We start from the raw sequence: 72,089 nt of genomic DNA, 5'->3' as shown, positions 1-72,089 counted from the left end.
CTAAGCTTAGAAGCATCTAATCTTTTATGCTAGGATCTAGTTGTTCAAGTTTATTTGTACTCTCTACCTTACTATCTTCCAAATCCCTACGGTTGTGAAGAATTGTGTTTGGTGTGTTTATGTGGCAATTTTGCATTCTTCTCTTTGCACGTTGGGCTACATACTATTTGTATCCTAGTTTGCATCCATAACTAGGTGGTGCCCCTTTATTTTGTTGGATTTGATTGTGGATTTGTTGTTGTTTTGCTTGTTTCTGATAGCCCCAGCCCCAATTGAGCAGCACGGGAGCCTTGAAGGGTGTTTAGAGGTCACCTCTCTTGTTGCCCGCCCCGGACCGCCTCAATACGAGCAACAAATAGTCAATGACACATTTGAGTTTGAGGATTCCCAATACGTACATATGAAGGACATAAGTTTTGACCGTTCTAAGAAAGATGTTTTTTTATAGGAGCAACCTCAAGCTCCTAGTGCATTTGCATAGGAATGTCATCAAATGTCCTGTTCACAGTCAAAAGTGTCGTGTGGTGGAATATTATGTTGGGTTCATATTGTTTTTGAATGTCACTCTAGATGATCACCAAGACACAACGAAGGACATTGAGAATAGTCAGGGTGGGGTCACTAGCGACAAGTTGGTGCAACAACCAAGTTTTGCTTTATGGGTATTAGAAGGTGTTCAACTACCAGAGAGAGCTTTGCCAACAAATGTGCTCCCTACCATCCCCATTGGTGATCATCACTATGTAATGCTTAATGACATCATGGAGTCAAAGAAGATGAAATTCAAAAGGTATAATTCTATGTAAGTGATTTTCATAAATGAAGAGTTTCATGTGTATTTATCAATACTTGGATTTATTTGTCATAGCTTGTGGTCTATGATAATGAGTTCATTCCTCGTCCCCGTGGATGAGGCAAGGGAGATTTTGGAAAGAATTCCTCCCTTAGACAATACTTGGAGAATTTGAGCGTCCCAAATTTTCTTGGCTTTCATTCCAGCTTCTCTGAGGACAAGACTGAATTTATTCTTTTTGTATTGAAGATACTCTCAAGATATCTAGGAAGTACAACTATTAGATGGAATACAGACAAGGTCATGCTGCTAGAGAAGCAAGCAGTGGTTTCAATGTTTGGTGTTGAGCCTCTAATCTATGCTCTACGCATCCATGTGTATGTACCAATACTTGGATTTATTTGTCATAGCTTGGGGAATCATAGATCCACACTAGTTGGCACAATACGAAAAACATGATTTGCTAAAAAGTAAGTAGTCAATCTCTCAACTTATAGAAAAAATCCCTCAACTTATAAAAAAGGCCCGGCAGTAGTCTGAGACAAATAAGGAGACTAGATTGTTCAGCCTCAATGTGTGCGCGACACATGTTGATGAAGAAACATGTTGCTCAAAAAGACCAAGGCCCGAGGAGAACGTTGCTTCGAACAAGGGCAAGAGGCTAGAGTATTTTGTAACTTTTTTCGACGACTAGAAATAGTCCAAATGTTTTTTTTAAAGGCATCAAGGTTGGATCAATTTTGTACCAAATCTTGCAAAGTATTTTAATTTGTTGCAACCATCACTTAAAAATTGAAAAGCTGAAATTACATAAAGTCTTCTAGCTAGTATAAGGTTGTTATGGCACAACTCGCAACGGTGTTTCCCAAACCCTTTTCTCACGTTGGTTCTGTAACCACCAATTTGCATTCCGTCTTGCCATAAAGGATAACTCCCATATCTTCGTCCTTTGTCTTTTTTAGCTAATCTCAATGCATGGCCAATCTATGAGTGCGTGTGTGCGCGGTGCAGCGCGTGAGTGGAAGGGGAGGAGCATGAGACGGTGTGGGTGGAGCAACCTCATGAACTTGTGAGTGAGGTGCTCCTTATTCATATATGTATAATAAATAAGGGCATGTACACATGGTGGGTGGGCGGTCGGGGGCACCAGACGTCCAGCCCGGGCAAAAGGCTTAGCGCCTTTACCCCAACAAACTCCCACTTAAATTAAACCTCCTAGCTAAACTACTAGTATGTACAAGAAACTAGGTGAGAGACTCTCTCAACTTATGCCCACTGGCTCACTTTGTCGATCTACATGCAATTGTATAAGCTCTGGTGGTAGGTGAGCGTGCATACCCATGCTAGAGCCTGCACGTAAATCCTACAGACTACTTTGTATGGTCTGCAAAACTCTACTATGCATCATGCTAGTGTCAGCCATTGCACGACTGACAACCCTTGCTGCAAATGCTCCCACTACAGTTGCTAGATCAGGCCTCGACACTAACAAGTCAAACAAGAGACATCTGAACGTGGACAAAATCTTTGCAAACCTTGCTGTACTCGCCTTCCCTGTGCTATCTACAATTAGTGCATGATCAAGACTACCCATCGCGTATGGATGTGTCACTACCGACACTGGGAAACCTACGTCCCTGTCACCCATAGGCAAAACTGTGCATCTTGGCATCAACTCACCAACCTCTAACATGAGCATATTAAAGAAGTCCATGTCTGTAATCTCTATCTGTGTCTAGGGAGAAGACAGTGTAGACAACCAAAACTCCCACTAGAGAAGGTTCTAAACCATCCACGATGCGGTGTGACATGGAAAACCGCATCCTCACCTAGCAACCAACGTGGAGAATGTCACTGCTCAAAGACATGTAATCATGAGAAATGCTAAAGACAAATGTGATATAACCATCACTAGCATATGAAGCCGCTACTCTAGCATGTGTCAAAACCTCATGTGCACCATGCATAGATCTTTGCTACTGTCTCTTACATCTGAAACAACGGTGCCTAATGTGCCCTATGTGACCACAATGGAAGACGAGACCGTCTTCTCTCACTGTCACACATGTCTACTGCCATAAGTGAATGCCAAAATGGCAACAAAAGTGGGAGATCACTCAACCACTATGCAATCATCAAAACCAATGCTCACATATGCATAAACAACTCCACAATCTGCTATCTGCAAGCATAAACTGGGACAAACTGCTAGACCGAGCGTAAAGCGCATAACCACATATGCAAGTAGAGATCAAACTAGCTTAAAATGCGTCCCAGGAGAGAAACTGCTTGCAAAAATCTTCAAAAACCTGTGAAACGTGTGACTGTCTGTCTGTAGCCACATAAGCATACACAATCCTCACTCTTGGGAGAGTGGGTACAAGAACACCAAGCTGTGTCCAAACTGACAAAACCTGTCAAAGTGAGAGTAAACACTCAATCACTGTCAAAGTGGAAGTATACAAGACGGCATAACATTGCAAACTTTTATGGTGAGAAGACGAGGAAAAACGAAGAGAATTTCCTTTGCAAAATGAGTCAAAACCCAAGCAAAGTGCAAGCCAAAAAATTGCAGATAGCTGCCAAAGTGGGAGATCACTCGATCACTAAGCCATCCGAGAGTAAACTGCGAATGCACATAAACCATGGCAAGAACCTATGAAAAAATCCGATAGAGTTTCCCCTGAAAACTGAGCAAAAACTCAAAAAATCTCAACAAATCGCATAAAGAACAGACACTCAGTGTCTCAGTAGCAAAATCCACAAATGGCATACATAGCACTACCAAAAACCTTGGCAAAATAGCTCACTCGTGAGACTGGTGGCTCTATGGACGTAAACCTTTCAAAAAACACCTGTAAACCTACAAACTTGCTACATGCGAGCTATATCAAGCTCAAACTGTATCCACATAATGCATACATAGCATGAAATTGCACAAGACCTGCCAAAAGCTCTCTAGAATGCTCCACACAGTCGTACATGAGCACTACATGTGCCGCATAAGCTGTACTGCAAAAATTATACAATTTGTGAGACAAAGTGCTAGGAAACTGGCACACACTACCTCATTGGTCGCTAAACTTGTCAATCAAAAACACCTGCCAAGAGCTGAGTGCGCTTGAGGGAAAAACCTGCTCTAGAATGGTCCGTCGTGAAAGAAGTACCGTCGTGAAAGAAGAACAAGGCCTTCCACACACAAAGGTGTGTGTAAGTTTAAAAAAAATTTTAACTTTCGTAGCTTTGTCGAAATCTGCCAAGACTGACGAGCGGTAACTCTGCCTGACTTGCTGTGTGACTCCCTATGCTCTACAAATCTGCTCTCGTGACCTGTTGCAGAGTGTGCTCGATTTGCTTCAGGTAAACACTGCCCTGCCAGACCCGCTTCTGCCAATGCTTTCAAGCTTCTATTGCTTGCATAAGCTTACTACCTGCAGCTCACGGGCTCGACTTTGCTCACAATTGCAAGCTTTGCTCTATGCCAATGCTACTGCTTCCCCAAATTGCACCTCTAGCAATGCTCAGCTGCCCCAATTCCTTCTCTTGCTGAGTTCGGCTGCTGCCCGAGACTAGCTCTAGAGTGTGCCTGTGTGTGTAACCACACACCACTCTCGACTCTCGATCTGCTCTACTCGCTAGCTCCCAAGCTTTGCAGACTTGCTGCTGCTTTTGCTTGATTGTATCATAGTGTGTGTGTGTGTGTGTGACCACACACACTCCCAAAAGGCTCTCCAATGCTTGATTTCTTGCTCAAAAATTGCCCCCGATTGGCTGCCAGTGAGTTCTCTGCTTGATTCCAAACTGCTCCCGGTTCTGCACTGGTTCGGATTCTTGGTCATGCTTCAAGTCAAGCTTCTCTGCTTAAATTTCCTCTGCTTTCTCTACTTGCCCGATTGCAACTCTGCACTCAGCTGCCGAGTTGATTTCCTGGCTTTCTAATTTGCTTTCTACTTGAGCTCGATATGCTTGCTATTTTGCACACGAGCCCTTGCTCATTTTCAATTCCCACAATGGGCTACCCCTGTTCTACCCACTGGCTGCTTTGGGTTTCCTTTTTTTGCAGATCCCCAATTTGCCTGCAAGCTTTTCCTGCTGGAGCCATGTTTCTTGCAGAGATCCCAAAATTCCCTTTGAGATTCTCCAAAGCCCAAGAGGGGCTACGTGCGCTGGGTAGCCGAGAACCTTTGAGATGCCCGATTCGTGTCGGATCCACTCCTAATCAACCCGATCCGGTGACGCAAAGCACCGAGCTCCAAGAGAATTGCAGCTGCCGTTAAGAGACCACTGCTGCCGAGCCGTAGCTCTGATACCACTTGTGAGTGCGCATGCGCTAGGATGCGTGCGTGCTCGGTGCGGTGCGGTGTGTGAGGGGAAGAGGAGGAGCATGAGACGGTGTGGGTGGATTAACCTTAGGAACATGTGAGTGAGGTGCTCCTTATTCATTTAAGGCATGTACACATGGTGGGCGGGCAGTCGGACACCGGACGTCCAGCCCGAGCAAAAGGAGTAGCGCCTTTACCCCAACACAATCTGACTATCTTTGACTCGTTCTTTGTGATGTGACCCATGCATACTTTTTTGATACGTCCATTGATGTAGCTCCTCTAAGCTATTGGCTTTGTTTACACCACCTCCTTGCTGAGTGTGGCTGAAATGTCCCGTATGCGCTTGATAGTGGGTTTTCTCCATGCCTTGTGTACACCAGATACCCAAGCTACCATATACCCTTGCAAACCAAGGCATGTGATTACAAATAATGTGCTTCACATATAACAAGCAGAAAGGGTACATATTTGTAATTCAAAAGATTAGCATATCATCAAACCAATTACATTGCCATGTATTGAGTGATATGGTGATTGTCTTGTGGAATGTCTTCAAGCTTCTTGGAAATTGGCATAGTCGGCTTCAGTACATGAGAAAGTGGAATATCCAAAATGGGATGAAAGTTGGGGTCATGAAGATGCCTATCAAGCACTCTTCTCCGATATGGTTTGTCTAGGATGTGAACCCCTCCCACGCGATATAAGCAAGGGCTTTTGCTTGTCGCTCCTTTGGAAACATTATACATGCATTTTAAGGTCTTTAGGTCTCCCACCATGTGCCACTCCGCTGTGTAGGAGCCCATGCCCTCTCCACATCCAGCTTCGTTCCATTTCTTTGCTCGCTTATAATTTTTGGGATGCTAGTTTGATGGAAAACCCAATTCAATATATCGAAGTTCTTACCTGGCACCTGCACTTGGTAAGATAGTTTTAAACTTTTTGGAATACACATTTTGAAGCATACAAGTAAATTGTAATGTTAATTGAGCTTCAATATAATGGTAGCTCACTTTAAAGGTTGAGACAAGGAAAATATTTCTCTCACATTGCACACTAAACTTTTTGGGATCATTTGGTCCAATGCTTGCATCCAGATTTCTGTTCATGAGTGTGATTGTGACTCACTCAACCTTCGCCTCTTTTACAATGTCACAGTCATCTAGCTTGATAAAAAACTTTAGGATACCGTTGCGAGTAACATCGAACAACTACACCATGTATGTTTGCAAAGCGATGAAATCATAAAAAATATCATTATACTTTCCGTATACCATTTTCTCCCCTTTCAGTGATTTGTATGTTGAATCAATGTGAAAAGGACCACCCAGAGTTTGAAGCACCTCCTTGTTAACTTCCGGTCTTGTTTTTTGAATAGAGAAAGGGTTTGAAAGTAGGGTGTGCTTGATATGATTTTTTTAAACGTGTGTTTACACAGACTTGAGTACAAGGAGTCAGGATGCCATACCCTTTCTTAATAATTTGAAAACTGCAATTGACACTATATACTTGTGAATTGTAGTGTATCCCTTATTGGATATTCCAGCTTCATTCAAAATTGACTGAATATCCCATGCATGTAGTTGGTTCTCCTTTACAAGACCGTCAAGCTGCTTGGCAATGATCTTACCATGGAGCTTTTCAATTACGAGGCCAATGACATTTTTGCAATTCAATATGAGGCTGTAAGGTGTTGAGAAGTTTGTCATGTTGCACTCCAGTTCCTTGTTAGAGTGAAGCAAAGATGTGGGCATGCACATCAAATGTAAGAAATATGTCTGAGAGCTTATGAATATAAACCTAGGAAGGATAGATACATAGATGCACTTACTTAATGGCTTGCACTCTCTTTTTGATTCCTCCTAAGACAACCTTCAACTCCTCGATGTCCATTAGTCTTCTTTCTCTTTGGCAAAGATCTAGCGCTATTTTTTTTCTCTGAGTTGTTGAGTAAGCTCCTTTATGGTATCCTTGTTATCTTCTACCTGTTGAGCACATTGCATGACTTATTGGTGTAAGTGCTCATTTTCCTTGCATGCAATGTCTCTCTCTCATTTGCAAAATATCATTTCTTGCAACCAACTGCTTGGTGTAGCCATACAAGCCATTGGGTCCATCTCCTATGAGAGTGCTAGGTGCGGAAGCGATGCACGGTGCATGGGTGGAGCAACCTCCAAGAACTGGCGAGGAGTTCCTTATTCTTCTATGTATATGAAAAATAAGAAATGTGTATGTACACACAATGGGCGGCTAGACACTGGACTTCCAGCCTCGGACAAAGGCACATCGCCTTTACCCCAACAAACTTCCACTTAAAGAGGATGCATCGATAAGTGAGTGCTACTAGCTAAACTACTAATATGTACAAGAAAACAGGTGAGAAACTCTCTCAATTGGTGTTCTGTTTGTTTTTCTTACAAAGCAGTTCATACTCTCATGAGAGCTCTGTGCATATGATATACATCTCTCTGATTCCTCGTAGAAGTTCTCGTGGAGAAGCTATAGAGTGGACTAAGACATGATTAATTGAAACTTTCTGTAGAAGGAGGTGATGCAATGGAAGGAAGAAAATTTCAATAGTTGCGTGTAATAGCGTGCAAGGGGGAATGGGGGGAGCATGAGATGAGAAGCAGAGTTTATTTTTTAAAAAATGTAGAAGATTGAGATATTTGCAATTGAATTCTTGGCAGCCACATACAATCAAGTGTTATCATGACTAGATTGCTTTTTGAGTTTTTTAACAAATGTACCTTGTGATGAAAAAGATATATTGAGTTTTTTTTAAAACATGTATGAAAAAAGAGAAAATGGATTTTCCATTACCTCTCTCGACGCTGACATGGAATTTCTTACAAGGCCCGAATTTGAGTACAAATTTTTCCTAATGTCCTTGAACAAATTTCATCTTTGTATCCTCCCCTTAAACAAGTATTTCTGTCGCAATCTTCATAGTCATTGTCGTGGTTGATCTTCATGTCATCTTCATGGTTGTTGATGTCTTCATTCTCCTTATCTTCATGTAGATAGACTCTCGATAGACTTCATGGTATTCATCCTTCTTATGCTTCTTTAAGTTATCAATGCACTCTTCTATGTGATTGAAGCTCCACTCATAGTGTTCGATCTCCACATGATCCATCATCTTCATGATATGCTCGGTGGAAAATCTTCGTAAATGCTTTTGAAGCTTTTGAAGCCTTGGATGGTGGGAAGGCACCAGGAAGCTAGAGGCTTGAGTATTTTGAGGTAGCAAGCCCGTGGCTCTTGGATGCTTTGCAACATGGGAACCTCTCCCTATGGAGTTGATTGTTGGGAAAAAAAAGGTCGGCCATTGACCGCTCAAATGAGCATCACCTATTGACCATTGGCCAAGTCTGGCCCATTCAAATTGGGACCCGCTATGCAACCTAGCTGACCACTTGCTTGGCGTTCACCCACAAGCCACACCCCACTCCTCCTTACACACACTAAAAATAGTGTATTAGGGGCTTGAACTTTGAATCTCCTTCCACACCTTAGAGTCAACCCTCTATCCACCAAGGACACGTGCCACTTGCACTTCTCTCTCTTTTCAATTCTTTTGTTAAGCTTGCACACACAAAGAATTTATAGGTGAAAAGGCTCAATTTTCTGAGGCTTCTTTATTTGAGCAAATGTCACCCAAATCTTCCCTTCTCTAGATCAATTCATACTCAAGGCTATCCTCTCACACCTCCAATAATGTGTAAATAACTTATACATAGAAAGATTAATTTAGGGATTGAGAATGGATTAATGAGAAGGAGTATTATAGGAGCTCACAAATTGAATGAAACTAATCTTTTGTCAAGAATAAATGAAAAATCATGCAATCTACTTAATGCAAATGCAAAAATAATCAAATTAATGCCCAAGAAATTAACTCTATCTCTCGCCTAATCACCATGGGTAGTGAAGCATGCTCATATCCCAAGTGGGATTAGAGGGAGATTTTATTAATGATCTATTATGCTAATGCAATCGATCAAGAATATTAGTGATGATCACGTAGAGAGACTAATAGGTCTAGGTATGAGCCATAGGCTCTAATACCACTTGATGGGATTAGGGAGGTTAAGGGAGAGAAGCATTCATGGAAATGACATGCTAATGATACTTAATCATACAACGATTGCACAATAGAATTGGAGTAGAGTGTAGACACAAAATGCTTATTTGATTGCTTAAAAATGACTACAAGGAGGGGGCTCTTTATATAGAATTAGGCTAGGCTTCTTCTCTAACATCATTGGTGATTTCATATAAGGCTTCCAAATCATCGAAGACAAGTTACAAAGTCTTATCCACTCTTTTAGGGGGTGTTTGGGTGGTCTACACTATCTCTAAGAAAATGAAGATGACCTAGAAATATCCCTCATGGGTCCATATACCCCTAGGGCACCAAATTTCTCATGCTGTCACATGGTTTGTGCACCTAAAGTGCCTAGAAGACAAGAGGTACATCACTTGGGTAAAAACCATCATCCCCTTATGAGAGGTTCACAAAGAATGTCAGGATTATAGGACGAAGCCCATTCCCAACATCTAGCCTTTTGTTACTTGCCTCTATTTACTAGTTTTGAGAAAGTTGATTTTTATCTAGAAAAATTTGATTTTTAAAAAAATTCACGACCTTCAATTACATATTGAGAAATACTAAAATCTCATACTGTCCTAATAAAATAGCAAAAGAATTGGATTTTTTTAATTAAAAAATATATAACAAGAAAATTGAAATTGGATCTCATATCATCTTGCATTACCCATGAAGGGGGGTAATGGCCTTTTGATGAAGGGCTAGACAAGAACTAGCCTCTTGGTAAATTTTAATAAAGAAGAAGAAGAAACATGTCTTGGAACCTGTAAGGATGTCATTGTCTCTTTGTGTTGTACTAAATCTATCAGACCATTACCCTGAAAGATATTTAAGTTTCACTCTAAATTCCTACAATTTAACTATGTAGAGCTATACTTAGTCTAATAATGTCTAATAATTTTTGACATGGATAACAACTGATAGGCTCTTTGACACTAGTAGTGTATATTCAAGGCTACAAAATCTGATGTCATGCTTATATGCATGCAAGTGAGAGTCCTCTCCTTGCTTAAAGGTGTTTAGGTTAGTTGCAGTTCAATGTTGAGATAAAAACTTAGTTCATTTATAGACTTACTTCATGTCCTACTGTACAGGATCATTGGAATAATATTCATCGTGTTTAAGTTATACAAAAATTATTCAAATTCAAAAATATTATTATGCGGGCATCTTTTTGCTTGTCATGCATCGGTGGGAGAGCTTATGTACAAAACTAGTGCTAGAAGAACGCTCGCTAAAAGGGCGGTCTTCTTCTATGACTTCTTCTACAACATTTTCCGCTCTACCCATGGCTTCGACACCCTAAGTCATCTCTTAAATCCCCACATAATGGTTCAAAGTGGCCAATCCCTGCTTTTGAAACTTTTGAGTGTTTCAAACTCAAGCTCCATCAGGAAATTAGAAGTGCTTATGACCAAACGTTGCAAATAGGCAGGTACATGTCTCTCCATTACATGTGTTTATAGACTACTTCTACGACAAAGAGGTTAGAAAGACAGAGACTATGTTCATCTACAAGCCAAAAAGCTGCCTTGATTTTCTAGATGACGCTTGGGATATCCATGATTCTGAGGGCATTTTGTACAAGGTGGAAAAACATTGAATTGTGTACAAGTGTATGATATCATCACAAAACTTCATAGTTTCTTTCTACTACATAAGGTGGCATCGAGTAAAAGGTCACTTGGTAGCTATGGACGAGTTAATTTTATTTGCGAGTTAATCAATTTGTATTTTTTTGCTAAAGGTGATGCTTTTTCGAGTTTATAGAAGCATGGATTTCACTCATATGTATGCTCTCTAAGGTGGCATTGTGGTATGTCAAATAAGTACCGAGGGAAGGAGAGAGAAGAAGGATTAGACGGAGAGAGAAAAACATACTTGTGAAATAGAGATAGGATCAGGGTGTGAGAGTATCGACAACGAGAGAGAGAGAGAGAGAGAGAGAGAGAGAGAGTCTGAGAGTGGGAGATGAAGGGGAGAGAGGGTGCTAGAGAAAAGATTGGTTCATAATGAAAAAAGTCCGGCTCAAGTTTGGGCAAGAAGGTTCTCAAGCCGGTTCAAATTATTTCATTTAGTAACTTGGTATAGAATTGTTTATGTGTTGGTTTAATGTATATATTTTATAAATATCCCACATTTTAATTGAGATGAAAGTGGAGTTTTGTTGTGAAGAAGGAGGTTGTGTGCACGTTTTCTACTCACGTGTGTGTGTGAGTGTGTGTGAGTGTGTCTGAGAGAGAGAGAGAGAGAGAGAGAGAGAGAGAGAGAGAGAGAGAGAGAGAGAGAGAGAGAGAGAGATTGCCTGTTCATATGCGTGTGAAAAGGTTCCAAATCCGGGTCCACAAATAATGTTTTCCGAGCCCTTAGAGAGGCAATTAGTGGTGGTTACTCATTGCACTATTATATGCTTATAGTATTCATAGGGGAATAAATATAATCATAGTGTTTCCCTAGCCCTTAGAGAGGCAGTTAGTGGTGTCTACTCATTGCACTATTAGATGCTTATAAATTTTATAGGGGAATAATAATCATAGTGACAAATCATGCATATTTTATTGCACGCCCCACTTTAAAAGTTAGTGGACTAGTAGACGATTATAATATTCATAGGGGCATAATATTCATATTGACAAATCATGCATATATTATTGCGCGCTCCAATTTAGTAGTTAGCATATGCTGCATGGGACCCCTCATGTCACTAACACATGCCACTCTTCCATCACTATCAATGATTTTTGAGAGCATGCTGCTTTAGCCTATATAAATGTTACAAGGCAAGTAGCATATGTTGCACAAGTGAATCAGAGGTGCTAATCAAGTAGAAGATTGAGGCAAGATTTAAATAATTATGCACTACTTTATATATTTAAATAAGTATGCACTACTTTATATATTTAAATAAATATATAAAGTAGAAGATTGAGGCAAGTTTAAATAATTATGCACTACTTTATATATTTAAATAAATATGCACTAGCACATGATAAATTGTACTAGTGTGATGCAAGTTGTACTGTGTGTGTGTGTGCAGGTTTGATTCCCTACCTAATCATGTAAACAACTTATTTTAATTATATGATGCTTATTTTAACTATATGATGGTGTTCCACTCTTCAGTGCCTTGGCGAGAATAATTCATATGTCAAGGTTTGGGACCGTCCCCTCCCTCTGTCTGACTTATTATTATTGAAGTAGCTGTGATACTTTTAATCGGCCTGGTCTACTAACAGATCTTCAAGATCTGTCATAGCTTAGGGTATTGTTAATATCTTGTAGCTAAACTGAACCACCAAATGTAACTACAAGCTGTTTGAAAGCCAAACGTAAAGAAAATCTATGTGAGTTTTTTATATAATGCAAGAAAAAGATGAGCATGTCTTTAGTGTTTACCCTACTTTTAGTAGAATGTTGTTTCTTGTCCATGTAGGTGTTATTGCAAACAAGGATGAATGCCTAATAAGCCAATTTGAAACTAGGAATCTAAAAAATATTGATGGTTGTACTTGTTTGGGTAGAGACCTCAAAGTAATGATACACGCATAGACTCTTGCATATAAAATAGTAATTAAGAACACTTTACTGAGTTGAAGAACTGCATACGTACATAAACACACACATATCTTGCATAGTCGCTCAATTGGTCTTGTTGCTCCATGTATATGGTCCGAAAGAATGTTCAATGGTAAAACAATTGAGCAATGGTTATGGTTTTGTAATCATGATATTTTGCATACTCAATCAATCAAAAGATAAGTCAAAGATTTACCTCCTGCTCCAAATGTTTGGCCAGTAGCAAGAGGGATAGATATCTCCACACAGGAACTTGCCGCGCTGCATCAGAGTAGACTTCGGACAGAGAATTCAATGGTAAATCCACAACCTCTTGCTGACGACTACAAAGAAGGTGGTGGCACCTCGAGGAAGAAAAAGTGGAGGCGTGAAATCTCTAAAGAGGCCATGAAGAAATTGGAAGCATGTAATACTATGACAATTATATTTTTGGATGAAGTGAAAAGGTCACAAGAGCATGTAGTTTTCCGAGTTCTCACTGAAAATAGTTATGAGATTCATATAAAACAGAGTCCAACATGCACGTGTCCGAATTTTCAAAATCGAGAGAATACCAACAAATCCTTTTTGGCATGCAAACATATGTACTATGTGTACACAAAAGTGCTCGGATTTGAACCTAAGGAGCACATGATTATTCATCAACCAACCCTCTCACCAATGGACATCGCCTTTATTCTTGGACAACCAAGGAGGATTTCTCCCTCCATTTAATTACAGCTGGTTTGGTATGCATCTTTCACTCAACTAGAATATTGATCTATGATATTAAAGTGTATTTATTTTGGTTTATTACACTTGTGATTATTTATCTTGAAAAAACATTGTTTATGCAGCAAAGGATTTCAAATTTCAAGCAAAAGACATGAAGTAACTTGCAAGCTATTTGGGAGCAAATTACTTGCCTTTTAGAGTGACCATTACATTTATGGCGACTATCCTTTTTTGTACTCTAATTTTGATCTTATCCTTTGGTAGTTTAGCGAATGTACTTACATCCTCAAACTTACGTTGTTTCAAAAAGCTTAAGCTTGGGAAAAATAGTATTGTCTCTATCTGGCATGATTTTTGACTTCATCACATTTATATATGCTGTGGATTATTTAACTCTGAAAATAGTGTTGTCTCTATTTTGCATGATTTTTTACTTTATCGCATGTTTATATGTTGTGGGTTATTTGACTCTGATCACATGCGCTGCAAGCATATTTGACTCTAATGGCATGAGTTGCGAAATGGTGATTTTATTTGTTTACATTTTCACGTCGTTATGTCCTCTCTCTCTCTCTCTCTGCGTAGTGATATACAACTCTATGATTTTACTTTCTCTCTCTAGAAGAGAAGTCACTCTGTCTCTCAAGGATTTATGATCTCTTCTTCCAATGGTAACGCGCATAAATACTATCTCTCTAGAATTTATACTTTCTCTCTCCGTCAACCACACATATATGGAGTCTTATGATGATTGAAAATTACATTAAATAGATACTTTATGCTATGACACATATTTGGTTAAAAAAACTCTAAAGATTACTAAAATTATCAAAAAAACTTGAAATGAAAAACTCGCAAATGTTAAATCCCCGCTATGGACCAGGACCTATGTGATGATTCTAGTAATCCCTTGAGGGCGATTGAAGTAATGTGTGAAAATGAGCTGGTGACAATTGTTAGTGCTAGAAGTAATGTCACCCTAAGACAAGTGTGGGAGGATTTTCTTGACGAGATCGACCTCAACATGCCTGCAAACTTTTTTTCATGTGCAACATGCAAAAGATACTATGTTGCACGTCCACTAGTTATGTGTCTATGTAATTTACGTTCTCATTGTGATCATATTGACTCACCTCTTCTCCCGCTTGCTGTGTTGTAGGTACCGAGGGAAAGGAAACTATGGTAGTATGTCCAAAAATTAGAAATGGTAGACTGAACATTGTGTGTTGCATAGCTTGATACAAAGACCAGTTTCATCGATCACTGTAACAAAACACTTTGCCCTAAAGCCAAGATGATATATGAATGCCATTTTCTTAACAAGCTGTACACAACACTTTTGTAAACGTTATACAATGATCAATACGTAGGAAAATTTGAACCCATTTGTTCATTCAATAAGTACAAATGAGTACATTTTAGTGAGTGTTTTAATGATCTCCAACAGTAGGTGAGGCAAGGGCATGAGAAATAGAGGGTGAGGCAGGGGGGATGGCTATTGTGGGGGTGGTGTTTGTTGGTGTGCTGAAGAGGCACGTGCATTAGACACTTGGCAGCCATGCCACAATGCTATGATGATTGAAATGTTAAACAGACACATGTCCCATCGCGTTGTGGCACGATTGGTACACGTGGAAGTCGCGCTACAACACGATGAGGTCAGAGATGTTCAACATACCCATGGTCCATCGTGTTGTGCCACAACTGTTACATGTTACAATCATGCCACAATGCGATAAGGTGTGACATGCTAAACATACCCATGGCCCATCACTTTGTGGCGTGACTGCTTGTCGTGGCATAATGTTGGGAGCCCTATGTATATTTTCACTACAACCACACTCTCGCGTTGTACTATAACCTTGCAATACACACACACAAATATTTACATGTGTGTGTATATATATATATATATATACACACACACACATACATGTACACACAAACACAAACACACACACACACACACACACACACACACACACGTGTATGTGTGTGTGTGTGTGTAGATATATACACATATATCTATCATTCTCATACATTTTAATATATGTATAGGTATATGTTCACAACATTATTTGCAATCAACTCAAAGCAATGATGAGAGTGGCTCTCAATGGCAATGATGAGGGTGGTCGTCATGTCAATGGGCATCATGACCTTTTGCAAGAAGCCTTACAAATAAGAACCTCCTTTGTACCCATAATCATCCAGTGAGTTGAGAGTGTACCCCCATATTTTGCGTCATATTTCCTAGTCAGTCCCTACTTATTATGTGCCATATTGTCCACAATGGACCCTTTCTAGATCGAGATTGAAGAGGAGATTCCTTGCTCTTAGGAAATCCCAGAAAACAAGCTATCTAATTTTATCTTGCGTATTGGCCTCCATCATCCTGAGGCAGAAATCATGCCAATGTTTAATCCAGAGTTCTTGCTGCAAGAGGATAGCTGCCAGGCACAACTTCCTTGCAGAATTTGAGTACACCTACTAGAAACAAACTACTAGCAGAATAGTTGAGATGCAAGGAATACGCTTTGTGCATATGAAGGACATCAGTTTTGATCCCTCAAAGAAACACATTTTCTCCAGGAACTGGTTGAAGCTTCCGATGCATATGCAAAGAAAGACATCAAATGCACCCTGCATAACCGCAAATGTTGGATGATTGAATAATATGCAGGTTTCATACTATACTTTCACGTTACTTTGGGAGAGCATGTGGATGTAGTAGAGGAGGCACCGGGAAATGGTCTGTTTGTTAGGGGGTGATGAGTTGGTGCCTCATCAAAGTGGAGCCTTACAGGTTTTGGAGGGTGTATAGCTTCTAGAAGGCACTTTGCCTACAAGTGTCCTTCCTACCTTCCTGATTGGTGATTTATAGTATGTAATGCTCAATGATATCATGGAGCTTTTGACTTGCAAGAGGACTATTGCCTCACCATAGTGGCATAGAATCTAGAAGAGGATAATGCCATCATAGATCCTCAACATGACAAGTACTCTATGATAGATGCCCATGTGTTAGAAGGTGAGTGTAGATCCGCAAGTGCACTTGCAATGATCTACAAAGATGTAGTTAGGTATGAGGCGACACTTCCAATGGAAGAGGAGTTCATGGAAATGCATGCAAAGATGAGAATAACAAACATGGGAAAAACCAATTCATCAACGTCCTCATCGGCCTCAACATCCAGGGTGCCACACAACGTGGACAATGCCATTAACTTATGGACTGAGGCACTACTTGAGGAAGATGAAAATCAAAAGGTGAAGTTTTTTTCCTTTTACACTTTTATATGTATTAACACTTCTTTTATATGTAATAATCCTTGCTATTAATTTCTCGCAGCTAGTTGTTTATGATAATAACTTCATTCCTCATCCTCGCGGGTGAGACATGGGAGACTTAGAAATGAATTCCTCCCTCAGCCAATATTTTAAGAATTTGAGCTATCCAAGTTTTCTGGTCTTCCATTCTTGCTTCTCCAATGAGAATGCTGAGCTACCTCTGATGACCTTAAAGACAATATCAAGATATCTAAGAGGCACCCTCATTAGATGGACTACAGAAAAGATTATGCTTCTACAGAATCAAGCAGCATTACAATGTTTGATCAAGGCCCATGTGTGTATGGCTTGTGGAGTACCTATTTTTTGACACAAGTAGATTATGGTCTAGCATGTGGAATCACAGACCTTGGCCAATTATTGGCGTATCAGAAGAACACTTTATTTAATAATACGCGGCTAGTCTTGGATGCTATAGAAGAAACCTCCCATGCTAAAATAGAGACTGAGACAATAGTGCCCGACCTGAATGTGCCACCGGCAACAGAAGCTAACCATGTTGTTTCTATCAAGAGACAAAATCAAGAGGAGGAGGATCACTCACACATGGCCAAAAGGCCAGAATACTTTGTAACATTTCCCAAGGAAGAGTGATAAACAAGCTCCAATGTTTATTTCTAATGTAGCAAAAAGGATTACATTGTTTTTCTCATTTGTTCTAAAATTAATAACAATGCTAAAATACAAAGAGTTATTGTAAGGACTTCATATCTTAAAGATCTCTTAAACAACTTGTGATGGAGCTGTCCAAATCTTTCCCATGTATTCTTTTTGTAGCCGCCACTTTGCATATTGTATTGCAGCAGACGATGCGTCCCATATTTCCTTCCTTTGTCGTTTGCTTTCCAATCTCACTGCTCGGCCAATTTGACTGTCTCTGACTTGTTCCTTGCGGTGTGACCTATGCATAAGTTTGCGATAAGTCCATTGATGTAGTTCCTCCAAGCTCTTGGCTTTGTCTGCACTACCTCCGTGGCAGGTGTGGCTGAAATAACTAGTACGAGCTTGATATTGAGTTTTCTCCATGCCTTGTGTAGACCAGATATGCAAGATGCCATACTGCTTAGCAAACCAAGGCATGTGGTTGCATATAATGTGCTACATAGAAGACCAACACAAACTTCATATGAAACAGCTTTTTGTAATATCAACAAATTACTAACTATATCATGTAATGAGTGATGTGATGATTTGTGCACACATATATGAAAGACTTGTGGAAGGTCTCTAAAGCCTCTAGAAAATGTATAGTCAGCATCGCTCCATGTATTGAGCTCACAAAACTTGAATATTGCATCCAATCTTTTCTACACATTTGCCTTGCAAGTCCTTGCCGCACCATTGTCTGCATGGTCAAGCACTGCATTGTGGAGATTTGTTCACCTATTGTATCTCAATGCTTGCCTTTCTTGTACACGCTGGCTTCTACGCTGTCTTTCAGTTGTCAGCATTGATAGGAAGAGTCGAGCTTTCACACCACCAATAGAGAGCTTCTTTGGAATGTCCTGACCATTCTTAGACCTCTTCTCATCCTGCTCTATCTTTACATCCCTCCATGTAGGCCCATATTTGAGGAAACTGTTTCTAGAGCCAGGATAGCCCCCTGCTAGGTGCGGGCCGAGTGGTCCAAGAAAAACAAATGTAGAGGAACATGAGTTTCTCAATGATCTTGCAAAGTGTATTTATTGTGCATATGTGAACCCTAGCTAGTGGGATCTCCAACGCTGGCTAGAAGTTGGGGTCTTCCTTGGGGGGTTCTCCTCTTAAACATGTAAGTTACCACGTGAGTTCAAATGAATGGAATTTTTAATTGCCAAGATTTTAAAAATTAACAGGATTATATTAATAAAAGGGGTTTTTAATTGATTTTAGAGAAAAACCCTAAAGAAGAAGGGGTCATTGTATTACCTTAAGCATGTAAGTAAAGGGGATTTTTTAATACCCTTTGAACGCACGTTATATGAATAGTTTCTCAAAGGGCACCCCTTGAGGGGTCTTGTAGGTGTTTGTCTGGTGCTCTCCTCGATACAATTTGTCAAGGCTATGAACTCCTCCCATGCAGTATAGGCAAGGGCTTTTGCTTCTTTCTCCTTTGGAGACGTTGTACATACACTTCACGATCTTCAGATCTCCAGCCATATGCCACTCCATTGTGTAGGATCCTATCCGTAAACATTGTGTCTTTCCATTTCTTTGCTGAATTATTACTTTAGGGATGCTTGTTTGATGAAAACCCAATTCAAAATATCAATGTTCTTTGCAGGCACTTGCAATAGAGGTAATTACTAAGTTCAACTGCACATGCAAAAGTGAGCTATCCAAGCTAATCATTTTGTCAGCACACTTGAATGTGGCAAGAAGGAATATATTATTTTTAGATTGCATGCTAAAGTTTCTAGGATCGTCAACTGCAATACTTCCATCGAGTGCTCTATTCGTTAGTGTTATTGTGACTCGCTTAACCTTAGTCTCCTTCACAAGCTCCCACTCATCTAGTTTAATCACAAACTTAAGAACTCCATTTCATTCTTGGAGAGTAACTTCAAACAATTGTACAATGTATGTTTGCAGAGCGATCAAATCATAAAAAATATTGTTGTACTTGTCATTAACCACTTCCTTCTTGATGGAAATCTATATGGCAATTGAATGTGGAAAGGGCTCTCCAATGTTTGTAGCACCTCCTGGTTGACATGCTGTCTTGCCTTCTAAATGGAGAAAGGGTTTGGCAACAGTGTGTGCTTTAAGTGAAATTTCTTACCCTATTTTTGCATGGTCTTGAAAAAGGATAGAGATCAATAAGCTGAGTCCCCTTATAGTGTGAGAGAGATGCACATAACATTACATACCTGAAAATTACAAAATATTCTTTATTTGAAATACCAGCTTCATCCAAAATAGACTGAACATCCTCTGTAGGAAGCTGATTCTCTTTCAAAATATTGTCAAGCTATTTGTTGGCAATGATCTTACCATAACGCTTGTTGTCCAACAACCCATTTTTTTTTTTTCGATTCAATGTGAGGTTGTATGGAGCAGACGAAGTGGGTGTGTTGCGCTTGACATCCTACTTAGAGTAAAGCAACGATCTAGACAAGCAAGTCAAGAGTAAGATACAAGATGAACTTACTTGATGGGCCGGATTCTTTTCTTAATTCTTCTAGAACCAACCTTTAGCTGCTCGATGTCCCGTAGTCTTCTTTCTATTTGTTGAGGCACTTTCTTTTTCTCTAAGTTTTTGCATAAGCTTCATGATGATGTTGTTGTTGCCTTTGAGTTTTTGAGCACAATGCTCTACAGGTTTGTTCAAGCGCATATTTTATTTGTACTACAAAGTATCATTCCGTGTAGCCAAGTGCCTGGTATAGCCGTATAGACCGTAATGGCCATCTCCCACATAGTTCATTAATGAAGTTATGTCCTTGAAAGATGGAGTTGAGTTTGTGATGGGATGCTTAGGATACATTCTACCATCGATGCAAAGGTCCACACTTTTCTTGCCTTGTGTCCTAAAATTCAAAAATGCTGTGTTGCTTGTTTTTCTTGTTGAAGGATTCATATTCTCGTGGAAGCTCTATATGAAAATGATACTCGTCTCTCCGATTCCTTGTAGAACTTCTATGAGGAGATGATGGAAACATTAAAACGACTAGCAGAACAAGGCGAGGCCAAAGCAGGCAAGAGCACCAATGAGGAAAACTTGAAAGGCATGGAGAAAGGACATTCGATGCAGGATGTCAATGGCATGTCTTAGTTTTGAAAACAAAGCATAAGATGGAGATATTTGGCATTCAATTTTGAGACATTGTAGGTTATCATTGCCTGAACACCTTTTGAGTTTTTTTTATTAAAGGTACCCTACAATATGGGTAGTTTTAGGATATTTGGAAAAAAACCATGAAAAATGAAAATAGGAACTTTCTATTATCTCTCTCTATGCGGACATGACATTTCTTACAAGGCCCAAACTTGAGTCCAAAATTTCCATAATGTAGGTGTCAAAGAGGTATTTCTTGAGAGCCCCACATTTAATCTCTCCGGCATTGTGCATGTTCTCAAATGCATAGCAAGCTCTCTTCTCAGCTTCCAAGCATCAAATAGTGCAACCATGATTGACCGAAACCTCAAGGCCAAGGTACTTGAAGCTCTCTTCCACTTCAAGGGGCTCTTTATCATATATAATACATGACTTATCCTAAGTTGAGAGTTTTTGCACAAATAGAATCTATTTAAATCCATTTAGAATTGGCCCACTATGCAAGCAATATTTTTAAAAATAAAATCATAACCATTTGTGCTTCTTCTAAAGTAGAGCCAAAAGCACTATATCATCTGCATATAAATAGAGAATGAATACCTCATTCCCAATCATAACCTCTTCACTATTGAAATGGGGCTGGAGTTGAGAAATTTCATCCCAATAAAAGTGGGATAGTTTATAGAAGTTTACAAGTAAGTATCATGTGTTCAAATTCATCAAGGAGGAGCCCAAAGAGAGTCAATGAAAGTGTGCATCTTTGCTTGAAGCCAATAGTACTTGTGAATTTTTTTGAAATTCGCCCTCCCATATGCACTCCATGTATCACCTTTAAGTATATAACAAAAATTGCATGCATATATTTACTCGAAATTTGGAGTTCCTCCATACATCTCCAAAGAATCTCATGGGGAACCGTATCAAAACCTATGCTCAAGTACAAAAGATCCTTTACCTTTCAACTAGATTTCGAACTTGAAGTGTGACAGAGCTATCAATGGGGTTGCAAAGTTTCCCACATTTTATTGATGTTATAAATTCTTCCAATGCATATACATATCCATAGAGTCAAGCCACCAATAATACATATTTATAAACCTCCTCTATGCACACACTTCAACATAAATTAAAAGACTCTTTTTATTTCATAAACCTATAATCTCTTTTAAAACCTTTTTATTTTCAAACTCATGTACATGTTATTTTGTAACTCTTTGAAATATAAAAACCCTCTAGGTGAGCTCATGCGCCACACTTACATATTTTGAGTGGACCCCTGGGGGCTTGTGTGTTGTATAACTTGCACACATAAGGTTCTCTATGGCACACACACATATTCTACAACATTGAGCATACTAGCTACTCACAAGAGCAAGAACACACTTAGACACACACACACACACACACACACACACACACACACACACACAATTTACTTAGACTTATTAAAGACAAGAATCAATAAACATTCTTTCTAGGTGCATAGTGCAAAGCTCTTGGGAGTAACGTTTTAAGAAATTTCACCACCCCACTTGCTCTGCACATGAGTTGAGTTGGCCTTGTCTCTTCACAGACAGACACATGGTCGAAAGGTTATCCTGGATATTGTTGAGGGGTACGCACACTCATACACCCCCTACACATGCATTGTCATATACACCTATTTTCATCCCTCCATCAAGGGGATGGGAAAGGAGCAAGCTTTTTGAGCGAGCTTTGGAGTGAGATTTTTTAAAAAATTGCTATTTGACCAATTCAAAAAAAAGAAGCTCGCTTCGCTCCAAAAAGTTCTACAAAATTTCTTGCACAAATGACCAAGTAATCCTATCATTTGTCCTATCTAGGTCTAATTGCAATAAGATACATATGTTTCTTGAACTTGGTATATTCCATACCAATCATGGCCACTAGGATATTGTCATATATTGACCTACCTTTAATAAATTCATGTTGGTGGGGAGAGATAACATCTGCTAATATCGGGGTCATTCTTTCAGCAATGAGTTTAGCCAACACCTTGTACACCACAATCATCATTGCGAAAGGTCTTGAGTGCTTGAGTTGAGAGCATTCTAATTTCTTGGGGATGAGTTTAATTATTCCTTTCTTCACAACTGATTCAAGCATAACTTTAGTACATGTGTTGTTGACCAAATGTAAGAAAGACGGGCCCAAAACTTCCCAAAACTCTTTACAAAACTCTATTGTAATCCCATCCCATCCTGGCAACTTTTCTGTGCCCAACTTTTTGAGTGTCATCCAACACTCATCTAGGGTAAAGGGCCTTTCCAAGTAGTTCTCTCGATTCGAGTCCACTAATGTTGGGGTGGTTATGAAAATATTTGCCCTAGATTCATTGATTATGGGAGAGGGAGAATCTTCCTTTCCAATGATTTGGCTAAGATGATCTAGTATTACTTTTCCCATTTGATCAAGGTTGTTGATCTGCACTCCTTGATTGTCAATCAAGGAAGACATCATAGCCTGCCATTTTCTTAGCTTGATTGTTTTGAGTAGTATGTTTTTTTTGGCCTCCTCACTCTTAATGCTCCTCTCCTTGCATGAAGCCTAAGGAGATTAATTTCCTCTAATTTCATTTCATGCAAGGTCTGCTTGATCTTCAACCATTTCGTGTGATCTTGGTCAGAGGCCTTGCCTTGCATTTTCTTTTGGCCTCACTCCTCAAATCTAGATTTGCAAGTTAAAATTGTATGGAAGCTTGGCTTTTTTTGAGCATAGGTCCAACTCTCTTGATTTTTGTTTGGATTTTTTTACTAAATCTTTTCCATGAGTCAGACCTTTCCTTGCTAATGCCTTGGCTCAATTTTAGAGTAGGGTAGGCGATAAGTAATTTCTTGGCACCCTGCGGGGCTGAAGCAATTCTTTGAAAGAAAATGCCAATGTTTTTAGGAGAGAAAACTGATATGAGAGACTCTCATTCACACAAGGACTTGCATAAGCAATGAAGAAGGCATCCACTCACCACTGTGAGAGAAGTAGATCCTGTCTAGTCTGGAGGATGTGGGATTCACTTTCCATAGTCTCCAGACTAGACAGGCTATCCTTGAATGTTAATCTTCACATTCCAATCTAGGACAGGCTCTTCACAACATTTGTAGCACGTATTTCATGGGGAGAGAGGTAAAAATTCCTCAACATCATGCTTGTGTCCAATCACCAGTTCCAGACCTAGGAGAATTTGGTGGCTCTTCAGAGTCAAGGGGCTTTTTTTCCAGTAGCACTTCAAAGTGGTTGCAGAGAGGGATGTTAGATGTCCCTCCTTTCAGTGGGGCGGGGGGTGGAGAGATCCGTTTCCCTTTTAAGGCACCAATATCTTCCAGTATCATGGATTCTCTTGCTACTACCTTCACCCTCTTGACCCTCTTCAGCCTTGGAACTTGCATGGCCAACATAGTTGTAGCTATTAGAAGTTTAGGTGCAAAGAAGGAAAGAAAAAATATTTTCATTTCTTCGACACTCAAGGATTTGCAATGTGATACTCTACCTCTCCACCATATTCTCCTTCATTTTACTATCTTCTTTGTCGCAAATCATGGCCTCTTTTTCTTTCCTTGATTTTGTCTCTTCATTTTTCTTTGTCTGTTCCTCACTCTCTTCCACAGTTGCTTCCCTAACAAGAACTTGATTTCCATCCCCTAGATTGGATTCTTGGACTTTAGGATTGGTACTTACTTTAGCCTTCATGGGACAATCTGTTTATCATATACATGTGATAGTGATGTGTGTGAACACACTTAGGACCGCCGGGGCATTTTTTCCCTCTTTAGGAGGTTTTTTCCCCTGTGCATTGTATATACGCCCATCATTCTAGGGCTATCTATCTTTCCTTTGCACACTAAATAATACACTCTCTGTTGTGTGGCTTGAGCTTCCTTCATCTTCTCTAAGATGTGTGTGTTTTCTTGCAACCTTAATTCCAACAATTGGTATCAAAGCAGGTTGCATCCTCCCGAGCTTAGTCGCCAGTAGCTCCAACACATGCCTGCTCACTTTCTCCAATTTCTATGAGCTTTGGCAAGCGTTTCCAGGTCGATTTTTTTTTTTTGGAAAGGTCGAAGATCATAGTCTGCTCAAATTTTTGATTGGGGATCATTTCGGCCTTTGTTTCCACTACATGCAGTACTGCACTGGGTATTTTGTCATTTTGTGCAAAAATTTTGTCAGTGCCATTTTGTGCATAACAGGTTCTTATGGTCTTCTATGCTTTGTGCTATATAGCACGTGTTGTCCTGCTTTCCTTCTCCACTTTTTCAGTAGTTTTCATTATCGAGTTGAGCATTTTCCATGGCTGACAACAACACAAATGTGTTCAACATGTTTGCTGTTGAGGATAGATTGGATGGGGATAATTACTCTATGTGGGCTTATATGATGCAACATGTTCTTGTGTCAAAGGGCGTTTGGAACATTGTGCAGAGCATTGATGTACGTCCTTGTTCTGAGGATACATGCGATGTTGAGGATGTTGCAGGTCCTGCTGCAAGGATTGCTACTGTTAGAGTTGTTTTGCCTACGATAGAACAAGCTCGTAGGCTCATGCATTGATTGTGTTGTCTGTGAAGCACACTATTACTCCTCAAATCCGTTAAGCAAATCTACAAAACAGGCTTGGGATATTCTGGTTGGTCTTTATGAAAGTCGCAATGAGGCAAAAATTGCATTGCTGTGTAAAGAGCTGGAGTCAAACAAAGATTATGCATGAGGAAGATGATATGGACACTTTCCTTGCTAGTGTCAAGGATATCAATGAGCAACTTATTTTTGCAAGTGAAGTCATTTCAGACAGTTCCCTTGTGAAAATTGTTCTTGATGCCTTGCTAGATTCTTACCAGACTTTTGCTAGTACTTGGAGACTTATGACCCAAGAAAATCCTGAAGTTGTCAAGTTTGATGCATTATGCACATTGCTGTTGTAAGATTTGCTTTCCAAAAAAATAGGACTAGACAACATGCATTTGAATAGGCCTTTATTTCTACTCAAAGAAAAGGTGGTAACAACAATGCAGCCACTTCTTATGGTTCTTCTACGAGTGGAAAATCACTTGTTCCTAATGCTTCTATTGGCAGCAATTCTTCTAGAAATTCTCGTGATAAGGGTAAAAAGAAGTTGCGTTTCCATTATTGTAAAGCTAATGATCACTTGATTAAACACTGTCCTAAGTTGAAGGCCAAAGAGCTAAGAAGAAAGAGGCTCGTTCCAATGCAAATGCTGGTTCCACTACATATGCAACTATTGTTGAGTCTTTTGTGAAAGGAGACTTTGATGCTGATGTTGATGCAAAATGGGCTTTTAGTGTAGAGTGTCTTTTAGTGTAGATTGTATCTATAATCTTGCTATCCATGATGCAAAGCATGTCAGTTGCTGCAGATTCAAATGTGTGGTATTTTGACAGTGGTGCTACAAAGCACATTACCTCACATCGTGATTTTCTCACCTCTCTTGAGTCTGTCCCTCATGGGAATTCAGTCACTTGTGCCAGCAATGCCTCTTATCTAGTTCAGGGAGTTCAAAAGATTGTGCTTACTACTACAAATGGCAGTTCTTTCACACTTGTTGATGCACTTTATGTACTTAGGATCAAGAAGAATCTTTTGTCTGTAACTTGCGAGACGTTGGAGAGGGGGAATGGGGAACGAAACCCGGCACGACTAGAAATGCCTCTCTATAGCTCAGGGTCAACACAGCACCCCAATCCACTCGAAAACACCTTCACAAACACGACCTGCACACAATCCGGCTCCACCGGCACACTTACCAAGCGCACACGCGCTTTCCAAAACCACGAATGAGCTTTCGCACTTTGCCGCACTTTGCTCTACCTCCCTCTGCACACACACACACACACACAAACACACACACACTCTCTCTCTCTCTCTCTCTCTCTCTGGGCAAAAGGCCAGCGGTCCGGACGCACACGCGCTCTGACGGCACCGCGGCTAGCACCAGACGAGACGGGGAAGAGAAAAGGGGAAGGGGGAGCGACACGATGCCAAAGACGAACAGGGTTGCCCATTGATAGCTCCAAAACATCCTTACACAGCTCAAACGAGCTCTCTCTCACACTCTTGCTTGCTCGTCTTGAGCGCACAGACACAAAACAATAAAGAAGCCCCTGATACAAAAAGTTTTGCCCCTTTACTAGCCCTTTTTTTGAGTTTTTTAGGCATTTTTCATGGTAGGGCCGACATGTGGCACTTCCCTTGGGAGGCTCAGCTTGACTCTGACTGGCTTTGTGCTTATCCCGAGGCTTGACACTTCACTCTACACACAAGAACCCTCTAGGGAGCAACAACGGCGCCGTCGTTGCTCCTAGGCAGGTAAAAAACCTCTCTCTCAAAAGTGTTTCGGCCGGGTCCATGTGAACCAATCCCGCCACGTCGTCACCTTCCCCGTGCGGGCGCGCCGCCCTTGGCACCGCCTGCCTTGGCCAAAACCGCCGCCTACCACCCTGCAGCGCCACCGCCTTCGACCACACAGCGCCCAGCGCTCAAGGCCATGGCCACGAGCTCACGGAGCTGCAAATGGGCTCCCATCCATGCATACTAGGGCGAACGCCCTGGCACTTATACCCCACCATCGGACAGCCATTTTGCGCATGTGGGTTTACTTCGGCGCCACGTGGCACCCTTCAGTGCCTTGGCCTTCAAACCCCATGAAATACTTCACATGAAAAATAAAAACCACTCAATTTTTTAGCCTCCCTCTACAGGCTTCTCTTTGTTGCTCCCGGACCCGATTACCAAGCAGAAAAAACCAACAGAAACCCCACATTCCCGCCCCCCTCTACACCTGACATCTCTGCGTTTCAAACCCTTGGCGCCCTCGAACTAAGGCCTCCAAAACAAGAAAAAACATCTGCAATTGTTCACCGCCCAAATGCTCCCAACTTCACTTCACTGTATCTGACCGACCGAGCATCCGATGGACGTGCAGTCAATTCTGACTAGCTCCACATGGTAAACACTCCCACCAAGAACCTTGGCAAGGCTCAAAACTGCCAGATGGCACATCTTCCAATGTGACCAAGTGGGCTCAGACCTGGCCCTCGGAAAATTTTCAAATGGCCATAACTTGCTATCCTGAGCTCCGATTCACGATCCGAGAAGACAGGCATGCTCCATAACTTGAGCACTACACACATATGCACTGACATCAGCCCGGCCACCTGTCCCCATCTGCCCTGCTCGTCGGGGATCTACTACACACCCTTTCTTTAAACTGCAATATCTAAAGCCCCGGGGCTCCGTTTGACGAGCCGTTTGAACTGGCCTGGAGAGCACATTAAAGACCACACTTTGGCACACGATGACCGCCTTCTGGATACCTTTTGATTGCCAGCCCTGTTAGCCCCATTCTGGAGCCTTCTTGGCGTAAAAGACCGCATTGGACATACACTTCCACTTCCGCTTGGCCACAACAGCTTTAGACACATGCCCTAGCACCATCATGTGCGCCTGTATGCATTCATACCCTTGCATGAGCCCATATCTGGCATCGACATATTTTGGGTGCACCATCATTGCCCAACCCTCTCGTTGAGCATTTATGCTAAACCAAAAGCATACTCATTGCACACAAAAACGGCATAACCACACCACAACCTATATGTAAAATATTTACATAGCTCCTACTTTTCTGCTGGCCTTCCCTTAGGCGGGTTGCCCAACCCCCTGCTTTACCTGTCATCAACCGCCTGGATCAAACACTTGAGACTGATCTCGTCCAACCATCTGTAGCAGCTTCCTATAGTGCCACATTCCAGCACATGTCCAATCATCCAAATAACCTGCCCATAGCATATCTCCACCACTCAAAGCATTCACTGGTAAACTACCCACTTCAAACCACGCATCACCAAGCACATCATCACTCAAAACAAACATATCTGACCCTTCCTCCCCACCCGATAAACTGGAGGTCTCCTCCATGGAATCCTGTAGTAGCTGGTTGATGGCCCAATGCACTGCTATATTTATAAGCATACCCTTCAACCACAAGGCACACACCTCCCTTAACATATCAAACAAGGCTGCATTCTTGGACTTCTCTTCATGCACAAAGAAACATTCCTGCTGCACTAAAAGCTCCTCACACATAGGCACCTTAGCCGCCATCAACTCCATACCTGCTTCCATACCAGCATCATCCTCAACTCCAACCTCTCCAAGCTCTTTCACATCACCTGGTCCATGGGGGTCCACCATCACTTCTTGTAGATCAGCCACATGTACCTGTTCTTTAATTTTTTCCTCGCCTAGTGGCGGACAAAGCACAAGGCTACCTTTAACCTGTATCCTGGCTAGCGCCCTCTCAACAAGCACTTGTGATTCCTCATCCATGTCAACCATCGGGTCATCGAATCCCCAATCAACCTCATCATCCTAGCATACATGACCACACAAGCTTGAACATTCATCCTCTTGTCGCTCAAGATGGGCTTTCTCACTGCATTGGTCCTGCACACTGCCTTCTTCCACCTCATCACAGCTCCTTGGCTTTATGCCTGTCTCCTCAACAGCCTCTACAAACTGCATAGCCACCTTGGCCTCAACTACCACTTGACGGACTTCAGAATCCTCCAGCACTTTGGAACTAGTAGCATCTGCTATCTTCTTCACACATAAAACGTCATAAACATCATAACTAGAGGATGTCGACCCCGTCTCCCAAGTCGTATCTCCATCCAAAGAGCTGCCACCATTCGACTCGTGCTCTTCCTCTACCTCAGAATATGGAACCTCGTCCATCTTTACCGCTTCAATCTCATCAGCAAACCACACTTGCTGGCCATGAGCACGCTCCCCAGGAATTCGATTATCCATAGGTGAATCTGCCAACACATTTACATCACCTGGAATCATTGGCACTTCTTCGACCATTATATCCCTCCTGTCTGGCATTCTAGGCATAGAAATGACCTTGTCTCTCTGCAGCCACAACACCCTTGGCTCTTCTTGCATATGCAGACCCTCTAGCGCCCGCTGTGCCTTTACCTCCTTCACTTCAACTGGCGTGGACACCATCGGATTGGACTCTCCTTGCCTTGCTTGACGCTTCTTCAAAAGCTTCTTTGTACGACCTCTTGCAAAGGCCACCGCCTCTGCATACGACACCGGCCCATCAACTTCCACCTTATCGTGCACATCCACATGCAAGCAATCTAGAAACTTAGACAATTTCAAGAAACCCGCATTCTCCACAGCGGTGATCCTGACGAGTTTGCTCCACAGGGCCTCAAATTCCTGCACAAACGCTCCAAAATCAATGTCCAGGCCTTGCTTCAACTCATCCAGCTGCCGCATCACTTCACTCCACTGCACATTCGGCACAAACTTGCCCCGAAAGGCCGTTTCCAGTGCGCACCAATCCAGCTTGTCTTCCACTTGTAATCTTTCGTACCATAGCTTCGCTTTTCCACGGACTAGGAGCGGGAAAGCCTGAACCACTCCTTCTTCCCTTGACAATCCACTCTCCAGCAGGAACAATCCGTAGTCCTGCAACCATACTTCTGTGTCTTCGACACCTGTTAACTTCGGAAACCCCGACCACACCATCTCTATCACACTTTGCTCTTCAAAGTTTTTGCACCATCGGCATCACCGCAACATTGTCCTTCACTTCAAATAGGAGCAATCAGTGCTCCTCCGTGGGGGCACCAGAAGATGGATAGGGGGAATGGGGGACGACACCCGGCACAACCAGAAGCGCCTATCTATAGCCTAGGGTCAACACAACACCCCAATCCACTCGAAAACACCTTCACAAACACGACCTGCACACAATCCGGCTCCACCGGCACACTTACCAAGCTCACACGCGCTTTCCAAAACCACGAATGAGCTTTCTCACTTTGCTCTACCTCCCTCTGCACACACACACACACACACACACACACACACACACACACTCTCTCTCTCTCTCTGGGCAAAAGGCCAGCGGTCCGGACGCACACGCGCTCTGACGGCACCGCTGCTAGCAACAGACGAGACGGGGAAGAGAAAAGGGGAAGGGGGGAGCGACACGATGCGAAAGACGAACAGGGTTGCCCATTGATAGCTCCAAAACATCCTTACACAACTCAAACGAGCTCTCTCTCACACTCTTGCCTGCTCCTCTTGAGCGCACAGACCCAAAACAATAAAGAAGTCCCTTATACAAAAAGTTTTGCCCCTTTACTGGGCTCGTTTTGGAGTTTTTTAGGCATTTTTCATGGTAGGCCGATACGTGGCACTTCCCTTGGGAGGCTCAGGTTGACTCTGACTGGCTTTGTGCTTATCCGGAGGCTTCACACTTCACTCTACACACAAGCACCCTCTAGGGAGCAACGACGGCGTCGTCGTTACTCCTAGGCGGGTAAAAAACCTCTCTCTCAAAAGTGTTTCGGCCGGGTCCATGTGAACCAATCCCGCCATGTCATCACCTTCCCCGCGCGGGCGCGCCGCCCTTGGCACCGCCTGCCTTGGCCAAAACCGCCTCCTACAACCCTGCAGCGCCACCGCCTACGACCACACAGCGCCCAGCGCTCAAGGCCATGCCCACGTACTCACGGAGCTCCAAATGGGTTCCCATCCATGCATTCTAAAGGGCGAACGCCCTGGCACTTATACCCCACTACCGGACAGCCATTGTGCGCATGTGGGTTTACTTCGGCGCCACGTGGCACCCTTCAGTGCCTTGGCCTTCAAACCCCATGAAATACTTCACACGAAAAATAAAAACCACTCAATTTTTTTAGCCTCCCTCTACAGGCTCCTCTTTGTTGCTCCCGGACCCGATTGCCAAGCAGAAGAAACCAACAGAAACCCCACATTACCGGCCCCGTCTACACCTGACATCTCTGCGTTTCAAACCCTCGGCGCCCTCAAACTAAGGCCTCCAAAACAAGAAAAAACATCTGCAATTGTTCACCGCCCAAATGCTCCCAACTTCACTTCATTGTATCTTACCGACCGAGCATTCGATGGACGTGCAGTCGATTCCGACTAGCTCCACATGGTAAACACTCCCACCGAGAACCTTGGCAAGGCTCAAAACCTCCAGATGGCACATCTTCCAATGTGACCAAGTGGGCTTAGACCCGGCCCCCGAAAAATTTTCAAATGGCCATAACTTGCTATCCTGAGCTCCGATTCACGATCCGAGAAGACACGCATGCTCCATAACTTGAGCACTACACACATATTCACTGACATCAGCCCGGCCACCTGTCCCCATCTGCCGTGCTCGTCGGGGATCTACTACACACCCTTTCTTTAAACTGCAATATCTAAAGCCCCGGGGCTCCGTTTGACGAGCCGTTTGAACTGGCCTGGAGAGCACATTAAAGACCACACTTTGGCACACGATGGCCGCCTTCTAGATACCTTTTGATTTCCAGCCATGTTAGCCCCATTCTGGAGCCTTCTTGGCCTAAAAAACCGCATTGGACATACACTTCCACTTCCGCTTGGCCACAACAGCTTTAGACACATGCCCTAGCACCATCATGTGCCTGTATGCATCCATACCCTTGCATGAGCCTATATCTGGAATTGACATGTTTTGGGTGCACCAACGTCAAGTTTGTGGATGACAGATGTACAATAAATGATCTCAATTTTGGTGATAAAATTGTTGCATATGATAGTTTATGTCTTGGGCTATATAAGCTCACTTTGTATGACAAGTGTGAGTAGAATTTTGCAAATGTAGTTGTGGATTCTAAGGCTATTTCAGATGAAAAACTTTGGGATGCACATTTTGAACATCTGAATTTTTCCAATTTGCTACATTTGCAAAAATCTAATATGGTTGTTTCTTTGCCGCCTCTTGAAGCACCTGTCAAACATGTTTGTGAAGGCTGTTTGTAGGCACATGTACAAGTGACATGCATGTTGCAGCTTCTTAGCAGCAAGCTAGCTTGGATATCATTTTTTGGAGCTCTCATTGTAAAAACAGTTAGTATTTTGATACATCATGAATATTGTAACTCTTACTTTTCGGATAAATCTTTGTAATTGATGAGCCGGGGCTACAAGCTTTGAGATTGTATCAACCTTTCATTACCCATCTTTAGTTAGAGCTCCCAGATTATTAGTTTTGATCACCAAAAACCTTGGCTAAGGTATTAAAGACAATTTTTGTAAGTTATTTTTAAGTTTTGGATAATGAAATACATAGTGTGAGCTAACGACGCTCACTTATCTCCTTCTCGTGCTTCTACTCCCTCTCCGGTTGTCACATTGCAGTTGTGTTCATTGCATTGCAACCGCAGGTAAGAGCTCTACGCATTGACGTAAGCATTTTACGGTATTTCGTAGCTTTTGGCGTCGCCAACCTGTGGCTTAATTTCATCATAAGTAGGAATTTACACTTCAAAATAAAAAACTAAGCATATGCGGGATATGGGGACATCATTGCTAAGCATTTAGATGCATTCTGGGTCAAAAACGACTAGGTCAAAAATCCATTGCTGTTAATAATCGTGATTTTTGCACTTCACCTAAAGTGGAATTTGAGACCATAAGCATGTGTGCTTAGGTCTTATAAACTTGTCTTAGAAGTTTTGTTACATTTGGATGTCATTTGATGTTGTAACGGATGTGATTTGTTTGCCGATGAGCGATTGGCTTTTGGTGATTTCAGTCATTTGAGTGTAGCTTGAGTTAGATGCGAGTTGTTTGTTATTTTTCAAGAGATTGACAACCTCTTGTAGCCTCTATACACTAGTCAAGTCAGCTTTATCCCATGGATTGACAATTTAATTGTGGTTCTCGCTAAATCTGCAATAAGATAGGAGTGAGGTTAGACACCCGTCCCACATTTGGCGTCGCTGTCGGGGATCGAAGAGACCTAAACTAGGGAAGAACACGAGCGTCTTTTGAAGTTATCCTTTAACTTCCTCTAAGATCTCTTAGAGTAAAAACTTTCTTTTTAGAAACCGCATAGCTTAAGATTGTCATCTTTTGCTGTATAGAGGTAGCTTGAAAGTAATCGTACTTGCTGAGTACCTTTAGGATTGTAGGATTGTAGAACTAAATTAGGATTTTGAGAATGATTGATATACGAGACAATTCTTAAGTTCAATGCTCAAGAAACCATAAAAAACAAGAAAACGAGTGTTTGTGGACACTTTCCACAACCCCATTACAGTAGAACCTAGAAGTAGGGTAAGTAGAATCCGGATTGGATTTCAAAACATTACTCTCTCTGAAGGAATCATTGTGAGTTGTTATTTGAAGATGCAAAATTTCAGGCCTACGGCCAAAAATAGCAGGAAAAGACTGCAAATCACTCAATCCGACTGGAGAGTATGTTTGAAAAGTTGTATGAACCAGTGGGTAAGCTCAAGGACACATTGTGGTAAAAATTTCAAGAGTTTGCAAAAACTCAGATTACTTACTTTTTCCTGATATTTTAGGCAAAATTAAGTTTTGACTTGAATCATAGGCTTAAAATAGCTCATGAAAAGACTGTCCATTGAAAAAGTGCAAAAAAGTGTTCATTTTGGGCATAAAGTGAATAATCGTGATTATTTACTTTCAATTCAAAACTGACCAAGGTTGATACCAGTGACTCATTGCATGTGTACAAAAAACTTTTGTAAAGGCACATAGAAATTAGATCACCAAATTGACCAAAAACTGGGTAAAAACTAAAGTTTGTACTGATTTTTGAAAAATTGAGTGTAAATTGGGGAAAAATTTGTCCAAACTCAATGAAACTTGATTCATAGGCTTATATTGATGTGAGAGACATGTGTATATGCTCAGTTGACCAAAAAGATGCAAAAAATTGCCAGAAGTAAATAATCACGATTATTTACATCTACTCCCATTTTTCAACTTTTTTGACCAAGTTAGCATACCACTAGTTTTATCATATTGTAATAAGCCCACAAACCAAATTTGGTAAGATGTGGATCATTGGATTGAAAATTGTGACCAAATTTGCAAAGTGAGTCTACGGACAGAAAACCGATGACCATTTGACCAGAAATTGTCCAAACTTGATGAAACTTGTGCAGGGACCTTAAGTTGAAGTGCTTAATAGATCTGTGTCAAGGTTGGGACAAAAACTTGCAAAAAATTAGCTAGAGTAAATAATCGCAATTATTTACTATTGTTATAAATTTTGTTGATAATTTTGCACATTTGAGTATACCACAAGGTCAAGCATAACAAGTAGACCACACAAATCAATTTTGTTGAAATTTGGATCACAAAAGTGAGACTTAAACCAGATTCTTGAAAATCGAGTCTGCGGACACGAAACAGAACAAATTTGGTCCAAACTTAGTGAAACTTGTCCAGGGACCTTAACAAGTTGTACACTTGGAAAATCAAGCCAAAAAGATCAAAGATAAGGGTTCAACAGATCTAGTAGCGTCTCACAAGACTAAGCCGACACGATTTGGGTCAAAATCATCAATTTAAATTGACTCTCAGAATTTGAGTTAAATCTTAGTGCAAATGTGGGGAAAAACCATTCAGAGCCCAGTGGTACCCTAGATGACAATCTATCCAAGGGAGACAAAGACACAAGTAGAGATTCATCTAGTGACCCTTCACTAGAGATCGGCCATAATCAAAAATTAAAAAAGAAGAGTAAGAGATATAAGAGGTGACGATATGGAGCAAATGTGTGTGCTAGAATAAAGAAAAAGAAATCTACCGTAGAATGGATTAAATATATAGGGGCATATGATTCTCATCGGAAGTTGGTAGATAACTGGGGTAGATACCTTCAAAGTGTTATGTGGTGTAGTCCACAACCCATTGGCATTGCACAAGTAGAGGCTATAGAGAAGCCAAAGTTGAGCCGTACTGTAAGGAGACGATAAAATTGAGAGTTAGCTCAACAACAAAAGGAATCAAAACTGAAATCAGAGTCCACAGAATAACAAAATCCCACAGATTTACACCTGCACTTGAACATTTCAAATCCTACACCACAGAGGAATGTAAAGTTGTGTATACAAAGGCTCAAAGAAAACCTATCGATGGAAGAAATGGAGTTTATGATGGTCCTGTGATAGTTAAGCAAATAGAGTCAGCAGACCCAAGAGAAGAGTCCAAACCTGTCTTCATTGCCCAAGATCTGACAGAGACTGAGGAGTGTATACTTAAAGAACTTCTCAAGGAATTTAGGGATATATTTTCTTGGACATGTCACGATATGAAAGGTGTTCCACTTTCTATGGTGCAGCACACAATCCCCATGAATAGCATGGCTAAACCAGTTCAGCAACGACCCTACCCAATGAATCCTAAATATGCAAAGATCATTCAAGAAGCTATTGAAAAGCTTGTGAAATGTAGATTCATATACCCTATTGAGCACTCAGAATGGGTGTCTCTAATAGTGATTGTACCGGAAAAGAATGGGAAACTCAGAGTGTGCGTGGATCTTAAGAAGGTCAATGCCACCACTAGGAGGGACCATTACCCCTTGCCATATTAAGAACATGTGCTCAAAAGAGTTGCAAGAAAGGAATCTTATAGCTTTTTAGATGGATACTTTGGATACAATAAATTGACAATTGCGCTAGAAGACCAAGCTAAAATAGCCTTTATAACCAAATTTGGAGTGTTTACATTTTGTGTTATGGCTTTTGGCTTAACCAATGCCCCTGCTACCTTTCAAAGATTAATAAACAATGCTTTTAGAGAATATTTGAGGGAGTTTTGCGAAGCTTTCTTAGATGACCTTTGTGTTTATTCCGCTTGGAAAGAAAATCTATCATGCCTACGAAAAGTGTTTGAGAAGTACAGATTGTATCGCATCTCCTTAAACCCTTTCAAATACCAATTTTGGGTTAAACATGAAGTCATTTTAGGACATATAGTGTCCAAAAATGGGATTTCCACAGATGAAAGAAAAATTAAAGCCATTGCTAAATTGCCACCACCTACAAACTATAAAGGAGTTCAAAGGTTCATGGGTCATGTTGGTTATTACCGAAGGTTTATTTTAGACTTTGCCGAGATAGCTCATCCTTTGTACAAGCTGCTTATTGAGTTCCACTGGACCACGGATTGTGACCATGCTTATGAGTCATTGAAAAATACCTTGACAAGCGCTCCCATTTTACGAGTGCTCGAGTGGAATATAATTTTCCATGTGCATATTGATGCATCAAACTTTGCTATTGGGTGTGTTCTACCTCAACCAAGAGAACATAAATTGGACTACCCCATTATCTTTCCAAGTCGTCAATTGAATGATGCCGAGAGAAACTACACCACTACGGAGTAGCTATGATTTACACAATGAAGAAATTTTGCTACTACCTTCTTGCCAACAAGTTTGTTTTCTATGTGGATCATTAAGCCTTGTTGTATCTAGCAAATAAACCCTGTTTTCTATGTGGATCATTAAGCCTTGTTGTACCTAGCAAATAAACCTTGTTCCACGAGAAGAATTACACGATGGTTGTTAATTCTCCTTGAGTTTGATTTTACCGTTGTGGTGAGACCTGGTAAAAGACATGTCATGGCGGATCATTTGTTTTGCATAACCAATGGTGAAGCCCCTACTAGAGTCGATAATGAATTGGTCACGGATACTTCTCTATTCCTAGTTGAAACCATACTTGAATGGAGTGAGAAGATTGTAAACTTTCTAATTAATGGTTTTCCACCCAAAGAGCTTCATAAGGACATAGCTCAAAAACTGTTAAAAGAATGTGAACCTTATTCTCTCATTGCAAGAACTCTCTACAGGCTAGGAAAGGATGATATTCTTAGACTTTGTGCCCGTGAAGATGAGTATTTATACATACTACAAGAAGCCCACATGGGTATAGCCGGAGGAAATTTCTCAGTGGAACTAACAGCTAGAAAGGTGTTAGAATCAGGCTATTGGTGGCCTACCTTATTCAAAAATGCATCACTTTTTGCAAAATTATGTGATGAATGCCAACGTTACAAGATCACACAACAAAAGGATAAGATGCCCTTACATCCTATTAAAGTGACTCAACCATTTGAAAAATGGGGGTTGGACTTTGTAGGCCCAATTAGTCTGGCAGCTCGTAGCACTCAATCTGGATATATTATCGTTGCCACTAGACTATGTGACAAAGTGGATGGAAGGTAGCACGACACGTGAGGCTGATGCAAGGTCAATTGCCAAGTTTCTCTTTGAGAACATTATTACAAGATTTGGTTGTCCCTTTGAGATAGAGAGTGACAATGGCACTCATTTTATAAATGGAGTGATAAAAGAGCTCACTACCAACTTCATGATAGCTCACCATAAGTCCACACCTTATTATCCACAGGAAAATCTCTATCTTCACCAAAACGATGGAAGCTCATCACACAGATTGGGATTTGAAGTTGACTTCTTACAAAGTGTCTATTAATTGTACACCATTCAAAATGGTATATGGCCAAGAAGAAGTTATGCCATGGGAGTTTGTAACTCCTAGTCTGCGTGTAGCTTCACAAGAAGGTTGGGATGGTAACCCTTTAGTTGAGCGCTTATATATCCTTGAAAGATTAGATGAAGAAAGGCAATTGGGTGTGCAAAACGCAGTTGTGGAGAAAGATAGGAGGAAAAAATGGTTTGACCATCATCTAAAGAACAAGGATATCAATGTTGGTGATGAAGTCCTTATGTATGGAATGTGTAACAAAAAGGAAAGTTGAAATATGCCGGAAAAGGACCATATAGAGTATGTGAAATCACCCCACAAGGGACCATTTGTGTGGAGACTCTTAATGGAGTTGAAACCATTGGATTCCTCAATGGGAGCAAATTTAAAAGATACTATGATCCTTTAATCCAAGAGGAACTATGTGCCATCCATCAAAAAAAGGCACAAACAAAATTGAAGAAGATACAAACTCAAGCTGAGGCTAAGGAGCAACAACAATGCATAAGACGCCAACGAGAGTTTAACCTTGGAGTTACACATGCATTCCACGTTGAAACCGATGAGGATTGGTTGGACTCTGACACACCTCTATGATACCCTATTGAGCTAAACAATGCCTATGAAAAAGTACTATATAACACCTTATTGGACACGGGTGCTAAGTATAATCTGCTATCATAAGGGGTGTGGTGTCAGTTAGGAAATCCATCTCTATCTGAGAGTATTATCCAAGTCAAGGGTGTCAACAAGATAAAAACCACAATTTTTGGTATCTGGCACAATTCTATTAGCTATGACAATGGGGTTGTAGCTCAAGACTTTTTGGTCATGCCTGTTGGAACTATGGAGGGCAACATAAACCTTGGACGCACATGGATGTTGGCAACCAAATGCACTATTGATTGGGGTACTGGTAGTGTCACAATGCGACCACCGACTCTTACCCCTGTCATTGAAGCAAAGTCACCTACGTTGCAGACTCTAGAGAAGTTGCAGGATAGCCAAGATTCACAAACCAAAGTGGTTAACCTGTCCTTGTTGGCTGCCCATGAACCTAGCACTTCAACACTTGTAGTTGTAGCAAGAAATAATATTGCAAGTACTCAACTTGCATGACCTAAGAGTACATATCAATGGGTCCCCAAGGCCTTACTTCCAGATACCTCAACCCTTCCAACCATTTCAAGAAAAAATTCTCATGGAAAACCAAGAGCGCACTCTAGGAGATTCAAGACCAGATCACGATGGATTCCAGAACGACTATTAGAATCCCAAGGCTACTATGATGGAAATGATCAAATTTGGGTACCTAAACGTAAAATGTGTCTTTCCCTATCACCTACAAAACCATGTGAGTCAAACCTTGTGATTCCAAAGCCGATGGAAGACCATGGAAAGGAAAAGATCACAGAATGCTACACACCTATTCTAGAGCTAGTTTGGGTTCCAAGGCAAAGCCAAATTATTCCACCTAGCTCAGGAAAGGAGGAGTCCCATGAAGCTTCTAGCTCCTCATGTAATGCATCCATAGAGGTAAAAGCTTATCCATAGTTTCAACCTACAATAGTGGACCTCAATGAAGCTACAAATGAACCCACACCTCTCAGTGCTCAACAATCACCTGATGAACCACTTCAAGTTCGATCCTCGGAGAGTACCTTACCACCCTTGCAACTCGATGAGGCACCTAAGATAATAGAAAACTACTGGAAAAAATCCTCACCTATTACCAACTGGAACAATTGGTTTCAAAGGGTGACGAGCACATTTCAAACAGTATGACCTATCCAAGGAAGGGGGGAGTCCTCACGTCAATATTTTGGATCCCCATCCTCTTAAATTTTCTTCCTTGATATTTGAACTTTGCAATTGAGGGACTGTATATACATATCCTTATACTAGTTCTAGCAAAAAAAAAAAAGAGCAAGAGCGACTAGCAACGAGAGAGCACCCTATCAGATCCTACACATAAGTCCAAATTCACCATGTCACATCAAGCAGCACAAAAATACAACTCTTATATTTTAAAGACCTAACCAAGTCTATCTGATTCTCAAAGATGGCTAGTTCACCAGAGGCATGCACTTCTATTTTTTTTATGAAAGGTACCCTTTTTATTTTTCTCAAGTGTTTTGCATCTGCTACCTTGTACTTTTTTTCGAATGAGATTTGGTAGAGAGACTTGCACGTGAGAGAAATTTTGAGGAGTTAGAATGGCTGATACATCTGTGGATAACTAGTGATCCCTACCCAGTCGCAAATGTTCTCCAGTGGCACATGCTTATTCTTTTGCACAAGATGAGTATCCACGCATAACAAGGTTCTTGATTAATACGTTTGCGCAAGGGGATGATGATGAAGAAATAATAGAGACCAAGGAAGACTATGGACTCATGGAAAATGATTTCTTTTATCTAGATGATGCGGATAGAGGCCTAGCCTTAGGAATGCCACCCAGTTTATATAATATCCTCTTTTCTTGATTCTAAAAGGGATGACAGATAGGTAGGTTAGGGGTCTAGATTGTGTTTTGCGATTGTTTTCGAGGAGTTTTAATTTTTTCACATTGACATGCCTCCTAGAGGTATAGTGCTTGTTGTTTGATATTGTTATGTAGGACTTATATGGATTTCCATCCACATGGCTGAGGAAATTTGCTTTGACGAAATGAGCAACTCCATACCTCCAGGGGTACTACTTTCCATGATTCATGCGGGTGGATATGTATAATTTCTAATTGTGGTTTTTCATGATTTTAGTTAGGTTCTTTATCTTCCATTATAGATGTATAAATTTGTCTTTGCTTAAGTTCATTGAACTAGAGTTTAATCTTATGGACGAGCCTTGAGATTAGGAGACCGTGACTTTAGGTTAACTCATTTACTTGACCACTAGTCCTAGTTGATAAAATTATCTGAGTGTTTGAGACCTTAGGAATGTTTTAAGCATAGGAAGCTTGCTCACTTAAACAACAAAAGACGCTAGTGAGAATACCAAGCAAATGGAAGCAAAAAACATAAGTGCCACAAATGAAATATCTTACACTGGAAGAGAAATCTTGGCTTGATTTGGTACTTCACTCATATGTATTGTCTATGGTACTAGAGCCCTAGAGGTTCCTAGTGTGGGCGCTTTTCCTTGAGAAGTAAAAATCCCCGGACATAAAAAATAAGCACACACATTGTCAAATAATTGTGAACCAAAGTAAAAGAAAAAAAATGACATTTAAAAGACTTCCATCGAGCTTACAGCTAAAATTTCAAGCTTTTGTTTGGAGTTGTGAGAGCTAGTTGGCTAATCAAAGATGAACAACACAATTAAGGAATTTTGCATTTAGATAATCTTCTTAGCTTAATCATAGCTAACTAATTGATAAACTCACCCATGAGCCCAAAACTCTTGATTAATTAATTTCATCATAGTGCAATTTATTTTTCCTTAATGGCAGTGTAGCATTTCATAAATCTTGCATTTACTCATTTCCACATGTACTCTACATTCCTCTCATGATTTATTGCCATATAATTACTCTTCCAAAACAGTGACTTTGCCTTGCAGATTCAAGTCCAGATGCTCTACAACATGGACAAAACGAGATTCTCTCACTAGCTTTTGAGGGCGGAATCTACATCAGTAAGGGGGGCATGTTACCACTGAGAGGCGGAAGTGAAAAAAATAGACCCGGTGGCCTCTACACCAAGACTATGCACAATGGCCTCATCATGGGGGATTGTTGAGCCAGCAGAGGATCACACCCGCATTTTTGCTCACACCCATCATTTTGTAACCATTGATTGTAATAAATGTCTTTCCGACATTAATTTTGATTTGAGCCATTCACTAAGTAACGGGACTCAATTGAGTTTCCAGTCTGTAATCCCGACGTAATTTCACCTGCTGATGTACATAATTAGAGATGTTCTCACCTCCAAGGCTGAGGTATATAAGCCAAAGTTTTGTAACCTAAGGGAGATTCAATTATTAATCAAAGGGAGTTTTGGAGCGCCGTGACTGTGTCTGAGAGAGAGAGAGAGAGAGAGTCTTATCTCCTTGCTACGCGAGCTATGGGGCCGCCATTGGAGAAGCGACACCGCCATTGTGTTAGCAACGGTGAGAGCTACGCACAGATACCAAGAGTGCGCGCTATCGGCTTCTACGTGTGGTAAGTTCCTACGAGCTTCGGTGTGAGTTTTCTTCTAACTCGTGTGTCGGAATAGAGCATGCAGCATATCTATAGAACCACAACGAGTAGAGCTACGCATTAGTACCATCGGGGTCAAGTTTCGGTCACCTGTATTTTTCGGCCTGTCTTCATACGCGTTTACCGCACGGAGTGGTTATAGGTTGATTTTGCAGTTCAAGTCTTTAGGGTGTTGTTCTTACCTAGTGCATAGACTTCCCCTTGAGTTTGAGATCGATTCGATGATTCTAGATCCTGTTTCGTATAGCATTCGTTCGTAGTACGGATTTCAGTCACTTGCGTATTTTAGAACTTAGATTTGATTTCCTTAGTAGTGATTGTCATTAGAAGGTCGAGTAGGTGATTTGACACCCACCTAGTTGTTTCCATGCGCCTGCGGGTCAAGCTTCGTCCTCGTCTGACAAATTCTGTTGTTGGTTGAGTTCTCGCTATTTAGCTTCCACTAGCGGCGTAACCGCCTTAACATTTGGCGCCACTGCCGGGGACGAGAGCCCTAAGTAGGTGACCTTAGACTAATCCTACGAGGTGAGTCGTATAAACTACTTTGTATACTTTAGTTAGAAAAGATCTAGGAGTGGTGGACTCCGAAGGTCTCGAGAGATACTAGGAAGTGGGGTATTCCTGGGTCTTCCGTGTTGACAGTATTTTTAGTTTAGCTTAGATTAAATTGTTTTTGATGGTGTTTAAGTGGTTGTTGACATAAAAAGCATTTGCTACTCCTTGTGTGGTAGTAAATCTCTTTATATTTTCAATTGCAAAAAATCCATTTTATGATTAGAAGTAGCTTAGGTAGGGCCTGATTTGATCCTGATCTAGAGCTATCAATTGGTGTTCTATTTGCTTGATGTGTTTGATTGCATGTTAGATCATTGAAAAAGTCTCTTTGGTAGTGAAATATGCAATAAACAAAGTTCAGAAAAATTTTCTGTGTAACTGATTGTTGCTGAGCACTTAAAAGAGCTATTGGAAGAGTTCTGTGCTGAAAAACTGGAAATCTGCAACTTTAGACATCATACGCGTATGATGTCTTAGGACCTAAACAGAGACTAAAATTGAAAATTTGACATTGCCAGAGTGTTTAGAAGGGGGGTTTTACCCTAAGATCAACTTAAAACAAGAGCATTAACACTCAAAGAAACCCAAAAAGACAAGTCGGAGTCCAAGAAACGCAAAGAAAAGAAAATTTTGGATTCAGATCTTGTTTTTACATTCAAACCTGACAAAAACACTTGAAACTTAATTATAAACATTGGAGAAGGCTTAAAACCAAAAATAGTCAAAATCTGGGACAAAAGACATCATACGCGTATAATGTCTTTTGGCACATCCACTACTTATTTTTGCAATCTGACCTGACAAGATTGTTACAAACACTGTTGAAAGCATAAATATCAAGTTTGGACCCAAATTGATGAAAAAGACATCATACGCGTATGATGTCTTTGACCTAATTTTGGACATATTTTGATACTTTGCTAACACAGATCCATTGTAATAGCTGTCTAGAGGTTATATTTCAAGTTTCATCCCATTTGGATCACAATTGACCCAAAAAACAAGTCAAAAGCGGAAAATTGCCAAGAAAAGCCTGAACTAGCCATAACTTGCTCAAACAGAGTTCAAACTGAATTTTGTGAGTGAACAGAGCATAAAGGGGCCACTGAGAGTGAGCATAACCAAAATAGTCAAAATCTGTGAAAAAAGACATCATACGTGTATAATGTCTTTTTCAGCATAACAGTAACAAAATTCTCACCTGATGAAACAGAAGTTGTCCCTCTGACAAGATTAAACAATTGACAAAGAATCAATCAGTTTGGATCAATTCGGACCACAAAAACTTGGGGAAAACAAATTGCCGAGACGGAAAAGCTACAGTCCTTTAGGGGAATTGATGAATTTGAGATCGGGCAGGAATCTCCGGAATAATCAACCAAAACAAGGGGAACCAAAAAGTGTCATATCAACCGAGGGAAGTGTAAACCAAAGTTGGGTGCAACCATTAGAGCTGATCTTTGAAGGAAGTGTTTCTGATACTTCTTCGGAGAGATCTTACGAGATTTTCGCCGAAAACTTGGAACACTTGAACCTGAACAACAGAGAAAATATGGCAGCAGGATCATCAAACCCTTCCGCCACCATGAAGCTATTGTTCATAAAATACCAGTACGACAATGAGCAAGGTGCCAAGATCTACAAAGATGGAATGGACCGCTATTGTGTAAAGATAGAAGATAGACCTAGTGAGTTCAAGGACTTAGTGCCTGTGAGCTATAGCGGAGATAGATATCTAGATGACGAGGGTACCATGTACTTGGTAGTCCTAAATCCTAACATTGTGGACAAGTGGGGGTTGATGGGCACCAAAGCCAAAATAGATGAAGAACTCGAGGAGAAAGCACCAATAATGAACTTCCCTAATGCGAGGTTAAGAAGAGAGAATGAAACTACAAGGATCAACACTGATAACATCTATGTGGGGCTGTACAAATATAATAATGGGGAGCAAGATCTCTATTATAGATGTGAAGAACCCTACACCGGAGAGTTGACAGACCAAAAAAGACTCTATGTCTTTACCTACACAGAGGGATCGGAAGTGAAAATTGCCGCTTACGATAAGTATGGCAGGCAATACTCAACAATGGGCAAGAAAGAATTAGAAGGATATACATACTTTGGGGGACCACTACATCAGTATTATGTTACTTCTAGCTCACATAGACCAGCACCAACAAATGGACTGCAAAACTCAATGACAACAGGAGGACAAAGAACTCAGGTTGCTGACTCTTTCAGTCAACCTTGGGACTCGAAGCTCGGACCAATGGGATCATTACATTCCAGAGAGTCAATGGAGACGAATCGAGGTAGTGCAGTTCCAATCCCCACCTATACCACTCCAGGTCCAAGGTTTGAAGCGGAACCATCACATTTACCTTCCAGTAGTAGATTCAGGGCAGAGGAACCGACAAGGGTAACCCATGAAGTCCATGATGCTAGAGAAAGCTTTAGCCGGACACGGGAGCAATGAGATTGGTAGCAGATCATAGACGTATGAGACCATCTCAAGTAGCCAAGTGTATGCCAAAGAAGTATGGTGGTTCAGGAGATCCGTATGCACATGTGTCACTCTTTAAGAAGTCTTAAGAGCTGAGCAGATAACAGATTTCCATACACAATACGAGGGATTTGGTCTTACTCTAGAAGGTACCGCATTGACATGGTTTCAACCAATGAACATTGGGGATTCCATGACATTGACCATTTGCTAAGAGAGTTTGCTGAGGAATTCTCAAAACGAGGGATTAAGCACAATACGGTCTCACAAATATATGCTTTTAAACAGAGAGAACACGAAAAAGTGAAGGAAGCGTCACTTCGCTTCAAACAATACATTGAGAGATGTCCAGTACGTGAACGACCACAAGATGACAGACTATCTGTTCTCTTTATTGAGGGACTGAGGAACGACACTCTCAAGAAGGACTTGCACTTGAAAGCTTGTACAAGTTTCGAGCAAGTAACGAGAGAGGCATTGTACTTAGTGGATAACTGTACGGTTTATGGAGAGGTGTCAGCGGATACAGATTTTGCATCCAGTAGCTCCTCCTCCGTAGCGAGCGAGACTACCACTAAAAAGAATGTTCAAACAACAACCATGCCAAATGTAGAGCAAATGATAGAAGATGCTCTAAAAAGGATGGCACCATACCAAAAACCATTGCCAAAAACACTGAAATGGTGTGCTATTGAACAAAAATGGACAAATCATCCAACAGAGGAGTGCTATTACAACAAAGGGTATGTAAGGGAGCGCCAGTATGCACCTCCTGCTCAATTAGCACCACCTCAGATACATCCAGTACCTCGATACCCAACGGGAAATGTACCAGGACCTATGGGGATAGAAAGACCGCAACCGGTATTGGGACAACAACCACCTTTACCAGGAGCAAGACCAGTGGGCATTAGATATGCACCAACCTTAGAGAATCAGGAAGAACAAGCCTTAGTGCCTGTTCAAGCCTATTACGAAGAATCGGGTGCACACATGTCTCCGACAATTTATTACCCACCAGAAGAACCAAAACAACCAGAACCATGGGGCATGATGGGGAATGTTGGAACACCAACAGTTACAAGTGCTTCTGATGAAGAGAGATACAATATGGACGCAAGAACCTTGATGTTCATAGCTCATGGAGGGTTAACAGGACAAAGACCATCCTATCCACAAAGGACGAATCAAATGGGACCAAGACCAGCACTAGGACCTTGTTACAAGTGTGGAGGTGACCATCTGATGAATGTTTGCCCACATACGGAAATCATTAGAATTAACGCTTATTGCACTGAGTGTGGGGTTACTCACTTCATTGAGGATTGTTCAAAGAATCCAAACAAAGTGCAAAAGACGACATTGAATATGCTAGAAACTATTCCTACCAGCAGTGGGTCTGAAAATGAAACTCTGATACCAACGCAAGTTGTTACTAGAGCTCAAGCTAAGAAAACCACTAGAGAACCTGAGAATGGAAAGTTAGCGACTGAAGTGGTTAGTCAAGGACCGCGGAGTCAGAAAAACACATGGAAAGCTAGAAAAGCACGCATGAAGTTGAGAAAAGAACGTGAAGACGCTATTCTAGCTGAGGAACTAAAGCAAACTAAAGCTAGATTAGAAAAACTTGAGAGTCAAAACGGGAAACGAGAGATGAGCCCGGAAAGAACGAAACAAAAGAGTATCAAAGAAACAACGAGCTTAAGCTCAGGGGGATCAGTGCTAGTCGACAAAGTACACGAACCATTGGACGCACTGATGAGAGCTTACGAAGCTAGGTTAAAGAACAACCAAACACAAGAACAGAGGTGGATGACATACCCAAACGCAGAATTGGAAAAGCAGAGACTTGAAATGTGCCAGAGAATGATCGAGACTGCACAAGCCTTATTAGAACCACCAAAAGAAACAATGAATTGTGGAAAGGAAAACCCAATTCAGCAAGAGACTATCGTTTCACGGGTAGCTGAAAAGACTCCTAGTGCACAAAAGCCTGAAAATACACAAAAGGATGACCGCATAGTATTGAACACAACCGATCAGGAGATAGAGAGTTTTCATCCAGTCATACAGAGGATTTACGGAAAAGATGAGGATTACAATGAATTTTGGAAACAAGTGAGAGAGGCAAACTTTGCAAACGAGCTAAGTTGCCAAGCTAATCAGAAAATTGGGAAAAGGACATCAGGAATCCTCCCATAGTGGAATTTGAGGCAGGATCTCAAGTGGACTTGGATCTGCAATCTTACTGGGGAGATGGGGGCTCTGTTAGAACAATGGAGAGCAAACCTCATTCACTGAAAACCTTACCTTCATACTTAGGAGAGTATGAAGCAAAATCCGAGATTAGAGCACTTCCCTCACGAAAAATCTCATCAGAAAAAGTCATGGACTCGCAAGGATTGATAGAGATTTTGTCAACACCAGTGACATGCACTATCACTCTAGCTGAGCTTTTGAGGCTAAGACCACATATGTGGACCACTGTAGGAAAATGCTTGGAGAAATTCGGGATAAAAGATCCAACATCGAGATTGCAAGAGAGCATTGAGGAGCTGAGCAAGCCACAAAAGAACGCTAAGCCTGTACCCTTAAACAAGGTCGGAGAGTATTGCGAAGGTGAAGAGGGGAATACAACCTTACCAGTTGAATTCCAAGGAGTGAACACAATGGCAATACTAGACAGCGGAGCTGGGGTAGCCATTGCTACAAAAGAAATCTGGAAAAAATGGGGAAAACCAGCAATAAGGAAGACTAGGTTGAAACTCCAATTAGCAGATGGACACATGGAGAAACCTATGGGGTTATTAGAGAAAGTTGTAGTGACTTCTTGCGGCATTGAATACGAACATACTTTTGCTATTGTCGATTTTGGCAAGGAGAATAACTATGATATCATACTGGGAAGACCATTCATGAGACAGTTGAAAATGGTCCAAGATTGGGGCTACGATCACATATACCTGAGAAATATGGAAACCACTACACGTGTGAACCTGAAAGACCATAGCTACAAAGATGTGAACCGAACACCGTAGAGGAGTTTGATTCAGCTACTTTGGCGGGATCCGAATTTCCAGCTTGGTTAGGTAAACCCAAGGAGTTATGGATGTGTGGAGCTCGAAATGTGGAAGTCTGAGGCGAGAAGAATGTTTTTTAGAAAGGGCTATCGAAGACGAAACTTATATAGGAGAACCCTTTCCAGAGGACACGCTTGAACCATTAGAATGGACACACATTCTAGCAACCCTAGATGTTTGTGCAATTCCGGATGGTCCCACAACGAAATTTTGCGACAAGGACGGGTACGACGTGGTTCCGTTTTCATGTTGAGAACTGTACTCGAAAAAAGAAACTGAAAAAAACGATACACTGGAAAAAGAAGATGAAGAAGAGGTTTTCACGACATTCCCAATCATCCAGAGTGGGGAAATGAAGCAGACAACGAGTCAACGGACAATTCAAGCGGAAACGAAGAAACTATAACGGATGTCCGATTTTATGATTTTCCGAACCAAACTAAACAACGCCAGAAACACTATAGAGCAAAGAAAAAAACAAAAGGGGTTAGAACCAATCCGATGCCTAGAATAAGAGGAAAAAATCAATTCCTAATGCTAGTAAGGCTGGAGATTGTGTTAAGGATAAGATTTCTGGAAGAATGAGAGGCAGTGATCAAAAGAGCTTACGAAAAGACAAAAGAGGCTCAAGAAATCAAGTTCAAAATAATGGAACGAAAACTGAAACAGAAAAATCAGAAAAGAACAAGCGCAACAGAGAATACACGGAGTCCAAGTTAGAACGTAGAAACAAGTACAGAGAGCTCAAGAAAACTCTGAAGGAAGTTTGGACGACAGAAATTGAGAGTGGAGAGGACGAAAACGTCAAAATCAAGGAAAACATGGATGTTCCCTCTCACTATAGGAAATTCACAATAGAGGATAGGAAGGTGATATTAACCCCACCTATTCGAGAGAGGAAGGAGAACGAATCTTATGACGGACCGGAGGATGCAAAAAAAGTTGATTTAGCAGCTCCAGGTGAGACACCTAGACCGGTGTACATAGCCACAGATTTGTCTCCAGGCGAGGAAGAGAGACTTTTGAGTCTTCTCAGAGAGTATAGGGATGTGTTTGCATGGTCTTATAAGGACTTAAAGGGAGTTGACCCATCGATATGCCAACACACAATCCCACTGAAACAAGACGCAAAGCCTAGCAGACAGAGACCATACACATATAATGATACTTTTGCTAAGCGAATCAAGGAAGAGATAGATAAGCTAATGGAAGCTGAATTCATATACGAGATTGAACACACACGATTGGGTATCTCCGATTGTGGTAGTACCTAAGAAGAACGGAAAACTCCGAGTGTGTGTCAACTTAAAGAAAGTGAATGCTGCAACAATCAGGGACAATTATCCCCTGCCGATAACTGATCATGTTCTAGAGCCGCGTGTATCAGGGAAAACAGCATACTCCTTTCTTGATGGTTTTTCAGGATATAACCAGCTAGCCATAGCACTGGAAGATCAACATAAAACAGCTTTTGCAACGGAGTGGGGAATTTATGCTTATCGGGTTATGCCTTTTGGTCTAACCAATGCTCCCGCAACCTTCCAGAGGCTGATGACGCATGCTTTCAAAGAATACTTAAGGCTGTTTCTAGAAATATACATGGATGACTTATGTGTACATTCTCTACTGAGAGATGAGCATCTAGAACACCTAAGAAAAGTATTTGAGAAATGTAGGACATATCGCATTTGTCTCAATCCTGAGAAATGTGTGTTTATGGTCCGACAGGGCAGAATTCTGGGACATATTGTCTCACAAAACGGAATATCCACGGATTTAGAGAAGATAAAAGTTATAGTGGATATGCCTAGACCAACCAATGCGAAACAAGTACAGAGCTTTATGGGACATTGCGGATATTATAGACGATTCATTTACATGTACGCTATAATAGGCCAACCACTTTACAGGCTAATAGTGAACTTTGAATGGACAGAGGAGTGTGAGGAATCATTCAAGAAATTGAAAGAGGCACTCATTACTGCTCCAGTCTTGAAATCACCAGATTGGGAGAAGATATTCCATGTGCACATAGATGCTTCTGCATATGCAATAGGATGCATTCTGGCTCAGCCAGAAGAAGGAAACATGGATTTTCCTATCTGTTACGCCAGTCGACAGCTCAACCATGCAGAGAAGAATTACACCACAACAGAGCGAGAGGGATTAGGAATGATATATGCTGTGAAGAAATTTCGGCATTATCTTCTAGCCAACAAGTTTGTGTTTTTTACGGATCACCAAGCCTTGCTCTACCTAGTGAATAAACCATGCAATACCGGGAGAATAGTGAGATGGTTCATTATCTTACTGGAATTCGACTTCACGGTAGTAGTAAAGAAAGGAAAAACACATCTTAGAGCTGATCATCTTTCGCGATTGACGAATGGAGAAGACCCTATAGGAGTAGATGACGACATGCCAGACGCGTACTTGTTCAACATAGAAATGATACCTAAGTGGTCTCAAAATGTCGTTGACCTATTAACCTATGGAGGAGAGTTCGATAGAAGAGAATACAACCTGAAACATATTGCTATTCAGCAATCCAAGAATCTTCAATTGATTGCAGGAAGGTTGTATCAATTGGGAAATGATCATGTTTTACGACTATGCATCAATCCTGAGGAATATAATATATATCTGCGCGAAGCACATGTTCAGGAATGTGCATTTCATTGTTCAAGAAGGAACACATATAGGAATTTGTTACAATTGGGAGTCTATTGGCCAGGAATGAAAGAAAGCGTACATGAATATGTCACTGTATGTATTGTATGTTCATCAAAACCGCCAGCCGAGTATTCAACATTATATCAGATAATGATCGCTCCAGAATGGAGTCAGTATATTGTTGAATATCTCACAAATAGAACTTTCCCAGAAGGAACGTCAAAAGCTCGTCAGAAATCTGTAGAGACAGAAGCTAGAGATTACGCTTTAATAGGAGATCAACTCTATAAGAGAGGTAAAGACAACCAGCTTAGGATTTGCGCATCAGAGTCTGAGTATGTGATAATCCTGGAGCAAGCTCATGGAGGAGTAGGTGGAGGCCATTTCTCAGGTGATAAGACACAAAACTTGTCTTAGCCGCAGGAATATGGTGGCCAACATTACATATGGACGCTGAGGAATACGTTAAACGGTGTGATGACTGTCAGCGGACCAAAGTACCACTTAAAAGAGATGATATGCCGCTTAGACCAATGATGGGGGCAAGAGCTTTTGCAAAATGGGGGATTGATTATGTCGGACCCATTTCACCTCCTGCATATAAGACTCATGCACAATACATCATTGTGGCTACAGACTATCTAACAAAGTGGGTCGAAGCAAAGGCAACTCAAAAAGCAGATGCCAGGACCACGGCACAATTTCTATATGAATACGTCTTTGTACGATATGGATTGCCAATAGAAATTGTGAGTGATCGAGGCACACATTTCATAAATGAAGTGATAGAGATCCTTCTAGATGAATTCATGGTAATCCATAGGAAATCAGCCCCGTATCATCCACAAGCAAACGGACAAGCTGAAGCAACAAACAAAACCATATGCACGGTCCTCACGAAGATTGTATCTGAGTCGAGAACTGACTGGGACCAAAAGTTGCATTCAACATTATGGGCATATAGGGTAGCATATAAAACATCAATAGGAACGACCCCATATAACATGGTTTTTGGGCTAAATGCTATCTTGCCAATAGAATTCTTGATTTCAACCTTAAGGGTGGCTAAGGATCTAGAGTGGACAGGGCACGAGCTCTCTGATAGAATAGATGACCTGGAAAAGCTAGATGAGCTTCGCCTAAAAGCAGTAGCTTCCATCTACGCTCAAAAAAGGCGACAAAAGGAATTTTTTGATAAGCATGTGCGGACTAAAGAGTTTAAGGTTGGGGACTATGTCCTAGTTTACACTCTGAAACAGCATGCTAAAAGCTTAAAAAGCGAGGGATGGGACCTCTGGTGATTAAAGATCTATCACCAAGTGGAGCCGTCAAGCTTGCTACATTAGACGGAGAAGAAATGCCCAATTGGATTAGTGGATGCAGAGTGAAAAAGTATCTTTTGCCGCTAAACCAAGACATGCTTCTCAAAATACATCAAGAAAAGCTGCGTGTCCAGAAAAAGAAAAAGATTGAGGAGGAAGCGCAAGCCGAGGCGAAGGAAAGAATGGAGAAAAGAAGACTACTGCGTCAGAAACAGCGCAATGAAGGAGCAATACGAATAAACGCAGTCAGTATAACAGAAATGGGAATGACAAAGAAGAACCCATCATTGAATGCAAAGTAGGAACCAACCAAATCAAAGCCAGAGCACTATTGGATTCAGGAGCTCAAGCTAACCTACTTTCACTCAGTTTGTATAGACAATTGACAAATGACACTAAACTACAAACTGCCAAGCAAGAGTTAAAGAGTTACTCTGAGAATTCAATCAAAACTGTCGGATGCACAGTTTTACATATACAGATTAACCAATATGTGTATCCTCATATGTTTTACGTGGTTGAAGACCAAGCTACACAACATCCATTATTGCTAGGACAACCATGGCAGAAGCAATACAATGCAATGATTGACTGGAGTTCTAAATCAGTGCTTATCAAATACGAAGGTGAAAGTCAATCAGTTAAGTTCACCAAAGGAGCAGAGCCAACTCCAAAGGAAGAATCCACGGACAAGGTAAACAACAAACAGAGAAAAAGAAGAAGCAATGGCAACCAAAAGTTTCTATACAACGGATTACTCTTCGACGAGGAATTCTCAACAGTGGATAAGGAAGACAAGCAATAATATAACAGCTCAACCTTGGAAAAAACGGAGTCAAAGTTGGTATGGAGACCAAAAAAGGTGGTGCCAGAAAACACAAACAGAGTCTTCAATACCAGACAACAGAGTGATCCCCGACAATCAAGGACAGTGAAACAGATCTGGATTCCAAAGAAGTTCATGACGGCACAAAGCTATAGCAAGCAAATTTGGATCCCAAAGATTTGTAAACAGGAACTCCCTTCAATACAATCAACGGAAACTCCTAGGTATTTCAAGGCGAGGAAATCAACACACAGAACAAAGCAGGTTTGGGTCGCAAAGAGTTTGTGGCAAGCACAAGCAAAGCGGAAGCAGATTTGGATTGTGAAAAAGACAACAAGGTAACGAAGAATCCATCTACTGATTCTACTACCGAAGTGCCAAAACCAACCCAAAACCCGACCACCAATCCTTCAATCAAACAAAGAGCAGCTTTATTGGAAAGACTGTTGTATCATCGCTCTACAATTGCATTGGGAACTTATGACCAAAACAACTACAATGCTTCACCCACAGACACTTCATAGTCGTCCGGGAGGACTCAGACTAGGGAGGGGGGGAGGTATACAGGAGCTACAAAGCAGCTACAAGCGGGAAAAACAAAGAAAAAACAAAAATTATATTACAAGGGCAGTGTCTTACATGATTTTGCAATTTTTTATGTTTGATTGCGGATATTGATAATATTTATGCCCTTATATACCTTGTTTTGCAACAAGAAGAGATCAAATGATGAATTTGGGTCTCTAGATGTGTAAATATCACTAAATAAGAGTGTTTTTGGAGCTAAAAAAGTGGAAAAAAAAAAAATTGGTTCAATTTACTTTTTCCTTTTTTTTTATGATTTTCTTTAATAAAAAATAAAAGAAAAATAAAAAAGCAGGTGAAATGAGATCGGAAAAAAGAAAAGAATAGACGGTGATGATCCTAATGACAAGGGCAACCCATGGTAAAAATGGGGTACAATTCTGAAAAAGTTGCGGAAAGCCCGAAATGACAGAATTTTGGCAAAGTGGACAAATTTCTCAGAAACAGGTCAAACGGAGTCCAAATTGAGAAATTTCAAATCCTAAAGTGCATTTCACGACGAGATAGGAGCACATGTCAAATTTGGTAACAAGTGATCCGGGAAGCCCGAAGTTAAGTATTTTTCACTTCACTATCAAGCTCATTTCCACTATTACCTTCTTGGAGAGAGCAAAGAGCACACAGGAGCATCCGACCTTCTACCGCCTTCTACGACTGCTACGAGAGCTCAGAGGACACCAGACATGAGAGGTAGACTCGTTGCCATAAGCTTTTGATGCTTATCGTTAACTTTTGTCGCGAAAACTCACCAAAACCAAGAAACAAGAGCAGACGGGGAATGGGGAAGAACGCTAGGTAGGGGCACAACCGCCTAACCAAACCTTGCAAGAACTTAGAGGTGGGTTACCCTAGTATAGGAGATGAGTTTCTAGCACTCAAAGCTCGAGAAAGAACGACTGGAAAAACCCTAGGTCAACAGAGCCTGCAAGAGGCAAACAGAAAAAAGTTGTCGGAACGACACAAAACTTCTCAGGAAGCTTAACAACATCGAGGGCAATGCAACCATGGAGTATCTCCGGGTTTGGATCACCAAAAGTAGGTCGGAACAACCGATTCGGCTGCGGACACACAAAGCGTCATTTTGGCATAACGGCTAAAATTGACGACCAAATGACATGAAACTTCACAAGCAGCTTCAAATATACATGGATGACTTATGTTTGCAAGCAAAACCCAAAGAAAGCTGATTCACTTACCGATGGTGAAAAAGACGCTTTCGGGCAACCAAATGGAGAAAGATGGAGAACGGGGAGCCAAAGTCAAGTCCACCATGGAGTGGCTTCACAACATATCCAATGAGCTGGAAATGCAACTCTCAAGAAGAAAAGTTGAAGAAATTCAACTCCAAGGCAAAAAGACGACTTCGGAGACTGAAATGCCTATAAGGGGGCTTTTTAGCTAAACTGATGACTTTTTAAGTTGAAAACTAGTTAGCAGGGCTTAGGGCACTAGCACAAAGCATTCTTTGCACAAAAAGACCAACATTTCAAGAAAAGACATCATACGCGTATGATGTCTCACAGCATGATTTTCACATCCATTTCAACATTTGAGTGCATAGCCTCATTCCACATGTTAATCACATCCTATGAACCAAGTATCATGAGAATTGGAGTTAGAAAACCCAAGGAAAACCAAAAAGACGCAAAGTAGGCCATAAAATTGATTTTTGGTCCTAATTTTGTCAAAATAACTCCAAACTCATTGAAACTTTGTAGGATTGTTGATTAACACATCTACAAGCTATCTGGAACCAAAAAGCACCATTTTGACACAAAAGACATCATACGCGTATGATGTCTATTTGCACTTACAGAGCCAAAAATGCTCATTTGTCATCATACATCCATTATATATATCTAATACATGCTACATATGAAGTTTGGAACCATTTGGTCAAGTGGATCACCCCATTAGCCCAATTAAGAGAAAATCCTTCATACAAAGCCTATTTTTGTCCCAAATCCAACATATTCAAGTCCAAACCAAGATTTGAGTATAAACAGTCCTTCACTAGCACATGGAGAGTCCACAGAACCAATCCCATGAAAAATGATGAAAAAAGACATCATACGCGTATGATGTCTCCAGAGCCATTTTTAGCCCAAAATCTATCCAAACTTCATAAATCCACTGAATAAGCCTATCTAAAGCCAAATCCAAGCTTATAGAGAAAATTGGTCCAAAAATGCACTAAAAGACATCATACGCGTATGATGTCTCACTATGTGATTTTGGCACCTCAGGGCTTCAACCACCAAACAGAAGTGTTCTACATGCCATTTGAAAGTAATCCACCAAGTTTTATCCAATTTGGATCATAAAATCCATTTCCTTTCAAAATTTTGCCAAGAGCCTGAACTGGACTAAACTGGCCAAAACTTGACCAAATGGGATCCAAACTCAAATCCAAGCATATGATACTCATGTATACACTATCAGCTACAAGCACAACCAATATGAAGTCATTCTGACACAAAAGACATCATACGCGTATGATGTCTCAAGCATGTTTTTGAGCCAAGTTTGCATATTTTTTCACCTACATTGCATCCTTAGGCCCTGAATAGCTCATGTTTCAATTTTCAAGTCATTTGAATAGTTAAAAGCTTCATTTCGGCTTTCAGTACTAAAAAGACGCTAACTCTGAAATTGGAGTTACAGGATCCATGGATTCCGCTAAGTCATCGGCAACTAAGAGAAAAAGACCAACCATCAAGGATGCTCTTGCAGAAGCAGAACCTTTTGATATTCCAACAGAAACCCTCAAGCCAACCAAGACTTGGGTGGAGGAAGCAGTACTAGAAAAAGAGGGAATAAAGATCTACCAGGGGACTTTCAGAGATCCTCAAGGGCAATCGGTCGATGTACCTATGATCCCACGAGAATTAGTGGATTATAGCAGATCAGAGAACATCAGCAGATACCTGGAAAGGCTGACTTACACAGGTTCTTCACCTCGAGACCATCAGGTGTAGACACAAGAAGAGTGTATGAGTTGGCAACATCCATTCAGAAGGATGGGAAAGCCACGTTGACAGCCATGGATGGAGAAACAGTTGAAGTACAGATCACTCCACAGCTCATTGCAGATGCATTGAAGCTGCACAACAAAGGGAGTTCTGTCAGAGAAAGAAGGGAGGCCATAGAGGTCTATGGATCAAAGAAACAAAATACAACCTACGGAGATATGGCAGATCAACGAGCGGCAACCCTTTGCCGATTATACAACCAGTTTTTCCATGTGTGCAGTAAAAGACCGCAGAAGTATACTACACCACCCCATGCCATTGCGACAACCATCACATGGGCACTGAAGAGCAACTGCCAAAAGAGGTGAATTTGCTCAATACATCCACGAGCAAGTAATCGCCATGCACAACCAGAAGCCAAAGTACATAGGAGGAGGAGAAATCCTAACAAGAATAGCTTATGAAGCTATTGGAGCTAGGGATCAAGGGCCACAGATTCCCTCCCAGAATGAGTGGCTTAGAGAAGCCGATGAGGAGGAAGAACAGCAAGAAGTATCCAAGAGGGCGTCCACAAGAGCACGCCGAAAACTAGAAATAGTTTCAGAACCTGAGGAGGCTGTGGACGAGCCGCTCAAGAAGAAAGTGAAGAAGAAGGCCGATCCCAAGCAAACCAAAAGTCAAAAAGCCGCAAGAATGGAAAGGCTGGTGGAGCAGTTTAGAGCGGAAAGAGCTCTAAAGGGGGACTTCGAAGAAATGTGGGTGCCAGACCCCAGTAAAGTCGGAACCAGCTCAGCCAGGCCACATGTTGATCAATATGATCAATATATTAGAGCTTATGAGGAGTCGGAGGCCATACTGGAGCAGCAACCTGTCGAGCCTTATACTGAAGAGGAAGTACAGCTTTTAAAAGCTGAGCTGCAAAAGGACGACAAGGGGAAGAAAAAAATAGATGAGTCTACTGAACCTAAAGAGAAAGACGGGCAAGCAAACAAAGGGAAAGCCAAGATGACTGAGGACAATCAGCCCTCTTTTACTGTTGTACCAAGCCCGAAGAAGATGGAAATTATTGTGGAGGAAACCACAATAGAAATAGAAACAGAAATTATGGAAAAGCCGGAGGCCGGGACCAAGGAAAAGGAGATAGATCCAGTTCAGCAAAAGAAAGATGATTATGAGGATCTGGTAGCGATCGGATACAGTGAAGAAGAGGCCCTGGAGGCAGTTTATGGGATATCCCTACGGAAACAAGATGATCGGAAAGGGACGAAAAAAAGACAAAGGGTACAATGGAAGTGAAGAAAAAATGGACGAGCCGAAGCCATTGGAGGTGGTGGCAGAAAGAGCTGTCAAGTTGACAGATGAAGATGAAAAAGACATGCACATGGTGCATGAACTGCTCAGCAAGATTAAAGAAAGATCCAGAGCAAAGGAAGTAGCACTTGAGACAGCAAAACAAAAGGAAGCAGAGTTGCAGAAGAAGTTAGAGAATGCTATGACTGAATCTGAAAGTCATAAAGCATCACTCTACGACGCAGAAAACGAGAGAGACGGCTTGATACTCCAACTAGCCGAAGCTTCAAGAGAGGTAACAAGCTCACAGGAAGCAAAGGAGCGAATAGAAGATGAGCTGGAGGCAGCCAAGGATGAGCTCATTGAGCTAAGGGAAAGAGTCGAACTTCAAGAAAGGACAATCATGAGACTCAGGACCACCCCTAGAGCTAGCAGAGCAGGAACAGAACAAGAGGGAGCCCTCGTACCAGCTCTGGAAGAGCAGGTCAGAAGTTTGCAAAGAGAGCTGAGGTTAGAGCAAGTGCAAAGATTGCACATGGCGGAGGGATCATTGGCTGCAGAAGAGAGGCTCACATCAGAAAACCAAACACTAAGGACAGAAAATGAGGCCTCCGCAAACAGCTCCAAGACCTCCAAGAGCAACAAAGAAGAGAAACAGAGCCACCACAAGAAGAAGCAGGGGGAGCAGCCATAGAGCTACTGAAACTGGAGAGGCAACCACAATTGAAGATCCAGCCCCAGTTCAAGAAGTGGCCTCGACTTCAGGAATCTCTGAAGAAGAAGAACAAAGGCTCCAGGACCAAATAGAAAAGTCAACAGAGGAAAGTGCCAAGGCGGAAATGGAATGGGAAAGGAGACTCCTCATCTCCATTAGACTTCAAGGTTTAGACACAAAAGTGCTCCATGAAGAGTGGATGCAACCCAGCCTGCCTTTCCCTCTGATGAAATTTGAAGTGATAAAGACGAAAAAGAGAATAGAGAGGAGGAGCAGTATGTCGCTCTTTACGAAGGCGACATCACAAAGGATGAACAATCAAAGAAGATTGTAGATTCTCAACCTAGATGGAGGAAAGGTTGGCTGAACAAATACCCAGCCTACCTCATCTACTTGGTAGAGGCTCCAAAGGAGATTCGGGAGGATGCAACCTTCTGCCCGGTGCCAAGAGTCAGAAGCTGGAAAGAGCATGGCAGGATTGCAGAAAAGAAGCCAAATTGGCTTAATTACCCAAGGATGCCAGGACCAAAGGAAGGAGAGAGAATAGGTAAAGCCTACATGGTGAAAACCCTAACGGGCACCATCAAACCTTTACTGGCTCTCCTGACCTTTCGTGTCAGATGCTAAAGAAAATCTGCAGGACTCTCTTAGCATGCATTGAAGTGTTCGCGCCAGATAAAGCCACGACCTCGAGTCTACTATCGACGGCCGACACAGTGACGGATATGATGTATGATCTTTCATTGCAGCCATCACCAAAGGTGTTACATCTCTTATACCAAAGAATTATGTTTTTGCCTAGCTTTCACATGCAAACATTCGAAGAAGCTTTCTACACCGGCTTTTTCACTCACGAAAGCAAAATATTCGGCCCAACCTTGACCATCGGCAACCTACGCTACGAATCACATTTGCAGATGCTCAAGACGACAGGACTCTATTGACCAAGCCTAAAAGTCATGTCAGGGACGACATGAACGCGGAGGGGGGGAGTGTTGAGCCAGCAGAGGATCACACCCGCATTTTTGCTCACACCCATCATTTTGTAACCATTGATTGTAATAAATGTCTTTCCGACATTAATTTTGATTTGAGCCATTCATTAAGTAACGGGACTCAATTGAGTTTCCAGCTTGTAATCCCGACGTAATTTCACCTGCTGATGTAAATAATTAGAGATGTTCTCACCTCCAAGGTTTTGTGTAACCTAAAGGGGATTCAATTATTAATCAAAGGTGAGTTTTTGAGCGCCGTGACTGTGAGAGAGAGAGAGAGAGAGAGTCTTATCTCTTGCTACGCGAGCTACGGGGCCGCCATTGGAGAAGCGACACCGCCATTGTGTTAGCAACGGTGAGAGCTACGCACAGATACCAAGAGTGCGCGCTATCGGCTTCTACGTGTGGTAAGTTCCTACGAGCTTCGGTGTGAGTTTTCTTCCAACTCGTGTGTCGGAATAGAGCGTGCAGCATATCTATAGAACCACAACGAGTAGAGCTACACATTAGTACCATCGGGGTCAAGTTTCGGTCACCTGTATTTTTCGGCCTGTCTTCATACGCGTTTACCGCACGGAGTGGTTATAGGTTGATTTTGCAGTTCAAGTCTTTAGGGTGTTGTTCTTACCTAGTGTATAGACTTCCCCTTGAGTTTGAGATCGATTCGATGATTCTAGATCCTGTTTCGTATAGCATTCGTTCGTAGTACGGATTTCAGTCACTTGCGTATTTTAGAACTTAGATTTGATTTCCTTAGTAGTGATTGTCATTAGAAGGTCGAGTAGGTGATTTGACACCCACCTAGTTGTTTCCATGCGCCTGCGGGTCAAGCTTCGTCCTCGTCTGACAAATTCTGTTGTTGGTTGAGTTCTCGCTATTTAGCTTCCGCTAGCGGCGTAACCGCCTTAACAGGGATTCACAATAGGGGCACACCTAGCAAGATTTGCGGCTTGGACGCATAAACATATACACTATGAAGCATGCCATGGAAAACAATTTCAAGGATCCACGCCCAAATGTGGAATGGGGTGGTCGGGAGAATAAGGTGAGAGGAGTGGTTGAATGAGTGAGAATGGGCTTGCTACTCGTGCATGTTAGTAAGGAAGTAATGAGGTAGGGGAAGCTTGCGAGTATGCTCACTTATCATACAAGAGGTGGCAAATCCGCACACCTCAAGATGGAAGTAGCAAGATGATAGGAATATGAGAGGGAGAGAGTGGAGAGAGAGTGTGTGTGTGTGTGTGTATGGTGGCGAATCCGCACACCTTTACTTAAGCAGAAAAAAAGGCAAGGAACAAGCAATATACCATACTCACAATGAGATGTATCCAAGCGACACAAAGTATGGCACCATGATGGAGTAATGAGTGTGTTGATGCTTGCAAAAGATGAATACAATAGGTTAGCGTATGGCAGGGAAAATGAGAAGGGGACAAGATCATAGGAGGCATAATGGAGAGATGGGAGTTGATGGCAAGGAATACCATGAGTGTGTCCACCCTTCTTCTTCTTGAAATTGTGCCTTAAACCTTAATTACAAGTGGTGTGGAGGTGTGGTGCTCATCTTTTGTGCATGGTGATGGTGATGATGATGGTGTTGTGATTATGTTGATTAGGGTTCATGCTACAAGCATGTAGCACAAGAGATGTGTATGGTAGGATGTGTGTGTGTTGTGTGTGTGTGTGTGTGTGTCCAAGTGAGCTCTCATGGTCCTTATATCGGGGAAGGAGGGGAGAATTTAGCAATATTTCTATTTGAGGTGAGTGTCCCACTTGGTGACTAGGAAAATGGGGTGCATGTGACTGTGGCTCCATCTTGTCTCCTTCACTATTTAATACCACAGTCAATAGAGAGAGAAGATGAGAGAATGGGGTAGGATATAGAGGATAGGAGATATTTACAATAGTCTAGCTTTGGCTAGGACATAAGCTTATTAGGGAGAGAAAAGAGAGGTAAGAAATTTACAAGAGAGATTGTCAAGGTGGTTAGTTAATGATGAGGATGGATTCTCCAAAAATGGTGATAGAATCACTCTAGACTTACCAAGACCTAATTAAAAGAGCCTTGTCTCTTGTAATCATGCTTGAAGACTTGTAGAACCATAGCCAATTCATTTACTAGTGGGAAGAAATTGGGGATGGCCTGCCTGTGTCACCATTACATGAGAAAATTGGGGTCCACTACAAAAATCATAGTCTCTCGAGTTCATAACTCCAAAAAATTTAAAAAAAATCTGAGGTAAAAGTTGAGATCACGAGCTAATCTTTCATGTAGAACGCTCCTTCAGATTCGGGGTTCTTTCTACTTAAAAAATTCAGCCAAAATAATGTATTATTTGTGGCTGGAGGAAAGGTCTTTTTGTGGTCCCCTTTGAGTGGACTTCTCTCTTGCCTTGAAGTGTAAGCTCCTTCATGTGTATGAAAACATGACCTAGAGTTTTGAAAAGATTGGCATTGTTAAGGCGGTTACGCCGCTAGCGGAAGCTAAATAGCAAGAACTCAACCAACAACAGAATTTGTCAGACGAGGACGGAGCTTGACCGCAAGCGCATGGAAACAACTAGGTGGGTGTCAAATCACCTACTCGACCTTCTAATGACAATCACTACTAAGGAAATCAAATCTAATCTAAAATACGCAAGTGACTGAAATCCGTACTATGAACGAATGCTATACGAAACAGGATCAAGAATCATTGAATCGATCTCAAACTCAAGGGGATGTCTATACACTAGGTAAGACAACACCCTAAAAGACTTGAACTGCAAAATCAATCTATAACCATCCGTGCGGTAAACGCGTATGAAGACAGGCCGAAAAATACAGGTGATCGAAACTGGACCCTGATGGTACTAATGTGTAGCTCTACTCGTTGTGGTTCTATAGATATGCTGCACGCTCCATTCCGACACACGAGTTGGAAGAAACTCACACCGAAGCTCGTAGGAACTTACCACATAGAAGCCGATAGCGCGCACTCTTGGTATCTGTGCGGAGCTCTCGCCGTTGCTAACACAATGGCTGTGTCTTCTTCTCCAATGGCGGCTCTGTAGCTCGCGTAGCAGTAGATAAGACTCTCACTCTCTCTCTCTCTCTCAGACACAGTCACGGCGCTCAAAAACTCACTTTGATTAATAATCTGCCTCCTTTAGGTTACAAAAACTTTGGCTTATATACCTCAGCCTTGGAGGTGAGAACATCTCTAACTAATTACATCAGCAAGTGAAATTACTTCGGGATTACAAGCTGGAAACTCAATTGAGTCCCGTTACTTAATGAATGGCTCAAATCAAAATTAATGTCGGAAAGACATTTATTACAATCAATGGTTACAAAATGATGAGTGTGAGCAAAAATGTGGGGTGTGATCCTCTGCTGGCTCAACACTCCCCCTCCGCATTCATGTTGTCCCTGACATGACTTTTATGCTTGGTCAATAAAGTCCTGTCGTCTTGAGCATCTGCAAATGTGATTCGTATCGTAGGTTGCCGATGGTCAAGGTTGGGCGAATATTTTTCTTTCGTGGGTGAAAAAGCCGGTGTAGAAAGCTTCTTCGAATGTTTGCATGTGGAAGCTAGGCAAAAACATAATCCTTTGGTATAGGAGGTGTAACACTTTTGGAGAAGGCTGCAATGAAAGATCGTACATCATATCAGTCACTGTGTCGGCCGTCGATAGTAGACTCGAGGTCGTGGCTTCATCTGGTGCGAACACTTCAATGCAAGCTAAGAGAGTCCTGCAGATTTTCTTGAGCATCTGACATGAAGGTCAGGAGAGCCAGTAAAGAGCTTGATGGTGCCCGTTAGGGTTTTCACCATGTAGGCTTGAACTATTCTCTCTCCTGCCTTTGGTCCTGGCATCCTGGGATAATTAAGCCAATTTGGCTTCTTTTCTGCAATCCTGCCATGCTCTTTCCAGTTTCTGACTCTTGGCACCGGGCAGAAGGTTGCATCCTCCCGAATCTCTCCTTTGGTGCCTCCACCAAGTAGATGAGGTAGGCTGGGTATTTGTTCAGCCAACCTTTCCTCCATCTAGGTTGTGAATTTACTATCTTCTTTGATTGTTCCTCCTTTGTGATGTCGCCTTCGTAAAGAGCGACATACTGCTCCTCCTCTATTCTCTTTTTCGTCCTTAGCACTTCAAATTTCATCAAAGGAAAGGCAGGCTGGGTTGCATCCACTATTCATGGAGCACTTTTGTGTCTAGTCCCTGAAGTCTAATGGAGATTAGGAGTCTCCTCTCCCATTCCATTTCCGCCTTGGCACTCTCCTCTGCTAACTTTTCTATTTGGTCATGGAGCCTTTGTTCTTCTTCTTCATAGATTCTTGAAGTCGAGGCCACCTCTTGAGCTGGGGCTGGATCTTCAATTGTGGTTGCCTCTCCAGTTTCTGGTAGCTCTATGGCTGCTCCACCTGATTCTTCTTGTGGTGTCTCTGTCTCTCTTCTTTGTTGCTCTTGTAGATCTTGGAGCTGTTTGCGGAGGGCCTCATTCTCTGTCCGTAGTGTTTGATTTTCTAATGTGAGCCTCTCCTCTGCGGCCAATGATCCCTCCGCAATGTGCAACCTTTGCACTTGCTCTAATCTCAGCTCTCTTTGTAAGCTTCGGACCTGGTCTTCCAAAGCTGGTATGATAGCTCCCTCTTGTTCGGTTCCTGCTCTTCTAGCTCTAGGGGTAGTCCTGAGTCTAGTGATTGTTCTTTCTTGGAGCTCGACTCTCTCCCTTAGCTCAATGAGCTCATCCTTGGCCGCCTCATACTCATCCTCTATCCGCTCCCTTGCTTCCTGTGCACTTGTTACTTCTCTTGAAGCCTCGGCTAGCCGGAGTATCAAGCCGTCTCTCTCCTTTTCCGCGTCATAGAGTGATGCTTTATGACTTTCAGATTCAGTCATAGCATTCTCTAATTTTCTCTGCAACTCCGCTTCCCTTTGTTTGGCTGTCTCAATCTCTACTTCCTTTGCCTTGGACCTTCTTTTCCAGTAAGATAATGAACCATCTCACTATTCTCCCGGTATTGCATGGTTTATTCACTAGGTAGAGCAAGGCTTGGTGATCCGTAAAAAACACAAACTTGTTGGCTAGAAGATAATGCCAAAATTTCTTCACAGCATATATCATTCCTAATCCCTCTCGCTCTGTTGTGGTGTAATTCTTCTCTGCATTGTTGAGCTGTCGACTGGCGTAACAGATAGGAAAATCCATATTTCCTTTTTCTTGCTGAGCCAGAATGCATCCTATTGCATATGCCGAAGCATCTATATGCACGTGGAATGTCTTCTCCCACTCTGGTGATTTTAAGATTGGAGCAGTAATGAGTGCCTCTTTCAATTTCTTGAATGATTCCTCACACTCCTCTGTCCATTCAAAGTTCACTATTAGCCTGTAAAGTGGTTGGCCTATTATAGCGTACATGTAAATGAATCGTCTATAATATCCGCAATGTCCCATAAAGCTCTGTACTTGTTTCGCATTGGTTGGTCTAGGCATATCCACTATAACTTTTATCTTCTCTAAATCCGTGGATATTCCGTTTTGTGAGACAATATGTCCCAGAATTCTTCCCTGTCGGACCATAAACACACATTTCTCAGGATTGAGACAAATGCGATATGTCCTACATTTCTCAAATAATTTTCTTAGGTGTTCTAGATGCTCATCTCTCAAAAGAGAATGTACACATAAGTCATCCATGTATATTTCTAGAAACAACCTTAAGTATTCTTTGAAAGCATGCGTCATTAGCCTCTGGAATGTTGCGGGAGCATTGGTTAGACCAAAAGGCATAACCTGATAAGCATAAATTCCCCACTCCGTTGCAAAAGCTGTTTTATGTTGATCTGCCGGTGCTATGTCTAGCTGGTTATATCCTGAAAAACCATCAAGAAAGGAGTATGCTGTTTTCCCTGATACACGCTCTAGAACATGATCAGTTATCGGCAGGGGATAATTGTCCCTGATTGTTGCAGCATTCACTTTCTTTAATTTGACACACACTCGGAGTTTTCCATTCTTCTTGGGTACCACCACAATCGGAGATACCCAATCAATGTGTTCAATCTCGTATATGAATTCAGCTTCCATTAGCTTATCTATCTCTTCTTTGATTCGCTTAGCAAACGTATCATTATATGTGTATGGTCTCTGTCTGCTAGGCTTTGCATCTTGTTTTAGTGGGATTGTGTGTTGGCATATCGATGGGTCAACTCCCTTTAAGTCCTTATAAGACCATGCAAACACATCCCTGTACTCTCTAAGAAGACTCAAAAGTCTCTCTTCCTCGCCTGGAGACAAATCTGTGGCTATGTACACCGGTTTAGGTGTCTCACCTGGAGCTGCTAAATCAACTTTTTTTGCATCCTCCGGTCCTTCATAAGATTCGTTCGCCTTTCTCTCTCGAATAGGTTGGGTTAATACCACCTTCCTATCCTCAATTGTGAATTTCCTGTAGTGAGACGGAACATCCATGTTTTCCTTGATTATGGCGTTTTCGTCCTCTCCACTCTCAATTTCTGTCGTCCAAACTTCTTTCAGAGTTTTCTTGAGCTCTCTGTACTTGTTTCTACGTTCTAACTTGGACTCCGTGTGTTCTCTGTTGCGCTTGTTATTTTCTGATTTTTATGTTTCAGTTTTCGTTTCATTCCTTTTCCAGTGTATTGTTCTTTTCAGTTTCTTTTTTGAGTATAGTTCTCAGCATGAAGTACGGAACCACGTCGTACCCGTCCTTGTCGCAAAATTTTGTTGTGGGACCATCCGGAATTGCACAAATATCTAGGGTTGCTAGAATGTGTGTCCATTCTAATGGTTCAAGCGTGTCCTCTGGAAAGGGTTCTCCTATATAAGTTTCGTCTTCGATAGCCCTTTCTAAAACATATTCTTCTCGCCTCAGACTTCCACATTTCGAGGCCCCACACATCCATAACTCCTTGGGCTTACCTAACCAAGCTGGAAATTCGGATCCCGCCAAAGTAGCTGAATCAAGCTCCTCTACCGGTGTTCGGTTCACATCTTTGTAGCTATGGTCTTCCAGGTTCACACGTGTAGTGGTTTCCATATTTCTCAGGTATATGTGATCGTAGCCCCAATCCTGGACCATTTTCAACTGTCTCATGAATGGTCTTCCCAGTATGATATCATAGTTATTCTCCTTGCCAAAATCGACAATAGCAAAAGTATGTTCGTATTCAATGCCGCAAGAAGTCACTACGACTTTCTCTAATAACCCCATAGGTTTCTCCATGTGTCCATCTGCTAATTGGAGTTTCAACCTAGTCTTCCTTATTGCTGGTTTCCCCCATTTTTTCCAGATTTCTTTTGTAGCAATGGCTACCCCAGCTCCGCTGTCTAGTATTACCATCGTGTTCACTCCTTGGAATTCGACTAGTAAGGTTGTATTCCCCTCTTCACGTTCGCAATACTCTCCGACCTTGTTTAAGGGTACAGGCTTAGCGTTCTTTTGTGGTTTGCTCAGCTCTTGTATACCCTCTTGCAGTCTCGATGTTGGGTCTTTTATCCCAAATTTCTCCAAGCATTTTCCTACAGTGGTCCACATATGTGGTCTTAGCCTCAAAAGCTCAGCTAGAGTGATAGTGCATGTCACTGGTGTTGACAAGATCTCTATCAATCCTTGCGAGTCCATGACTTTTTCTGATGAGATTCTTCGTGAGGGAAGTGCTCTAATCTCGGATTTTGCTTCATACTCTCCTAAGTATGAAGGTAAGGTATTCAGTGAATGAGGTTTGCTCTCCATTGTTCTAACAGAGCCCCCATCTCCCCAGTAAGATTGCAGATCCAAGTCCACTTGAGATCCTGCCTCAAGATCCACTATGGGAGGATTCCTGATGTCCTTTTCCCAATTTGTCTGATTAGCTTGGCAACTTAGCTCGTTTGCAAAGTTTGCCTCTCTCATTTGTTTCCAAAATTCATTGTAATCCTCATCTCTTCCATAAGACCTCTGTATGACTGGATGAAAACTCTCTATCTCCTGATCGGTTGTGTTCAATACTATGCGGTCATCCTTGTGTGTATTTTCAGGCTTTTGTGCACTGGGAGTCTTTTCAGCTACCCGTGAAATGATAGTCTCTTGCTGAATTGGGTTTTCCGTTCCACAATTCATTGTTTCCCTTGGTGGTTCTAATAAGGCTTGTGCAGTCTCGATCATTCTCTCGCACATTTCAAGTCTCTGCTTTTCCAATTCCGCGTTTGGGTATGTCATCCACCTCTGTTCTTGTGTTTGGTTGTTCTTTAACCTAGCTTCGTAAGCTCTCATCAGTGCGTCCAATGGTTCGTGTACTTTGTCAACTAGCACTGATCCCCCTGAGCTTAAGCTCGTTGTTTCTTTGATACTCTTTTGTTTCGTTCTTTCCGGGCTCATCTTTCGTTTCTCATTTTGACTCTCAAGTTTTTCTAATCTATCTTTAGTTCGCTTTAGTTCCTCAGCTAGAATAGCGTCTTCACGTTCTTTTCTCAACTTCATGCGTGCTTTTCTAGCTTTCCATGTGTTTTTCTGACTCCGCGGTCCTTGACTAACCACTTCAGCCGCTAACTTTCCATTCTCAAGTTCTCTAGTGGTTTTCTTAGCTTGAGCTCTAGTAACAACTTGCGTTGGTATCAGAGTTTCATTTTCGGACCCACTGTTGGTAGGAATAGTTTCTAGCATATTCAATGTCGTCTTTTGCACTTTGTTTGGATTCTTTGAACAATCCTCAATGAAGTGAGTAACCCCACACTCAGTGCAATAAGCGTTAATTCTAATGATTTTCGTATGTGGAAAAACATTCATCAGATGGTCACCTCCACACTTGTAACAGGGTCCTAGTGCTGGTCTTGGTCCCACTTGATTCGTCCTTTGTGGATAGGATGGTCTTTGTCCTATTAACCCTCCATGAGCTATGAACATCAATGTTCTTGCATCCAAATTGTATCTCTCTTCATCAGAAGCACTTGTAACTGTTGGTATTCCAACATTCCCAATCATGCCCCATGGTTCTGGTTGTTTGGGTTCTTCTGGTGGGTAATACACAGTTGGAGACATGTGTGCACCAGATTCTTCATAATAGGCTTGAACAGGCACTAAGGCTTGTTCTTCCTGATTCTCTAAGGTTGGTGCATATCTAATGCCCACTGGTCTTGCTCCTGGTAAAGGTGGTTGTTGTCCCAATACCGGTTGCGGTCTTTCTATCCCCATAGGTCCTGGTACATTTCCCGTTGGGTATCGAGGTACTGGATGTACCTGAGGTGGTGCTAATTGAGCAGGAGGTGCATACTGAAGCTCCCTTACATACCCTCTGTTGTAATAGCACTCCTCTGCTGGATGGTTTGTCCATTTTTGTTCAATAGCACACCATTTCAGTGGTTTTGGCAATGGTTTTTGGTATGGTGCCATCCTTTTTAGAGCATCTTCTATCATTTGCTCTACATTTGGCATGGTTGTTGTTTGAATATTCTTTTTAGTGGTAGTCTCGCTCGCTATGGAGGAAGAGCTACTGAATGCAAAATCTGTATCCGCTGACACCTCTCCATAAACCGTACAGTTATCCACTAAGTACAATGTTGCTCTCGTTACTTGCTCGAAACTTGTACAAGCTTTCAAGTGCAAGTCCTTCTTGAGAGTGTCGTTTCTCAATCCTTCAATAAAGAGAACATATAGTCTGTCATCTTGTGGTCGTTCACGTACTGGACATCTCTCAATGTATTGTTTGAAGCGAAGTGAAGCTTCCTTCACTTTTTCGTGTTCTCTCTGTTTAAAAGCATATATTTGTGAGACCGTATTGTGCTTAATCCCTCGTTTTGAGAATTCCTCAGCAAACTCTCTTAGAAAATGGTCAATGTCATGGAATCCCCCTCTGTTCAGTGGTTGAAACCATGTCAATGCCGTACCTTCTAGAGTAAGACCAAATCCCTCGTATTGTGTATGGAAATCTGTTATCTGTTCAGCTCTTAAGACTTGCTTAAAGAGTGACACATGTGCATACGGATCTCCTGAACCACCATACTTCTTTGGCATACACTTGGCTACTTGAGATGGTCTCATACGTCTATGGTCTGCTACCAATCTCATTGCTCCTGTGTCCCGGCTAAAGCTTTCTCTAGCATCATGGACTTCATGGGTTACCCTTGTCGGTTCCCCTGCCCTGGGTCTACTACTAGGAGGTAAATGTGATGGTTCCGCTTCGAACCTTGGACCTGGAGTGGTATACGTGGGCATTGGAACTGCACTACCTCGATTCGTATCCATTGACTCTCTGGAATGTAATGATCCCATTGGTCCGGGCTTCGAGTACTGAGGCTGACTGAAAGAGTCAGCAGCCTGAGTTCTTTGCCCTCCTGTCGTCATTGGGTTTTGCACTCCATTTGTTGGTGTTGGTCTTTGTGAGCTAGAAGTAACATAATACTGATGTAGTGGTCCCCCAAAGTATGTATATCCTTCTAGTTCTTTCTTGCCCATTGTTGAGTATTGCCTCCCATACTTGTCGTAAGCGTCAATTTTCACTTCCGATCCCTCTGTGTAGGTAAAGATATAAAGTCTCTTTTGGTCTGTCAACTCTCCAGTGTAGGGTTCTTCACATCTATAATAGAGATCTTGCTCCCCATTATTATATTTGTATAGCCCCACATAGATGTTATCAGTGTTGATCCTTGTAGTTTCATTCTCTTTTCTTAACCTCGCATCAGGGAAGTTCATTATTGGTGCTTTCTCCTCGAGTTCTTCATCTACTTTGGCTTTGGTGCCCATCAATCCCCACTTGTCCACAATGTTAGGGTTTAGGACTACCAAGTACATGGTACCCTCGTCATCTAGATATCTATCTCCGCTATAGCTCACAGGCACTAAGTCCTTGAACTCACTAGGTCTATCTTCTATCTTTACACAATAGCGGTCCATTCCATCTTTGTAGATCTTGGCACCTTGCTCATTGTCGTACTGATATTTTATGAACAATAGCTTCATTGTGGCGGAAGGGTTTGATGATCCTGCTGCCATATTTTCTCTGTTGTTCAGGTTCAAGTGTTCCAAGTGTTCGGTGAAAATCTCGTAAGATCTCTCCAAAGAAGTATCAGAAACACTTCCTTCAAAGATCGGCTCTAATGGTTGCACCCAACTTTGGTTTACACTTCCCTCGGTTAATATGACACTTGCTTGTTCCCCTTGTTTTGGTTGGTTATTCTGGAGATTCCTGCCCGATCTCAAATTCATCAATTCCCCTAAAGGACTTTAACTTTTTTGTCTCGGCAATTTGTTTTCCCAAGTTTTTGTGGTCAGAATTGATCCAAACTGATTGATACTTGGTCAATTGTTTAATCTTGTCAGTTGGACAACTTCTGTTTCATCAAGTGAGAATTTTGTTGCTGTTATGCTGAAAAAGACATTATACGCGTATGATGTCTTTTTTCACAGATTTGGACTATTTTGGTTATGCTCACTCTCAGTAGCCCCCTTATGCTCTGTCCACTCACAAAATTCAGTTTGAACTCTGTTTGAGCAAGTTATGGCTAATTTAGGCTTTTCTTGGCAATTTTCCGCTTTTGACTTGTTTTGGGTCAATTGTGATCCAAATGGGATGAAACTTGAAATATAACCTCTAGACAGCTATTACAATGGATCTGTGTTGGCAAAGTATCAAAATATGTCCAAAATTAGGTCAAAGACATCATACGCGTATGATGTCTTTTTCATCAATTTGGGTCAAGACTTGATATTTATGCTTTCTACAGTGTTTGTAACAATCTTGTCAGGTCAGATATCAAAAATAAGCAGTGGATGTGCTAAAAGACATTATACGCGTATGATGTCTTTTATCCCAGATTTTGACTATTCTTGGTTTTAAGCCTTCTCCAATGTTTATAATTGAGTTTCAAGTGTTTTTGTCAGGTTTGAATGTAAAAACAAGATCTGAATCCAAAATTTCCTATTCTTTGCGTTTCTTGGACTCCGTCTTGTCTTTTTGGGTTTCTTTGAGTGTTAATGCTCTTGTTTTAAGTTGAAATTAGGGTATAACCCCCCTTTTGAACACTCTGGTAAAGTCAAAATTTCTGTTTTGGTCTTTGTTTGGTCATTTAGACATCATACGCGTATGATGTCTAAAGTTGCAGATTTCCAGTTTTTTGGCACGGAATCCTTCCTAAAGCTTTCTCAAGTGCTCAGCAGCTCCCAGATACACAGAAAATTTCTCTGACTTTTGTTTTTTGCAAGTTTCACTAATAACTTGATGGTTTAGTGATCTATCATGCAATCAACCATATCAAGCAAATACTCCAATGATTACTAGCTCCAGATCAGGATCAAATGAAGTCCTACCTAAGCTATTCCTAATCATAAAATGGGTTTGGTAATTGTGATTTTAAAGAGATCCACTGTCACTC

The sequence above is a fragment of the Adiantum capillus-veneris genome, chromosome 27 (assembly GCF_014529385.1).
Source record: "Adiantum capillus-veneris isolate H3 chromosome 27, ASM1452938v2, whole genome shotgun sequence".
Lineage (NCBI taxonomy): Eukaryota > Viridiplantae > Streptophyta > Polypodiopsida > Polypodiales > Pteridaceae > Adiantum > Adiantum capillus-veneris.
This window is presented reverse-complemented; position numbering follows the sequence as displayed.